The sequence below is a fragment of the Myotis nattereri genome, assembly GCF_964212035.1.
Source record: "Myotis nattereri genome assembly, chromosome: 18".
Taxonomy (NCBI): Eukaryota; Metazoa; Chordata; class Mammalia; order Chiroptera; family Vespertilionidae; genus Myotis; species Myotis nattereri.
The window spans coordinates 29,692,413-29,764,501 of NC_138093.1; the positions used below are offsets into that span (position 1 = coordinate 29,692,413).

Here is a 72,089-nt window from a genome sequence, read left to right on the forward strand (position 1 = left end):
GGTCCCTTACTTCTTGTGCTATAGACCCCTTTGGAAGGAAGCCTGTGGACACATTTTCAGCAACATGTTTCTAAAGGCATAAAATTAAGTTTATAAGATGACAAAAGAAACCAGCTTCATTAAAATACAGCTACCAACCTATTTTTTAAAATATATTTTTACTGATTTCAGAGAGGAAGGGAGAAGGGGAGATAGAAATATCAGTGATGAGAATCACTGATCAACTGCCTCCTGCACACCCCCTACTGGGGATCAAGCCCACAACCCCAGCATGTACCCCGACAGGGAATTGAACCCTGACCTCCAGGTCGACACTCAGCCACTGAGCCACACCAACCGGGCTAGGGACCTATTTTTTTTTTTAAAAAAAAACAATTTGAGATACAGTAATATATGTCCTTCCCCCTCCAACCATATGTAAAATAATAAAATCTAGTGGCAGGTCTACTCTAACAAATACCATGATTTCACAGCAGTGATGAGCTGACGTGATATGTCAAGAGAGACGGCACTGCAGTGTTGTTTACACCTGTGGTCTCTGCTGGGGATGCAGGCACAGCAGTGATGCTACTGCTGAGGTCTGCGGACACGCTCATAACTGGCGGAAATGCTACACTCCAGTTCCAGGTAGTGGAAGCAAAGACGGTTTTCCCCATTGTGAGTTCATTAACCGCTGAATTATCCCTGTGGGCCCCAGGACACTACACTGAGGGACAGTCACAGGCCTTGTTGGTTTAGTTAGCACTTACACGGACATTACTACCCTTATCACCTCATCTTACAGACCGGGAAACTGAGGCACGGAGCAACGAAGGTGATTTGGACGCAGGCAGCAGATGGCAGGGAGGGAAGGCTGTGGGCGTAACTTTTTCTTAAACAAGGATTCAATCAATGTTCCTGCATCAGAGGCAGATTGTCGGTGTTGTTGACTGAATGGGAAGCAGGCATTCCTCCCGGGAAGGTTCCGGAGCCACCACGGTGCATGCTACCAGGGCCAGGGGGAGCAGGAGTGAGGGGCCTTGAAGCGAACACTGGGGAGTTTGGCTCTGTCACGGGGTTAATCCAGAACAAGGGGGGCGGGTAGAATCCCATTTGTGCAGAGCACTCAGCAAAAACCACCCCTGCTCTTCTGACGAACCTCTGGGTGTCTTTTTTTTTTTTTTCTTTTTCTTTTTTTAATGTCCTTGACTGGAATCGAAACTGGGACCCTTGAGTCCACAGGCTGATGCTCTATCCACTGAGCCAAACCGGCTAGGGCTCTTTTTTTAAAAGAATATATATATATTTTATTGATTTTTTACAGAGAGGAAGGGGAAGGGATAGAGAGTTAGAAACATCAATGAGAGAGAAACATCGATCAGCTGCCTCCTGCAAACCTCCTACTGGGAATGTGCCCGCAACCAAGGTACATGCCCTTGACCGGAATCGAACCTGGGACCTTTCAGTCCACAGGCTGATGCTCTATCCACTGAGCCAAACCGGTTAGGGCACCTCTGGGTGTCTTTATCAGACCACACCTGCCATCGCTTTCTTCCCTAGACACTCAGTCACAGCTCAAACTCACACGGGGTCTCAGCTGTGGGTCAGGTTTTGGGGAGACCCTGGGATAAACCTGTGGCTGTCTGGCCGGCCCGCTTCTCTTGGCTGCTCTCCCTCCCTCCACCGGCCTCCCTCCTTTGCCCTTAAGAACTTAATCAGACCTGCCAAAGAGCCTCCAGGGAGAACAGCTGGCACCAGAGACAGAAATAGCCGGGCAGAACCCCTGTCTCTGTCCAAGCCTCCAGCTCCAGCCGGGGTTGGAGGCAGAGAGCATGGGGGTTGGGGAAGGAGAAAATTCAGAACACGCCCCTGTCCCCCTGAGACCCCACCACCTGGGCCAGAGAAGCTAAGCGCTCACCGAGCCCAGGACTCGTGTGGGGTCACCCCACCCAGTCCCTGCCGTCTGATGATGTGGGTTGACCCTGGGAGGAGGGCCCCTCCCCGGCCTACACTCTGGCTTTCTTCTGGCCCAGCCACACCTGAGGAGAGGAGTCTGGGAGATTAAGGAGAAGTGTCCATCCTGGGGTCACTTCCCCTCTAGATCAGGCCTTAGGTACTGAGATCGAAATCCCTTCCCAGACAGTCACCTGCCCACCTCCTGAGCCTGAGCAGGTGTCCTCCCCGGGCCCAGTCCCAGCGGGTGGTTGGCATCACCAGTGTGGAGCAGCCTGAGGGGATCAAAGGGGCAGCTGTTGGTAGGGTCGTGGGTAAGGTTTGGACGTGAAGGCTGGGGTGTCTCATGCATGTTTGCAAGGCTCCTCAGGGTGTGAGAAGGGGAGGGGGGCAGGCTGAGGGCCGGGGGCTGGCTCAGCCCACACTGCCACGTGCCAGCGAAGAACTCGAAGGAGGCCAAACACCCCCAGTTCAAGCCTGACCCTCCAAGGTGCTATAAAGGTATATCGACAAGAAGAAAGAAGTACTTATTTCATAAGTGTCTAGGCCAGCGGTTCTCAACCTGTGGGTCGCGACCCCTTTGGCGGTCGCACAACCCTTTCACAGGGGTCGCCTAAGACCATCCTGCATAGCAGATATTTACATTACGATTCATAACAGTAGCAACATTACAGTGATGAAGTAGCCACGAAAATAATTTTATGGTTGGGTCACAACATGAGGAACTGTATTTAAAGGGCCAGGAGGTTGAGAACCGCTGGTCTAGGCAGAGGGAGGGACACCGATGAAGGCAGGGAGCTGTGGAATGGCCCAGCACAGTCCCTGGTCCCTGCGGGTACTGTTGACCCATGCGTACTTGGGGGGCTGAATGAACCCTGGAAATGACACCTTTTGGTGCTAGGCATCAACCTGACCCAAGTACTGTATATATTTATTTGGCATTGAAATACTCATCATTTTTTATTTTAATTTTTAAGAAATCTTTATTGTTGAAAGTATTACATAGGTCTTCCTTTTCCCCCCATTAACCTCTTCCAGCCCACTCTCTCACTCCCCCTCCCCTCACCGCCAGGCCCTCACCACCCCACGGCCTGTGTCCACAGGTGATGCATACATGCATACGAGTTCATTGGTTGACCTCTTCCCACCCGCCCTCCCCTGCCTTCCCTCTGAGGTTCAGCAGCCTGTTCCTCCTTCCATACTCTGGCTGACCCATGTACTTTAAAACACAGGCACTCCAGGAAGGGTAGTATGTCATACAGGGCCTCCCTCTGCCTGAAGCGATCGAATCCCCTGGCCTTCGGCAGAGGCCCCTGGTGCTCAGGACGGCCCACGGCCCACCCCATCGCCCCTTCCCCATGCTCCTGCCCAGTCTCGGTATTCTGAGCACACGGCGTGGCTAAGGACTGAGCAGAGGAGGCCCGACCTGCCTGGACCCCAAGAGGAGGGTCTGCCGGTCGGTCTTTCCCTCCCGCCTCCCAGGAGGACTCCGGGTGGAATCGAGGCCCCCTCGGGTGACAGGCTCAGGCTGCGTGGAGGGGAACGGTTTTCAGATTTCCTAATTTTGATGATTGCTAAGGGAACTGGCTATTGAAATCTCCACGGGTAAGGAGACAATTTGATTTGTGCCACTCCAGAAGGCGACTTCTTCCTCATAATCATGTTCCCACGTGTGCCTGATTCTCCAGCATGAACAACTCATGTCTGTGGGCTGAGCATTGTGGGTGCAGAGAGGTGGGAGGGCTGCCTAACGCCTGCATGTCCCCAGGAGGTGGCACAGGCCTCACGGCCAAGCTGTGGAGACTGAGCTCACGGAATCTCTTTACTCCGCACCAGGGGGGTCTGGGCAGGAAGAGGACAAATGGTTCAGAGAAAGTGGAGCCCCCTGGAGGGGAAAAGGCACAGAAAGGGGAGCTGGGGCACCTCGGAGATCCACTCAGATTTTAGTCCAGGAGTGGCACTTACCTTCAGTGCTGTCAGGCACAAACCCTGACAGGCAGCAGGGCATGCCTGAAAGGGCAGCTCATCCACCCATTCACCCATTCATTCATTCACCCATTCATTCATTCACCTAGTCCAGTGGTCAGCAAACTGCGGCTCGGCAAACCATGGCTCACAAGCCACATGCGGCTCTTTGGCCCCTTGAGTGTGGCTCTTCCACAAAATACCTACTTCTGTGCATGGGCCACGAAGTTTCAATCGCACTGTACGTGTGTGTCCGCACGTGGTACTTTGTGGAAGAGCCACACTGAAGGGACCAAAGAGCCACATGTGGCTCACGAGCCACGGTTTGCCGATCACGGACCTAGTCAGTCCGTCAGTCAGTCACCAAACCCATATTCCCAGAGCAGGACTGTGGGAATATGCTGATGGGTTAGGGTTCTGCCTTCACACCTGATGCTCCTCGCAGACCAGGTTGGGGCCCTCCACCTGGGAACCTTCTCCCTCAGTCCATGTGTCTGAAGCCGCACTCACCCTTCACCCCTCTCATCCACAAAGCCTTCTGTGGTCCCTTTCATCATCTGGAGTCACTCCTTCCCTCCCCCGGCCGTGCCCACTCTGTGCTTCACCAGCCATGTCGACTTCTTCCCACTGATGTGATGGTTCTTACTCATCACACCCTGCGTCCCTGGAGAGCAGGGCCCCTGACAGGCTTTCCCACTTGTGGTCCTGCACAGATGTGCACACGGTGCTGGATTAGTGCTCCCAAATGAATGAATGAATGAAGGAATGAGGGGTAAATGAATAAATGAATGGAAGGTAAGTTGTGTCTTTTGCAGGATGATGTCAAGCCCATACTATTCTAAGTGTCCTTCCGCCACAGGCTGGGACGTTTAGAAACTTACGGTATTTTCCTGTTGGGTTGACATAGTATGTAAGCAGCTGTATTGTGTGTGTGAATTTTTGCCCTTCAGTCATAGGGATAAGATTGTGCTCACCATCCACAGTAGGTTTCCTTCTTTGTTTGGCGTCCGCAGGGATTCAGGAGGCAGTCTCTCTGGGCTCAATCATCTGGATGTTTTAGGGATTACTATAATCATGGATGTATCTCACTTTTATGGGGTGCTTAGAACATGCCACGTTTATTCACAATCGGAGCTCACAACAGCCCCAGCTTGTCTTACAGAATTAGAAATGATTGCTCAGAGGGGTTAAGCGACTTACTCGAGGCCACCCAGCTGTGAGGACGGAGCAGATCTTCTTACTGGGATCCCAGCTCTCCTCCCTCCTCCTTGCTCTTCCCACCCTAACCGGCAGAGGGGCCCAAGGAAGACACAGGCACTCTGCCCTGTCTCAGCAGGGCCAGGGGGCCATGTCCCTCATCCCGTGGCTCCGGTGGAACGAGGCCCTGCCCCGGCTGTCGTCCCGGAGCCCGGCTGAGATGGTGCTGGAGACACTCATGATGGAGCTGGCGGGGCAGATGCGCGAGGCCGAGAGGCAGCAGCGGGAGCGCAGCAGTGCGGGCAGGAAGATCTGCACCGGAGTGGACTACAGCTGGCTGGCCAGCCCGCCCCGGGCCACCTACGACCTCAGCCCTGGTGAGCGGCTGCAGCTAGAGGATGTCTGCGCCAAGATCCCCCCGTCCTGCTGTGGGCCCGCCATCCTCAGGTAACCCTGGCCCTGGCACGGGGCCCAGCTGTTGGGCTGCAGGCTCCAGGGAGGGTGGCTGCAGTGGCAGGGCCTGGGGTTACCAGGACTGGGGCCTGGGGGCCTGGATGACCCATCGTCTGTTAGAAGGAGCAAGGCAGGAGGAGGAATCTGGAAGAGGCCCTGGAACATCAGGCCGTGCTAGGGGCTCAGAGGGAGGCAGGGTGGCTCCTGGGTCCAGGCTCATGGGTCCAGGCTTTGATAGGAGAGAACCCCAGGCCTTTAACTTTCTGATCTCCCTGTCCTGGTGGTCATTATTCTGGATTTTAACAAGCTGGGTCCTTCTCCATTAGTTCATATTCCACTCTACCTTCTTACAGAGGTTTTCCCAAATAACAGTTATCCTATTTCAAACTAGCGTGCCTAAGGGGTGTGTGTGTGTGTGTGTGTGTGTGTGTGTGTGTGTGTATAAGGGGTTGCAGAGCCCTAGGGCACGGAACATTAAGAGCTTGGGTACAACAATATTCCTGAATATAAGTGTAACCTTAACAAAACCATGACCTACATAGTCCAGCATCAGATGGATTCCTGTTGAAGTCAAAGAAGCATTAGTCCCATTTCAAAAGTAACTCGGTTTCTTTATCTGCATTTCTCAAATACTAGTAAAGAGATACAGATCCACATAAAACATCTTAAAATCCCCCCCTTAGATCCCCAGAATCTCCTCTCACCCATCTTTTTTTTTTATATATTATTTTTCTTATTGGTTTCAGAGAGGAAGGGAAAGGGAGAGAGAGAAACATCAATGATGAGAGAGAATCATTGATCGGCTGCCTCCTGCACGCTCCACACTGGGATCGAGCCTGCAACCTGGGCATGTGCCCTGACTGGGAATCGAACCATGACCTCCTGGTTCATAGGTCAACGCTCAACCACTGAGCCGCACTGGCCGGGCTTCTCTCACCCATCTTTAACGAGTGTATCTATTGTACATCCTTTTCCCTGAAATGCCCCTTAAAAACTCTTCTCCAGTTCTGTCTACACGCCCTCTGGATTTTGTTGTCTTTGTAACTCCCTCCCACTTCTTCCTCCAGGCTGAGAACCTTAACCTCTCCACTTTTCTGTACCATGGGGGCCCCCTCCCCCAAATGTATCTATTTCCAGGAGCACCCTGGGGACAGGGGTAGGGGTCAGTCTTGGGGGGCTGGTGCTGATGAGGGAATCTAACCTGGCAAAGCACACCTCATACATGACGGGAGCCTGGGGGCATACCTATGGTGATGGTCCTGTCACATTGGCTGCCTCCCGTCCCTGCTGAGAGCTTGGAGCAGTCCTGACTCATACGGTGGAAGAACCCATGTAGTAAACGACGTGTAACTACCATTCGTTCTTGAGACCCAGCAGAGACCCTTTAGGCAGAGGAACCAGCAGGAGCCAGAGAACCCGGGGCTGGGGGCACCTGTGAGACTCCCGGCTGGAGCACAGACGAGGACAGAGTGGGGGACCTGGTGTGCATGAGCAAACAGCCATGGGAGCGGCGGGAGGAAAACCTCAGGGCAGTGGCCGAACCGGACACACACTTCAGAGAGACCGCTCTGGCCAGTGGGCGGAGAGTGGAGAATGGAGGGAGGGGTGAGCCGGAAGCCTCATGTCCTGGGAGGTGAAAGCAGTGGGCTCCCCGCACCACACCGACGCGGATCACCGGGGCCAGTGCCAGGGTTTTCCATGTTAGCTCATTACACCCCAAAAAGGTGGCTGTGACCCCACTTTACAGACGCGGAAGCTGAGGCTCATGGAGGCCACAAGTGGCAGAGCTGGGATTCGAACTAGGGATGGGCTGGGGCAACAAGGAGGTGGGGGACTTGGGACTTGACCTTGGGGTGCACACGGAAGCCCCTGAGGCCAGGTGCCACCACCAGGTGACCGCCCCTCCCTGCAGGTTCCGGCAGCTGCTGGCGGAGCAGGAGCCCGAGGTGCAGGAGGTGTCTCGGCTCTTTCTCTCGGTGCTGCGGGAGGTGCTGGAGAGGACGAAGCAGGAGGAGGAGGCCCGCAGGCTGACCCAGCAGTGGAGCCTGCGGCCCCGCGGCCTGGCGCTGGCCACCTTCAAGACCCGCGCGCGCATCGCTCCCTTCGCCAGCGACATCCCCACCATCTCGGAGGACGTGGAGCGCGATGCACGGCCCCCGCCCCGGACCTGGAGCATGCCCGAGTTCAGGGCGCCCCAGGAGGACTGACCCCCTGCTCCTGCCCAGGGGCAAAGCTACCTGTGGGAGGGTGTGAAAGGCCTGTGACCATCCCAGGTCCTGGAACCTCCTGCCACGCGGCCACGGGCGGCCCCATCCCAAGGCACCCCTGTGAGATGGAGCAAGCCCCTTGCCTACCCAGCCCGCCCAGGGTCAGGGCTTGGAGCTGCTGCTCGGCCCCCTCGGTCCCCTGGGTCTCGGCAGACAGACCAGGGCCCCACCTTCTGCTTCTCTCCGGAAAAGGAAGAATTGTCCTGACTTTTTGCCAACACCTGAGTCCTCACCCCAACTCCAGGGTTGTCCCTTCACCCCATCTCCCTGGGTAACGACGCAGGGCCTGTTGGGTGGTGTCCATTCCCTGCTGGTGACTGGCGGGTCCGCCACTGCAGGTGGGTCCCAGCCTCGTGGGCGAGCAGAGCGGGAAGCGGCCACAGAGGTCACCGGGTCCACTCTCCTGACTTCTGAGTGAGGACACCGGGGCTCAGAGAAGGCCACGCCTCTTCCACCTTAAACGGATCCCTGCGGGTGGTGAGGTTGTCCCTATACACAGTCTCTGTCCCTGAGTCCTTGAGTCCTGGGCTATGATGGGACAGGCCCGAGGACTATGTCTGCACCTGCCTGTGGTCTGGCTTCTGTCTTACCTTGGCCTTGGCCTGGGGGGCTAAGCTGCTCTCCAAGAAAAGAGCTGGGGCAGAGGTGGGCTGCCGTCACCCCACCCCAGGGTGTCATCTCCTGGGAGGTGGCCAGTCCCCAGCAGCTCCTCCTAGAGCAGTGGTTCTCAGCCTTCCTAATGCCGCGACCCTTTAATACAGTGCCTCATGTTGTGGTGACCCCCAACCATAAAATTATTTTCGTTGCTACTTCATCACTGTAGTTTTGCTACTGTTATGAATCGTAATGTAAATATCTGATATGCAGGATGTATTTCCATTGTTATAAACTGAACATAATTAAAGCATAGTGATTAATCACAAAAACAATAGAGAGTCCGGGTCTCTGACACCAGGGCCCCTTCTGAGTCTGGCCACGCCTGCCCTTCGGCCTCCCCCAGAGCCCACACCCCTCAGTGACCTCGAGGCACCTGAAATGCTGCAGGAGAGCCTCTCTACGGGTCAGAGCTTGATGATGGGCATGTGGAGTCTCCAGTGCGGGGATCACCCATAGTGAGTCCCCACACACTCTGGGCTGTGTGTGTGTGTGTGTGTGTGTGTGCAGGAACCAATCTCTCTCTCTCTCTCTCTCTCTCTCTCTCTCTCTCTCTCTCTCTCTCTCTCCCTCCCTCCCAGTCCCTTCCACTCTTACTAAAAATGAATGGAAAAATATCCTCTGGTGAGGATTAACAACAACAAAAATAAATAAATGAAAGATTTCTTAAAAAAAAGAGAGAGAGAAAATGTAAGTGAATCTTTTCTTTTGCTGCAAAAAAGCTTTATTGTTCCATTTGGTCCAATGCCAGGGAGAGGGCTTCAGGGCAGTTAAAGGAATGGCTGGGGTTTTGGGGAGAGGCTCAGGCACCAGGGGAGGCAGAGGGGCCCCCCAAAGACCTTGGGGCTCCACAGGCTCCTAGTGGTGCTGGAGGCTGAGCCTTTCCTAGAGCCACTCGCCCGCCCGGCCTGGGGCCGCAGCCTGCAGAGGGAGCCAGGTGTGGCCCATCTTCCTGATGAGCTTCCCCTCCTCACCCGGAAGTGGCTCTGCAGGAATCAGAGCTGAGTGTCTGCAGGGGCAGAACCAGGGCCTGCAGGTCCACCAGGGCCTGGTCAGGTTCCTCCCCAAGGCCCGGGCGGCCTCCCTGGCGCCCCAAGCTCTGCCCACTCATCTGGGGAGGCCTCAGCACGTCCTGGGGGAGAGTGCGGCCACCGCACTGGGTTTGCAACTTTACCAGACAGCTCAGTGCCCTCGAGCTTCTCCGCCATCTCGCCCAGAGAGAGGTAGGTGTGGGCGGCCACAGTGGCAGGGGGTAGGGGGGCCAGGCGGTGGACGGCAGCCTCCACCTGGGTGGAAAAATTCTGATGAATTTGGGAGCTCGTGGTTGTTTGGCATAAGGGGTTAAGGTAGAAAAAACCCGGTGTGTTGGCTGGTCCCAGGGGTGGTGCTGGAGGTGGTGACTGGATGAGACGCTGGGGGGTGGCCAGAGGCTGGGAGAAGGGGCGTCCCTGGGGCTGTTCCATCCAAACACTGTTGAAGCAAGAGGCAGCTCCGGACCACCAAGGGCCCTATGCAGGTGAATCTCAATGTAAATAAAATGCCAGGGGAAGATAAGTCAGCAGGGAAAAATCCACATATTCCCTCACAAAGCTCAGTGGAAAAAAACTTATTTTCACTCAAATCTGGTCAGAGAATCATAGGATGGTGAAAAACCTCTCACCCAACACTGTCAAGATGGAGTTGATTTTCTCGTTCACATACTTGGTAAAAGTTAAGAATGACTTCAATGAAAATATACATCTTAAACGTCTTAGCTATTTTAAGACAAACTATGGCTCATTTAACTGCCCAATTTTTAATGTAGGTCCCAGCTGTGTTCACTTTTGTGTGTGTGAGAACACGTGTGGGTTGTCTGATGGGAGTGCTACACGTAAGTTGCATTGGGTTGTGTGTCTTTAATTATAACAGTAAGAACTGGCCCAAACAAGCTTTGGAAAAAACAGAAGAGAACCGTGGTAAGCAGGTAACTCAGTTGGTAGGGGCAGAAGTTGTGGAAGAGAATTAGAAGAGGATCTACCAGCCTGGACCTTTCTGGGTGCCCTGGATGTGGGCCAGCAGGAGGAAATGGAGTGACAGGGCCCACCGGTGCGGGTCCAGAGGAGGCCAGTTAAGAGAATGTCTAATGTTTCCTCCTTCCTCCCACTCCCTCCACATGGGCCTATTCTCCCCAAAAGAAAGGGAGACCCGAAGCTCTCAGTGTTGTGTTGCTTTTTAAGTTGAGGTGACTGACCATCCATGAATCCTTCCCCGTCCACCTCAGTAAAACAGACGGAACCCACCAGCCTCAGGCTGTCCTGCTGCAGCGAATCTCAATCGGGAATCAAATCTGTGAGATTCAGGTTGTTAAAGGGAGTGATGATGTCCGCCTCAACTTCTAGTTTAAAAACTCTGAAACATATAAAAGAACAAAACAGATGGAGAGGCTCCTAGTGAGTGTGTGATGGCAGCTGTGGGCTGTTAAAGGGGTTGGGATCGGGGATGCTCAGACTTCCAGGACTATCTGTTTGCATGCAACTCCCCACCACTGGCCACTAGAGGGAGCCAGTGGGGCTGGGCCACTCAGCGGTTACATTTTATTTCACTTTGGGTTTTTGTTGTGAACATTTCAAACAGCAAAATAGAGGGAAAGTGTAAGGAGCGCTCATATTCCCATCACTAGGGTTTAATAGTTATTAACATTTTACCATATTTGCTTTCTTTTTTGTGAAGTATGTTCAAATAAATCCCAGACAGCATGACACTGCACCCCTGAATCCTTTAGTATGCACCACAAAGGAATAAGGAAATTTACCTGTCACTACAATATCATTACTCCCAACAAAATTAACAGTGATTTCTTAAATATCATCTAATTCCCAGTCCATATTCAAACTTCTCTATTCCCAACAAATGATTTTCAATTTGTTGTTTTTTGTGTGTGTGTTTTTTTGTTTGTTTGTTTTTGCACGTTTAGCATATTTTGTGCCATTGTAGCTCAGAATGAATAGCCGTACCATGAAGTAATTGTAATCGTTCTTTGCATTGGAGATTATTAGTGGCTTTTAAGATTTTTATCTTAATTTTATTTTATTTTTAATTTATTGCTTAAAGTATTACAAAGGGTATTACATATGTGTCCATTTTATCCCCCCACCCTAGACAGTCCCCTAGCCTCCCCTATCCCCCAATGTCTTATGTCCACTGGTTATGCTTATATGCATGCATACAAGTCCTTTATGCAATTTGTTTTTTAATGCTCACCCAAGGATATGCCCACTGACGAGAGAGAGAGAGAGAGAGAGAGAGAGAGAGAGAGAGAGAGAGAGAGAGAGAGAGAGAGAGAGATACCCCCAGGTATGTGCCCTGACCAGGAATTGAACCCCCAACCTTTTGGTGTACAGGACGACGCTCCAACCAATTGAGCCACCCAGCCAGGGCTGCAGTTTATTTCTTTGAATAAGAATCTAATCAATCCACACATTGACAAAGTTGTGATCTGTTTTACTTTTGATCATACTGTGTTAATTTAATTCCACAATGAAGTGTTGTTTAAACTTAGAGTGCTTATGAAACATTAGTATTAATATGCAGGAAGTTGCCCTAACTGGTTTGGCTCAGCAGATAGAGCGTCGGCCTGCGGACTGAAGTTCGATTCCGGCCCAGGTTCGATTCTGATCAAGGGCATGTACCTTGGTTGGGGGCATATCCCCAGTAGGGAGTGTGCAGGAGGCAGCTGATCGATGTTTCTAACTCACTATCCCTCTCCCTTCCTCTCTGTGAAAAATCAATAAAATATATTAAAAAATATTTTTAAAAAATATGCAGGAGTTAATGGCTTCCTCTGTAAATTATTCAGATCCTTGTTGTGTTCATTTGATTAAAATTCTTTCAACAGCAACCAAGATTCTTTTTTGTTGTTGTTGTTAATCCTCATCTGAGGATATTTTTTTCCTATTGATTTTTAGAGAGAGTGGAAGAGGGGGAGACAGAAAGAGAGAAACATCCATGTGAGAGAGAGAGAGAGAGACATCGATTGGTTGCACATGCCCGGACCAGAGCCGGGGATTGAGCCTGTAACCGAGGTACATCCCCTTGACTGGAATCGAACTAGGAACCCTTCAGTCCATGGGCCAACGCTCTATCCATTGCGCCAAACCAGCTAGGTCTGCAACCAAGATTCTTTAATACCTTGAAGTAATGTTAAAAATTGATAGTGACAATACATCTAATTTGACTTCTCATTTGATTAAAATACCCTCCACCTCCATGTGTTTTATTTTCTCAAACATGCTTGCAAATAGCCAGTTAAAGCCTTCTCTTTTCCTGCCATTTAGAAACAAAACACTAAAATTTATATTAAAAAAACTTGGGGCAAATCTCAAGAATTCTAAGAGTGGCTAATGAAAAACGTGTATGTATATTTTTTTTATGCTATCATTCAACACGTAGTGACATGTCAGTCTGTGATAATATATTCACATGGCTTTCCAACAAAACATGTTATGTTATTTCAAATTTTATTCATCAGCAAATCATTTTTACAGTTATTTTAAATTAATTTAACACCTTGCATCATTTGTTAAGTGGGGAAATTGGGAGTTGTTTCTTTTTTGTGAATATTACTACATATTGTATTGATACAAGCAGTTAGGCAGACATGAGCAGAGCAAGGATGATGGACCAGGTACAGAAAGCCAGCAAACCCCAGGTGCCTAATAATGGACAATCACTTGTAGGGAGGGACCTCTGCCCCAGGGTGACTTTTCCTCCCCAAGCAGATGGCTGGGCATGAGGTTTGGACCCCTGACTTTTCCTCCCTGGATATAATAGCGAGGCCGCAGTTGCATTTCAGCTCCAGGCCCAGTTAAGGAGCAAAACCAGCCACGGCTGAGGTCAGGATCAGCTGCATTGAATAATGACCCCCTGCCCTGGTGCCGGCCATTCAGTGGAGACCACAACCCTAAAAGGGCACACCTGGAAAACTGCTGAATATTCTATTAAGATCTTTCCCTGGGAGCTCCCCTAAAATCTCCACCCTTAAACCCTGAGGATGGAGGGCCCAACGCACTCTCCCTCCAGGGAGCACGCCCACCTTTCCTTTCCCACTCCCCCTTCCCCTCCCCTCCTTTAGCTTCCTCCCTCCCAAGCTCCTAGGGCCCTTCCTTTGCCTCTATAACTTGTTTCCTCAGCCCATTTCTTCTAGGAATTACTACTTCTACCTCTGTAAGTTACCAAGTAAATGTGCTCTTACAGTTTGGGTCTTGCTCTGAATTCTTTCCTAGCCAGAACCTGAGGCTGCTGAACCCAGGTCCGGTCTGACCCCCCCTAACCCTTCCCACAGCCTACAGCAGTATTAAGCTAGCACACTATATTGAGTAGGGGGCTCGCCTAAAAGTAAAATCATTGACTACAGATCATAACTTTATCATAGTCAAGGGGAAAATAATTTTTTCAAGTTCCTCAACATGCCCAAGAGTTTTATATTGCTGAGAAGGGCATTCACAAGCCAAGAGAGACCACAGCATTTTCCAGCACATGGGAGTGCACTGCATTCCCAAAGCCTGTGGTCAAACCTGGTGGTTCTCCAGCCCAGTCTCCCCTCCCGGCTAGGACTTGGTGCCGGTACAATTCCGTTCCAGGAACAAGCTGTTCCTCCCACTAGGAGCTGAGTCCTGAGGTGAATAGCTTAGCAGCGGTTCTCAACCTGTGGGTCGCGACCCCTTTGGCGGTCCAACGACCCTTTCACAGGGGTCGCCTAAGACCATCCTGCATATCAGACATTTACATTATGATTCATAACAGTAGCAACATTACAGTTATGAAGTAGCAACGGAAATAATTTTTTATGGTTGGGTCACAACATGAGAAACTGCTTTTAAAACAGGGGTCCTCAAACGGCCCGCGGGCCACATGCAAATACAAACATTGTATTTGTTCCCATTTTGTTTTTTTACTTCAAAATAAGATATGTGCAGTGTGCATAGGAATTTGTTCATAGTTTTTTTTCAAACTATAGTCCGACCCTCCAACGGTCTGAGGGACAGTGAACTGGCCCCGTTTAAAAAGTTTGAGGACCCCTGATTTAAAGGGCCAGAAGGTTGAGAACCACTGGCTTAGAGAGACCCTTGGGGCTGTGGGTCTCTCTGCTCGGCTCTCATTAAGTGTCCAGGCCCCAGAACACAGGGCAGAGGAGATACTGTTGGGGTTAGTTAGCCTCTCCTTAGTAGAAAAGAAATTGAGCCACCAGGCCAGTGATAGCGAACCTTTTGAGCTCGGCGTGTCATTATTTTGAAAAACCCTAACTTAACTCTGGTCCCGTGTCACATATAGAAATTTTTTGATATTTGCAACCATAGTATAACAAAGATTTATATTTTTGATATTTATTTTATATATTTAAATGCCATTTAACAAAGAAAAATCAACCAAAAAATGAGTTCGTGTGTCACCTCTGACACGCGTGTCATAGGTTTGCCATCACTGCACTAGACAAAGAAACTGCTCCAAAATGCAAAAGGGATGGGAGAAATACAACTTTTACCCAAAGAAGCCTGCCCATCAGGATATGGACAGAAATGGCTTTGTCATCGAGAAAATTCCTCTAATTTTCACTACAGATGCAAGAAAAAAAAAAAAAAAGTCTGATCCCTTTCTGTCTGTGGCAGACAAGATGGGATGGGACAACACAGGAAAAGAAAAAAAATTCCTTTATTAATATTTGACTGGTCCTTTGCAGTTTACAAAGTGCTTTCACCTGCAATGATCTCACCTGCTCTTGACCATGAGGTGAGATGCATTGTTTTGCCTCAGGTTACGAGCAAGTGGCCAGGCTGAACTTGAAAGCTAGGGTTCTTCCCACCAGCTGCACTGCTTCTTAGTGCCAGATCTTTTTCTGCTCTCAGAATGGCCCCCCAAATCCTCATCACAGTGATGTAAATGTGCGTGGTTTTCTGTTCACTCCGTCCCCACTCCCAGCCATTCCGCTGTCTCCAATAGTTTGTGAAATCCTTAAGTGCAGGAACCAAGTCTTTGATCTCTGGGTCTCCACCTTCTGGGCACACAGTAGGTACTTTACAAATGTACCATCAGATGGATGCATATGGACACCAACTTGCAACTTACACAGGTCAGGGACAGAGTGAAGCTATGAGTGAACACAGGGGCATGTATGTGTCGATCTGTATCATACATTACATTCTAAGTTCTGTGAGGCCAGGGCTTGGTTTCAGTTGGTATTCCCCAAGAGATGCCTGACACATAGTAAGTGATCAGTACACTTCTTAGGAATTCATGCTTTCATTCATTCATTCATCAAATATTTACTGAGTGCCTCTGTGTGTAGTCACCATAAAGGGGATGGGCAGGGGTATGGTTATCTCTAAGTGTTTCAGACAGAGAACACAAAGCTGAGCTTTCAGCTCTTCTCTGAATCACTCTGGAAGGCTTCCTGGAGGAGGCAGGCTTTCCCAAGAGTGTTAGGGACAGAAATAGAATATTGGAGATTAGCTATTAGTTGTAAGAAATATTAATCATGCTCTGTTAACAGTGATTGTTTTGTTCTGATGAAAGAAAGCACATTCTAACCTGGCTGGGAGTTGTAAGCATCCCCCGCCCCCCCGCCCTTCATCCCCTCCCACACACCACCATCACCACCTGGAAGTCAACCTTGTACCTGGGAGTCAACTTTGGAATATGGTCTGTTCTCATCTGAGAACTGCCTATTATCATGGAAAGATGAACCACCTTGTTGTCCAAATGGAGTCCCAGAGGGGTATCCAGCCCAAACTGCATGTAATCTATAACCATTATACCCATTTTTATACCTTTTGCCTACTTCCCCATGCAATCTTTGTCCTACTCAATATAAGCAACTGGCTTATGGGGGGCTGGAGAGCAGATTTTTATGGATGACCTGCTGCTCTCCCATCCTGTCGGCATTATTGGAATAAACACTTATATATGATTCAACCCTCTCTGCTTAATTGGCTCAAGTAGTGACAGGCAGCCGGGACCCATTGATTGTAGTTTCAGAATGTGTGAAAGGCTACTTCAGGCTTGGCCCATAAAAGCTTCTCAAAGCAATGTAATTTAGCTTCTCCCTTGTACATGGAGCAGGGCTAGGCTTCTGTTTTTGTTTTTAGAGAGAGTAGAAGGGAGGGAAAGAGAAACATCAATGTGAGAGACACACATTGATTGGTAACTCAGGCACGTGCCCTTGACAGGGAATTGAATCCAAGACCCTTCTGTGTGCTGGCAGATGTTTAACCACTGGCCAGGGCAAACTAGGTTTTATGGGACTTAAAGCATAGGCAATTTGGACAGCCCACTAAGAAAAAGAATACAAGATTAGGTACTACATATGTGAATATTTATTTAGAATAACAAATCACAAATTACAAATTTTATAGCTTGACAATTAGCATCAATATTTCAAAATTCAGAAAAACAACATTCTAGTTTTATTAACTGACATATCTCTATATTGCTTTTTTTTATTTGGGGGGAGGGAAGTGTAAATGTCTTTGTAATGATTTTGTATCTTTTTTTATACATAGAGAACTGAAAGATAATTCAGCTTTTCCTCTTTCACGGTTGATCAAAATTATTTTTAAATGAAAGGATGCAAAATAAATATGTCCTCATCTACAGGTACATGAGCTGTAGCACGGCTGTAAGTCTGTGCCCTACATAAAGCAGAATTCAGATTAATTCTATTCTGGTTGATTCCCATAAACAAACAAGCACGGTGCCTTTGCGACTCTATAGGCTCCATGATCAAGTGTATCAAGTTGTGGACAGAATCTTTATTTTGATAGATATTGGTGAAAACTAATCATCTGCTAACCGTTTCACATATCTAATTATTGGATGTTTTTCATAATCTACTCTCTGGCTCTATATTGCAGGAAGACCTCCAGCCCTGCACCTGGTGCAACAAACACGCAAGACCATGTAAGCACAGTGCTAAGGACCCTCGGACCCTCGCTGGCCTTGGCAGGGCCCTGACGCTTATGCTTCATCAGCTTCCTGGGACCTCAGCCTCTGCTGATGAGGAAATGGAGAAAAAAGTTCGGGAGGGACAAATCAGCATGGGGGCTTGGCCGCCTGCAAACCAATCCAGGCCCCTCGCCCACACTGCCAGGTCCCCAGCAGGGACCCCCACCCCAATGGGGGCATGGATGGCCTGCAAAGGGCCCTCAGCCCCTCGCCCAGGCCAGCCCGGCCCCCAGCGGAGACCCCCACCCCATGGGGATGTGGATGGCCTGCAAAGGGCTATCAGCCCCTTGCCCAGGCTGACCCGGCCCCCAGGGGAGACCCCAACCCCATGGGGACGTGGATGGCCTGCAAACAGCCCTCAGCCCCTTGCCCAGGCTGGCCACACCCCTCATGGGGACCCTCACCCCAATGGGGGCATGGCCAGCCTGCAAATGGCCATCAGCCCCTTGCCCAGGCTGGCCCTGCCCCCAGCAGAGACACCGCCCCGACACTCTGATGGGGATGTGGCTGGCCTGCAAACTGCCCCAGCCCCTTGTCCAGGCCAGGCCATCCCCCAGTGGGGACCCCCCACACCCTGCTGGGGTGTGGCCAGCCTCCAAACCACCCCAGGCCCCTTGCCCAGGCCAGCCCCACCCCTCAAGGGGACCCCCACCCTGATCCAGGACCCCCTTCAGGCTCTCAAGTGTTGGATGTGGGCCTTGGCAAGTAAAATGTGACTTCCCAACTCTTTATTGCCTGGTCACACTGTTCTCCGGAGTCTAGACGTGGTGTTAAAGACATCCATGCCCCAGCTCTTCAGTGTTTCTGTGGTTTCACAATGCTGGGCTCTGCATCCTCATTTGGCCACCTTAAATCAAAAGGCTGAGTTTTGGAAATCAAAAGTTTAGCCTGGTTTCAGACCCTCTGCAGACAAAAATTAAAACTGATTAGTATAAATTCATGACATGCTATATTATGTATACTTACACTTTTCTTGATACTTAGTGTAGAAAACAAACTTTGGATAACATGTTAAGATGAGAGTACATTAAACCTTGAAAATTAAGTTAAATTAACACTGGAGCTTTACTTCAAACTCAATATACTAGTATAGTCATTAAAATTTAATACTATTAATTATCAAGGTTTATCATCAGATTAAATGTTTTATATACAGTGGCTTTCTCTCAGCAGCTCCCTTTTCTGTGGCCTAAAAAAAAGGGAGAAAAATAAAGTACACCTATGAAAATCTAAATTTCAAATGGTAAGTTTAGTTGCCTTGTGGAGGAAAAACCCACAAATAAGGATTTGGAAAGAATGAACAGAAATGAATGGCAATGGAAACAACAGTAAATTTCTTGTATTTGCAAATCTTGGATATTTATTTTGAATGTTAGAATGTTCAGCCACTTCCAACCTCAAATTATTTCAAGTCAATCAAGTACTTAATATCCGTATTGCATCAATTTTGAGAGAAGTGAAGCTTATTAGTGAGTTTCTAATTCCATACAATAAAATCCAATGCCAACTACCAGGTGAAATTCTGAAGTGTCTACCTAATAAAACTTATGCATCCTTCAATGTTCAAGTCAAATACTATGCTCTCCCTTGGGGAGGCGTGCATGATCTGCTCATCTGAAACAGATTAATCATTGCTCTGGACATCCATACAATTCGTATGGGCAGTATTTCTTTTCTAAAAGAAGTCTCTGCCTTTTTAAAGCCCATAAAAATGTGGACAAATACAAAAAGAAGGATAATCACAAATACAGATATAAAATATTCAAGTTTAGATATCATGTTTAGCAACTTAAATAATTTCTAAGCACCTGATGATTTAGAAGAACAGACTGTACCCTAAACTATTCCAACACAAGACAGAAGACAAGATGAAAATCAACTTTGATATTTTGATATTTAAGAATCACTGGATATATTTCTTTTTAACAGATTCTTTTTCTAAGGACTTGCAATTCTGTATTTTAATTATACTAAAGTACTCTAACAAGCTTTATAAAATATGCTAATATGTACTTTTTAAAATAAAATTTGAAAGTAGACAACTTACTGTATGTCATCTCTCCCAGGGCACAGAGATTACAATAATCCAACTGGCAATTTTTGATGTTTTGAAGCATGTGGGTCTGCTCTACTAATCTGGATCGAGATATTTAAGAGATGACAAAAATCTAAATTTTGAAGTATATTTACATTGTGTGTAACTGACAAAATTATTTTTTTCTTTAACATATTGGACACTGTAACTGCTGTGGTCTTGACAAACCAGTAAAAATGTAAACCCAAACTAAAAGTATCATAAAATAAACTCCTTAAACAGAAAGTTCATGAGACCTTGTAACGGTGACACCATCTGGTTGTTTCCTTCTTTTTTCCTTCTCTTTCTTTTTCTTGATGTTTCATCTTTTGTCCTAGAAAACAAAACAAAACAAAAATAAATGACTTTATTAATGATTGCTTCAATAAAATAGAGATACAAGAACTTTTCTTTCTTTTCTTTCATGTTTTTATTGATTTCAGAGAGGAATGGAGAGGGAGCGAGAGATAGAAACATCAATGATGAGAATCACTGATCGGCTGCCTCTTGCACACCCCCTACTAGGAATTGAGCCTGCAACCCAGGCATGTGCCTTTGACCAGAATCGAACCTGGGACCCTTCAGTCTGCAAGCTGACGCACCATCCACTGAGCCAAACTGACTAGGGCATAGACTTTATATAACTTTCTTTTTCTTTTTCTTTTTTTAATATTTTATTGATTTTTTACAGAGAGGAAGGGAGAGAGATAGAGAGCCAGAAACATCGATGAGAGAGAAACATCGATCAGCTGCCTCCTGCACATCCCCCACTGGGGATGTGCCCGCAACCCAGGTACATGCCCTTGACCGGAATCGAACCTGGGACCTTTCTGTCCACAGGCCGACGCTCTATCCACTGAGCCAAACCGGTTTTGGCAACTTTATTTTTCAGTAGTGATTATATCCACATGGTTTGAAATTTGAAAGATAAAAAATTCTCTTTTCACTCTGGCCATCCAGCTACCTAATTCTTCCCAAAGTCTACAACAAATATTACAGATTTCTTGCATATCTTTCAAAATTATTTGTATGCATTTGGAGAGTTTATTGTCCCAGAACCATCTGTTGGGAGGACTCTCATTTCTCCACTGAATTACCTTGGCACTTTTGTCAACTGACCATAAATTTAAGGGTTTATTCTTGAACTCATGTCTGTGTGCCCTTTCCTCTTCTTGTAACAATGCCAGTCATGGAATTTGGAACACTCCAGTTCCCCTTTCCAGCATGATCTTATGTTAACTAATTACATCTGCAAAGACTCTATTTCCAAATAAGGTCACATTCTGAGGTTCAGGGTGAACATGAATTTGGGATACCATTCAACTCACAACAGCATGAATACATTTATACTTGTTATATCTTTCTGATATGTTGACCCTTTTATCATAATTTCCTCTGTCTCTAGTAATATTTTTCAAATTCTAATTTTCCTATTTTATTAATTTCATAAAATCAATTAAAAGGCAATCTATATACTTCCATATTCTGGGAGAGAATATTATACGTAATATCAGACTTACCTATTCCCTGAAAAATCTTAAAAGAACTAAGTTTCCACTGCCTATCAATTTATTTTCAGGTAAAATTTGCAATGTTTTCCATAAAGAGTAGTCTATGTTTTAAAAAAAATCTTTTTGAGTCAATTTCAGCAATTTAGAGCCTATACTACTATAATGTACTGTTTCTCAACAGGTGTTCTTTGTGGATTCTGGAGAAATCAATTCTTTATTGTTCACAACCATTACTCACACAATAGGACATTTAATATTCTGGGGCCCTATCCACTAATTCTTCCCAATCTTTTTTTAGAAAAAGTATATATTTGTATTGATTTCAGAGAAGAAGGGAGAGGGAGAGAAATGGAAACATCAATGATGAGAGACAGCCGCCTACTGGCCATCTCCTGCATGTCCCCACTAGGAATGGAACTTCAACCTCCTGGTTCACAGGTCGATGCTCCACCAGGGAGCCAGGCCAGCCTTTATGAAAACCTGATTCGTAGCCTTCTCTGCAACGTCATAGTAGTTAAGGTGAACTATAGGGAAGAGAGGGCATGTGCTCAGCATCCCAGGGGCTCTGGGTGGTCCCACGGAGCCCGACACCAGCCGGGGTTGGGGCCCTCCTGTCTGTTCTGGATGCTGTGCTCCAGAACCTCTACGACTTTGGAGGACAGAAGATGAAGCAGAACAGAAAAGGATCAGAAAGAAAAGGGAAAACACGGAGAGAGATGTGGGGACTTCAGTGGTGTTGGGGACAGAACCCGCTCCCCCAGCAGGTTCTCTTGTAAGAGGTCAGAGAAAGAGGCTCCGAGCTTCGGAGCTCAGAGAAGAGCTGCAATGTGCCCTGTGAACCCCCTTGGGGCCCCTGCAGGCCCCGGCCCCTCCTGCTGCAGCAGTTCCCTCTCCTCTGTACTCGAGGTTATGCTGGGTGTGCAGCCTCCCAAAAGGAGTTATTGAATTACAAGGTTTTGCAGGAGCAGATCAAGGAAAAAAAGGCAGCAAAGGAAGAAGAAAGAATGGCCCAGGACACAGATTTTTCAAGAAAAAGAAGAGGAAAAGGCAGAAAGGAAATCCAAAAAGAAGAGATCAGCTCCCAGTATTCTGTCAAGTGGACGGATTGGACAGGTTGGAAAATTCAAAAAGGGCCACTGATTCTGAACCCAGTTGATACTGAGAAAATAAATTCTTTCCGAGTGGCTAAGTGAAGTACTATACGAACTGAAGAGAGGAACGGGAAAGGGCCACTGTACTAAAACTGGACCTGTGCAAGACTTCCAGGCCATTATTTATTTCGGATTTCTTGGGCTGCGTTTTTAGGGAAAAAACCAAATAGAAACAATAAAGCTTCTGGTTGCTGGAAAAAAAAAAAAGTAAACTACAGAGCCAGATTTCTTGGGTGTGAATACAGGCTCTGAGATACTGAAAAACAGACAGACAGACAGACAAAAACCTAGTACAATTACTTGACTCCTCTGTATCTGTTTCCTTATCTGTAAAATCAGAATAGTAATGGGACTTATTTAATTACTGTGATGATTAGATTACCTGATACGTGTAAAGTTCTTAGAACAGCTCTGATACATAGTAAATATTGACAAATATTAGCAAATATTATTCCCTAAATTTGTCATTTCAATAATTTTTCTAACACATGATAATAGTTTTGAAATACTAACTTTTGTCTCTCCTATTAATTCATTTTTTCCTTATTCCTTCCCCCATACTCCTTTTAAATAGCTAGGCAGCTGTGAGTTCATTGCTTTAGGAAGAAATAAACCAGGGTAGAAAACAAAAAAACAAACAAAAAAAGGAACTCTTCCTGAATTTGATTTTCAAAAATGTAAGCCACTAGGGGACTAGAGAAGCTTCTACATGGAGATAACATGTTAGGAAGAAACACAACGGAAAAGAACAGGAATGAGTCTCACCTCCCCACAACCTGACCGCAAGTTGCAATGAAAATAGAAATTTCTCCAGAGTAAGGGGAAGAAGATATCGTGGGAAAGTGATAAGAGTACAGACCAGCCGTAGGCAAACTACGGCCTGCGGGCAGGATCCGGCCCGTTTGAAATGAATAAAACTAAAAAAAAAAAAAAAGACCGTACCCTTTTATGTAATGATGTTTACTTTGAATTTATATTAGTTCACACAAACACTCCATCCATGCTTTTGTTCCGGCCCTCCGGTCCAGTTTAAGAACCCATTGTGGCCCTCGAGTCAAAGAGTTTGCCCACCCCTGGTACAGACATTGATAGATTCTAAAAAGAAGGGCCCTGTATCCTGATTCATGGAGCACCAGGGAAGCAGTAAAATTCCACAGAAATCTAAGGTGGGGGGAAGGAGGCTGTATTCTGAGGCGTGGATAGTAACAATGACTGGGAGAGGAGGTTATGCTGACCAGGCTTTAAATAGCCTTGCATTTAGTACCCCTGCATGGCAGTGAGGAAGCAGAATTATGCCCATGTCCTTACATGTGACATGGAAGTAACAGAGAGAACCACTATACCTGAAGGGACAGGCAGACAGGAATGAAGACATGTCAGTGCCAGACAGAATGACAGACATCTCAGAATATGCCCGTATGAACAGGTAACACTGAGAACTAGGTGAGTATCTTCTCCCCATCCATGCCTTGGAAACATAAAGACCACCCACCTCCTCACTCTTCTACCACTTCACTTCATCCCTGAAATTGAACTCAAAGTTGGGAAATAAGTCTTTATCTGTCTGTGTAGTTTTCTGAGTATTTTTTTTAAAAGAAAAAGGGCAGTATTGGGTTAGCTCCATGTTAACTACCAAGTTAAACACGTCCTCCCTTATATCTTATTAGAATTCCATGTAGAGCCCCCATGGTGTGGCTCAGTGGTTGGGTGCTGACCTATGAACCAGGAAGTCATGGTTCGATTCCCAGTCAGGGCATATGCCCAAGTTGCGGGCTCAATCCCCAGTGTGGGGTATGCAGGAGGCAACCAATCAATTCTCTCTCATCATTGATGTTTCTCTCTCTCTCCCCCCTGAAATCAATAAAAATATATTTTAAAAAATTTCCCTGGAGATTTTGTTTTCTTTAATTAATAAGGTACAAAATCCTATAACCAATTTTATATTAAATTATTCACAGTTACCTACCTTTCTTTCTTTTCTCCTTTTATTCCTTTTCTGTCCTCTCTTTCTCTTAACTTTTCTGTTGGTACAATCTAAAAGAATTAGATTTTAAAAGAATTAGAAATGGTCTAGTTTAAATAGGCAAGCAAGAACATCTCTAGGGAAAAGAAATAAACTCCATGATTAAAAGGATGGGAAATCTTTTTGTTATGGAGACATTACATTAACTTCCTTTCAACAATAAAAAAACCAATGTTAGAACTAGAAACTCTAAGGGAAAAAAAAACTATACAAGAAAGTCAGTTCAAATATGAAGAAATACTAACACATGGCATGGTTTTAAGCAAGTGATGGACTATCAATGCACTTGATATCACGACTAGAAACATTCTCCTGTGAGAGTCCCAGTAACCAGGATATTGGGTCCATGAAAGGGAATGTAACCCTAGCACACGACTTGACACTGCAATAGCAATATTTATAGAGCGATAATAATTTAAATGCTGATTATTGGTTTTGAACCTTTACAGTGAGTTTACAAACAAAAAAATGAATGAGTTACTTTTGGTTGTAGATCAGACTATAAATATTAACTACTGAAAACAAAAATATATATACAATAGGAAGAAAAGATGGAGTAAAGAAAGGGTGGGGTGCCTATATAAAAGAGAGTAAAATAATTGACTAAAGTTGATGGAACAATAAGTAGAATTACAAGTATAATATTGATGCCAAATTAACTAATGGAAAAACTATAATACTACTAACAAACACTGACAGGAAAGAATAGGTAAGACAAAGGAGTAATTTAATGTGAACTAATCAATGGATAATGCCTACAGTTGAATGTGGAGAACATCTGCTATAATTTGACTGCCTGGTACCTGATTCTCCTTTCTATGTTTGGTGAAGGTTCTTCTGTATGCCTCCCACCATCAGTGCTGAAAATACTAGCTTTTCCAGTTTCCTATGCAGCTGGGACATGGACATGTGATCAAGCTGTCAATCACTGCCTAGTGATGGCGAACCTATGACACGCGTGTCAGAGGTGACACGTGAACTCATTTCTTTGGTTGACTTTTCTTTGTTAAATGACATTTAAATATCCTATCTAATAAAAGAGAAACATGGTAATTGGCATATGACCACTACCCTTCCCATTGGCTAATCAGGGCAATATGCAAATTAACTGCCAGCCAAGATGGCGGCCGGCAGCCAGGCAGCTTGAAACTAACATGAGGCTTGCTTGCTTCAGTGACAGAGGACTCCAACATTCCCCGCCTGCCGCTGCAGGCCTCTGAGCTGCAAGCAACTATGTAACAAACATAGAAGCTAAACAAAACCCCAGAAACCTGCCGGGCTTCAGCCACCAGGATCGCAACATTGTAAGCAAAGGCCAGAAACCTACTTTCAGCAGCGGAGGCCTAAGAGCTGGAGCCAAGCCTCAAAGCTAAAGCTGGCCCAGAATAAAAAAAAGAAAAAAGAAAAAAAGGAGCGGTTGGGAGCTTCAGTCACCCCCAGTCTGAAAACAGCCCTCAGCTCCTCACCCAGACTGGCCAGGCACCCCAGTGAGGACCTCCACCCTGAAGGGTGTGTGACCAGCTGCAAACAGCCATCATCCCCTCACCCAGGCTGGCCAGGCACCCCAGTGGGGACCCCCACCCTGAAGGATGTGTGACCAGCTGCAAACAGCCATCATCCCCTCACCCACGCTGGCCAGGCACCCCAGTGGGGACCCCCACCCTGATCCAGGACACCCTTCAGGGCAAACCAGCTGGCACCCACCCATGCACCAGGCCTCTACCCTATATAGTAAAAGGGATCCAGCACCGGGATCAGTGGAGCCGCGAGGCCTCCCCAGCACCAGGATCAACGTGACAGGGGGCAGTGCCCAAACCCCCTGATCGCCCTGCGGCTCTGTGTGTGACAGGGTGCGGCGCCCCAACCCCCGCCCCCCCATGGGCCCTACTCTGTGTGACGGAGTAGAGCCATAACCTCCCCATCAGCCCTGCCCTGAGTGTGAGTGGCGGCACCCCAACCCCGATTGGCCCTGCTCTGTGGGTGATAGAGGGCGGCGCCCCAACCCCCTGATGGGCCCTGCTCTGTGTGTGACAGGGGGCTGCGCCCCAACCCCGATTGGCCCTGCTCTGTGCGTGACAGGGTACAGAGCCCATAACCCCCCTGGTGGGCCCTGCTCTGTGAGTGACAGGGGGAAATGCCCCAACCCCCTGATTGGCCCTGCTCTGTGCATGACAGGGGGTGGCGCCACAACCTCCCCATCGACCCTGCCTTGAGTGTGACAGGGGATGGTGCCCCAACCCCCCAATCGGCCCTACCCTGTGCATGACTGAGGGTAGAATCACAACCTCCTGATCGCCCTGCTCTGTGTATGACGGGGCAGAGCCCCAACTCCCCAATCGGCCCTGCTCTGAGCCCGACCAGGGGCTGCACCCAGGGATTGGGCCTGCCCTCTGCCACCCAGGAGCAGGCCTAAGCCAGCAGGTCGTTATCTCCCGAGGGGTCCCAGACTGCGAGAGGGCACAGGCCGGGTTGAGGGACCCCCCTTGCCACCGAGTGCACAAATTTTTGTGCACCGGGCCTCTAGTATAAAATAAGTATCAAAAATATAAATCTTTGTTTTACTATGGTTGCAAATAACAAAAAATTTCTATATGTGACATGGCACCAGAGTTAAATTAGGGTTTTTCAAAATGCTGACATGCTGAGCTCAAAAGGTTCACCATCACTGGCCTAGGAGTTGGTGACACAAGAGCAAAGATACTGAAGGATCCACTTTGTGGTGATGGCAGAAATACCCAGTGTCTCGTGGCTGCAGCGGCAGTGATGGCATTTGGTGACCATGGCAATGCAGGCTGAGGGATCCAGGTATAGGAATGGCAGTGGTCGCAGTGGGCCCTTAGCAGACTTTGCCTGTGGTTTTAGCTGCAAAGTTTCACTTTGTTCCTATATATATTCAGAGATTAATTCTCTAGCTTCTTGGCAATTCTGTGGGTTACTCAATATCCTTTCATGCCTTCCCCATTTAAACCAGCCAGAGTTGTTTCCTTTACTTACAACCAATAACTCATATTAGCCCATGATAAATCAAGAAATAGAAGTGAAAGCATGTTACTTGAGAAAGAATCAGAAATCAAATGTCAACAGTGGTTATTTAGCATATGCAATTCCTTTAGCTTATAATCAACCTTCCTGAATTCTACTCCCCCAGCTTTTGTCTGGAAAATGCCTCCTCCTCCTCCAATTCTCAATTTAGATAAAATTTCCTCTTAAAGCCTTTCCTTGACTCCTTCACTCATGTGTGCCAAGTCACAGCTCTCATCTATATTGTAATGGACTATCTTTATCGCCCAATAAAATAACAGTTCCTTGGCTGATGGGATCATGGCATGTTTACCATTATGACTGGAGCACAGTGCATATTCTCAATAAACATTTGTTGAATAAACAGAAGTTATAATGGATTCTAATAATTTTTCTCTAAATAATTTAACTTATAAACAAAAATCCCTAACAGGGTGATAAACATACCGTTAGTACTTGAATCTGTCTCGCTCTCAGAAGACGAAGAAGAAGAGGGAAATACACCGTCATCTGAAGAGAAAGATGTTGATCTACGTTGGGGTTGGTGGTGTTTCTGGCTTTGCTCTTTTGTCCCCGTTTGTTTGTGTTTGCCTTAGATTGATATCAAATATGACACAATTATCCTCTCAAATATTAGCAACAAATGAAAGAGAAACAAATAAGATACTTTATAGAGCGTATGTGAAATTACTGAAAAGGTCTTACAGTGAGAAAAGCTCCCACCTTCATTTCTGCTGGCCCTGGCATCTTCAGGACTTGTGCGTAGTAACTTCTTATTCATGTCTACAAAACCTGCCTGCCATGGCTGTAAAACCAAAATATTGACAAGTCATTAGAGAATTTAAAAGCAAAATAATGGTTTTTGGAACAAAGGAAATAGAAACCACATTTTAATTATGAATGGAAAATAGGTCAGGTTTAGTTATTCAGAAAATAGTTCTATATTTCTATTAAATGATAACCATGTTTACCAGGGGTCCTCAAACTTTTTAAACAGGGGGCCAGTTCACTGTCCCTCAGACCGTTGGAGGGCCGACTATAGTTAAAAAACACACAACTATGAACAAATTCCTATGCACACTGCACATATCTGATTTTGAAGTAAAAAAACAAAATGGGAACAAATACAATATTTGTATTTGCATGTGGCCCGCAGGCCATAGTTTGAGGACCCCTGATGTATACCCTTAATTTGAGTATCTGTCATCAAAACAAAAGTCAAGTATGTATTTCCATAACCTTGGCAAGCATCTCATACAGATTTGATCAAAATAAGAACCCTGTTTTAGTTGAATTTTGCTTTATAACCTACAACAAGAATTTAGTATTGATGTGGTGATACATTGGATTACATTATGTCAAACTGGTTTTCTTCACTGATGAAGGGAAACACCAACTGTTATAGACTGAACTGTGTCCCTGCCAAAGTCATTTACTATTGAAGCTCTAACCCCAATATGACCGAATTTAGAGAGTCTTTAGGAGGTAAAGTTAAGTAAGATCGTAACGGTGCACCCTTCATCTGATAGGACTAATGGCCTTCTAAGAGGAAAGAGATACACACCCCACACACATACACACACAGGAGCAACACCAGTAGAAAAGGCATGTGAGGATGCACCAAGAAGGAGGCTGTCTGCAAGCCAGAAAGAGTTCTCACCAGAAACCACACTCTGCTAGAACTTGATCTTGGACTTTCCAGCCTTCAGAACTGTGAGAAAATAAACTGTTGTTTAAAAGCCACGCAGTCTGTGGAACTGTAGCACCGCGGCAGCGCGAGCAGACTAATGGACCAATGAAGGACGGCTGCGACTGTGGCTGCCCTTCAGAACTCGAGGTTCTCCCTGGTACCTGCAGCCCATCGTTCCTATCTCCTTGGGCTTCATGTTTCCCTCCCAACCTTAGAGACAGGCCATCTTCAGGATGAATCTTTTGATTGCTCCTCTCTATCACTATCCCATTGGTTCCTAAACTTTAATACACACAGAGAGACAAAGAAGCTTTAAAAAGGCAATTCCTGCGCTCCACACCCAGAGATCTTCACTAGAAGATCTGGAGGGAGACCTCTAGCAATTCAAGAAGCCGTGGCACTTTGAGAAACAGTGCTCTTAGAAATCTCATCTAGTCACACAATTTCAATGAATATATTACTCCTCCTGCCCTTTTATTTGTCCATCCCTTTAATCCTTCATCTCTAATAAACATTTTCTTTGGAACATCTATTTCACTCTGCACTTTAAAGTAAAACTAAGCTCTTTGGAGACTTAGCCATTTCTGTAAGTAAAACCATTTTTCTCCTAATACACACATTCATACACCTAATTTATTTACTAAGCCCCAATCCAGTACTAGAAATATAGTGGTGAACAAAACAGACAAGATTTCTACATTCAAAGAGATTATATTCTAGTTTCAGGAGAAGAAACCAAATAATTTCTAAGGATAATTGTTATGAAGAAAATAAGCAGGTGCTATAATTGAAGTGCCCTGCTGGATAGGAATGTCTGCTTCTAAATAGGTGACACTTGACCTGACATTTGAAAGATGAGAATCATCCAGTCATGTGAAAGAAAAAACTTGTAGGAAAAAACTTTTGATGAGATAAAAAATAAGTTCAAAGGCCTTGAGGTAGAACAAGTTTAGCATTTTTTTGATATTCAGAAAGATGGTAAATCTCAAGCATAGTAGTCAAAGGGGAATGGTATGAACTGAGCTAAGAGGTAGACATGGACCAGGCAATGTAAAAGTATAAAACCAACTTTATGTTAAGGAGTTGGAATTTCATCCTAAATACTAGAGGCCCGGTGCACGAAATTCATGCGGGAGGGGGGGTGTTCCTCAGCCTGGCCTGCACCCTCTCGCAATCTGGGACTGCTGGCTCCTAACCACTCACCTGCCTGCCTACCTGATCACCCCTAACCACTCGCCTGCCTGCCTGCCCCAATCACCCCTAACCACCTCTGCCTTGGCCCCCGCACCCAGGCCCGGGCCCCAGGCTTCCCTCCTCTGGCCGGCTGCAGGCAACCGGAACCCGGGCTTCCCTCCCTCTTGCAGGCCACAGGCACCCAGAACCCCGGGCGACACCACCTGGGCCCCAGCTTTGTCAGGAAGGACATCCGGGATGACGTCTGGAAGACAACCAGTCTATGTGGTCTAATTAGCATATTACCCTTTTATTAGTATAGATAGTGGGAAGTGACTGGAGGCTTTTAAGCAGGGGAGTGTCAAGATCTGATTTATAACAAAGCACAGTCATATGATTAAAAACACAAATCAAATTTTAAAAATCACCACCAAAACTGATGTCAAGGAGCTTATTCCCCATGTTTAAGTTTTATAGTTTCAGGTCTTATATTCAAGCTTGTAATCCATTTTGAGTTGACTTTTGTGTGTAGTGTAAGACGTGGTCCAGTTTTCCCATTACCATTTATTGAAGTACTTCTTTCCCCACTCTGATTTTTGGTACCCTTGTCAAGGATGAGTTGACTATATATGTATGAGTTTATTTCTGGGCACTCTATTGTTTTATTGGCCTATGTGTATTTTTTTTAATGTCTGGAACAATTTTTGGTTATCACAACTTGGAATTTTGTCACAATTTAGTTGCTACTTGGGATCTAGTAGTTAGAGGCAAGGGATATAGCTAAATATCCTACAATGCACAGGAAAGTTCTTCACAACTAAAATAATCCAACCCCAATGACAAGGGACAAAATTGAGAAAGTCTATTCTAGCCCAATCCACCAAAATCTCTTACTTAAAGTACTGTAACAGCCAATAACTGGGTTTCCTGATTTTACTTTTATACAATCTCTCCCCCACAAAGCACAGCTATATGATCTTGAGGGAAGGCGAGGGGGGTTGTGGTGGTTTGTGGAAGAGATTAACCAAAGAACTTACATGCATATATGCATAACTCATGGACACAGACAATAGTGTGGTGAAGGCCTGGGTGGGGGGCAGGTACGGGATGGAGGGGATTGATGAGGGGGGAAACAAAGGGGGACATCTATAATACTTTCAGCAATAAAGATAAATTAAATAAAAAATAACAATTTTAATTGAATTATAATTGACATACAATATTGTATCAGGAGTAGGGGACATTCACCCTTTCACCATTAAGCATGATGTTAGCTCTAGGTTTTGTAGATTCCTTTTATCAGAGTCCCTGCTATTCCTAGTTTGTTATTTATTCATGTTTGTTTCTGGAACACTGATATGAACACAGGCACTTATTTTATGTAACTTACTGGTAAGTACACATTCTATTTGTTTGCTCTTTATAAATAGAGACAATTTTTAAGATAGAAAGCACAGTACAGAGCCCTAACTGGTTTGGCTCAGTGGATAGAGTATTGGCCTGCAGACTGAAGGGTCCTGGGTTTGATTCCAGCCAAGGGCACATGCCTGGGTTGCAGGCTCCATCCCTAGTAGGGGGCATGCTGGAGGCAGCCAATCCATGATTCTCTCTCATCCTTGATGTTTCTATCTCTTTCTCCCTCTCCCTTCCCCTCTGAAATCAAAATATATATACACATATACACACACACACACACACACAGAAGTAGTGAATGCCATCTCCTGGTAAGACTATCAAGACCATATCAAATGCTACTGCCACCTCTCCTCACTCTTCACCATCTCTCTACCATTTCAGCAATGTAGCCTCTTTGATGGAGATGGGAGCAGGGGTGCTGAGTTGCAGGTGCAAACAGTCTTATTTGGGAAGCCCAGGCCAGGCAAAGCTCAGCTGGCCAGGAGCTCCAGCTACTGAGTCCTCTTATGAAGCAAGTCACACTGCTAGTTCTCTGGATTACAGACAGTGATCATTTCTATAGCTGTTAAAGAGCCAAGGACTTCTAGATGAATTAGACTCTGTTTGGGGCTCCAAATATGATTTTCCTCATCTTGGTCGAGTTTTTTTCTTTTTTAAAGAACACAGTTGAATCTGTTGGGTTCATGGTGCTGAGTTTTTAAAATCATCAATGTTGAATTTTGCCAAGTGCTTTTTTTTTGCATCTATTGATAGGAATATGTAGTTTTTCTTATGTAGTCTGTTAATATAGTAAGATATACTAATGTATTTTCAAATGTTGAACCAGCCATGAATTCCTGGGATAAATGATAGTGACAAAGTGTTTTTCTTTTACATATTGCTGGATTCAATTTGCTATTTTTTTTAGGATTTTTTGCATCTTTGTTTATGAGGAACACTGATTTGGTTTTCAGGTTTTTTTAAAATCTGGTTTTGGTATCAGGAAACATTGGGTTAATAAAATGAGTTGGGAAGTTTTCCTTCCTCTTCTATTCTCTGAATAGCTTGTGTAGAATGACTATTACTTTGTCCTTAAACGTTTGGTAAAATTCACCAGTGAAACTACATGGCACTGAAGCGTTTTCCTTTTCGGTATAGAACTGTTCAGCTTATCCCTTTCTTCTTGGGTGAACTGTGGTAGTTCTGATGGTGATCCATTTCATCTGAGATAAGTATAGAGTTGTTTGTAGAATTCCCTTATTGTGTTTTTTAATGTCTATCATGATCAGTAAAGACAGCTCTTAGAGCAGTGGTTCTCAACCTTCCTAATGCCGCGACCCTTTAATACAGTTCCTCCTGTTGTGGTGACCCCCAACCATAAAATTATTTTCATTGCTACTTCATAACTGTAATTTTGCTACTGTTATGAATTGTAATGTAAATGTCTGATATGCAGGATGTATTTTCATTGTTACAAATTGAACATAATCACAAAAACAATATGTAATTATGGATGTGTTTTCCGATGGTCTGAGGCGACCCCTGTGAAAGGGTCGTTCGACTCCCAAAGAGGTCGCGACCCACAGGTTGAGAACCGCTGTCTTAGCGCATGTATGTTATAGAAATGACCTAGTACAATGAAACACGAGACCAAGCAGAGAAAGGACATAACTGCAGCAGGACTGGCCTCAAGCCTTGTTATCACTGACTTTCAACTCCATGTTCAGTCAGATACCAAGCCTTTTGACTTGTCCTTGAAAATTCCTCTTGAGCCCAATACTGCTTGGCATAGCTCCTTAAGACCCCTAATCTATCTACCTAAAATATTCCACCTGTCGCCTAATGAGTCTCACTGCCTTTCTCCGCATCCTTCACATTGCCGCCAGACTTATCTTCTTAAACTTCCAATGCTTCCGCACTGCCTACAACAGCGGCTCTCAACCTGTGGGTCGAATGACCCTTTCACAAGGGTCGCCTATAGACCATCGGAAAACACATATATCATTACATATTGTTTTTGTGATTCATCACTATGCTTTAATTATGTTCAATTTGTAACAATGAAGTTGGGGGTCACCACAACATGAGGAATTGTATTAAAGGGTCGTGGCATTAGGAAGGTTGAGAACCACTGATCTACAAGCTAAAGACCCTTCACATCTGGCTTAGTCTTGCCTTTTGAACTGCAGCTCATTTTATGTCTCTAAATCAGGTGTTCTTAACATGTAGGCTTCAGAGGGGAGGGCTGCAATTATCTTGTCTTATACAAACTGCTGAAATGTTTGCCGAGAACACTGATAACAATGACATTCAGGGGAAGGAGGCTGATTAACGAGGACTGGGTTAGAAGTACAAAACGAAGCATCAAGTACATTTTGAGGATGTGAAATATTACTAAACTCGGAGCTTAGACACCTGGTAAAAAACGGAGCACTCAAGGGCCAGTGTGGAGAGCTCTGAGAAAGTTTGTAGACAACGGCCACATTTTCAGAGACAGGAACATTCTAGACAGCATTCAGGAAAAATTCCTCACCAGAAACAACTAAAGGGGAGCTGCCCAGGTGTATGGGACAGAGAAAGAGGTAAGGGCACCAGCTCTGGGGTAAGCTACACAGGAGATTCAAATTTCAACTCCATCACACCCAGCTGTTACTGCAAGCAAAGTATGTACACTCTCTGTGCCTCGGTCTTCTCATTGCTATCTACCGAAGGCAGTGGTTGTCAACCATGGCTGCACATTAGAATCACCTGGGAATCCTTTTAAAATCCTGATTTCTGGGCCTCGTCCTCCGGAAATTCTGTTTCTTTGTTATGGGGTGGGGCCACAACATGAGTGACAAAGAAACAGAATTTCTAGAGGATGAGGCCCAGAAATCAGGATTTTAAAAAGATTCCCAGGTGACTCTAATGTGCAGCCAAGGTTGACAACCACTGACCTAAGGAATGGTGTGATGATTAAATACGTGCAAAACGCTTAGGTCAGTGTCCTATTGTCAAGGGATTCTTTCTTGAATTGTTTCTTTTATTTAGTAGGAGGAGAGATTAGGAAAGGACCCTGCACCGAGATGGGTGGTCCTTGGGAGAGATTTTCACGAAAAGAGGAAAGATTCAGAAGCCGCCACAAGAGCAGATTCCCAAAGGGAGTTGGAGGAAAGAACATTTCCGGGGGGTTGGGGGGGGGGGGGTGTCTGCGGGCCCTCAAAACAGGAGGAAGAGCAAGCCCTGAGAACAGGGTCAGACCAAGGTCACACCCTGCGGCCTTCGGCAGGGCCTCCAATAACGTGGTGCTGCTCAACCTGGTTTGGGTGATGAGATGCCCTCGGAATGTTGCTTGTTTAGATCAGCCTACGATAAATGACTCTCCTGACACTAGAAACTATCCACGATACTGAGGCTTTACCGTAGATATGCGAAGCCAGTGACTATGCGTGATAAACGCTTACCAGAAAGGGCTCATCTCCCGGGGGGGGGGGGGGGGGGGGGGGGGGGAGGGGACCCTGAGCGCTGGGCACGGCCTGATTTGGGGAGGAGAGGCCCACAGTCCTGGATGTGACCGAGAGGCCGGCTGGGGTGGGAGTTGGGGGAAAGGTAGAAAGAAAAAGCCCGCGCGGCCTCTGTCTAGCCAGAGCTCAGACACTTACTGTAAACTGCAGGGAAACGACCTTCCTGGGCCGGCTCCAGCCCGGCCCGAGGGTGCTGAAGAACCAGGGCAGCGAGCACCCGCCGCCTCTGCGGAGCCCGACGCCGGACCACGAGGTAATGAGCCCGGTGGGCGGGGCGGGGCCATTGCGCATGTGCACACGTCAGCGGGCCGGAAATGCCCCTCCCACGACACAGATAGGGGCGGGGCCCACGTGGCTCTTCCTGCACGGGGCACAGGGCTTACCGTCAGGCCTGTGGGCACGGGCTTGGCTTAATGTCTGGGGTTTGACTCGTCGCAGAGCGTTTCCGTGTACTTCGCCCAGAACCTCAGATCGTGGGGCCAAATTTTATGAGTGTCAACAAATGGCAGCATTTTCCCGGAATTTGTGATTTTATTTCAGGTTCTGTTACAGATTGTGGCCACGTGGCATAATTTTCCGGGATTTGTTTTTTGATAAATTTGCCCAGATTTGATACCAGTACAGTATTGAGGCCGTCTGGTAATGTGGTTATTGCTCCATGAATTGGAGTCTTCCCTTGTTTATTCACGTGAAGTCTTCCAGTTTTCTTGCTGTTCTGCACTTTTCCTTTAGGTTTTTACCTACCAGCTTTTGTTGCTGTTTTAGTTTACTCTTTGTAATAAACCTGAGGATAATTTGTTTTTTTGGTATGTTGATCTGTCTGGTCATTCGGCTGAACCAATTCTTTTGGATTTTATAGGCAAGAATTCATCTGTCTGTAAATACCAATTTTGGCTTTCCTCCTAAATTCAGTACCACTGTATAGTGGCCTCGGGTAGTTCTTTCCAGAAGTTATTTGGATTGCATATTACATGTTGTTCATGTTTTTTGAAGGTTTCTGGTAGATAACCTTTTTTAAAAAGTAGGCAGTAGGGGTAAGTAGTTAGGAATAATTTTAAAAAGTTATCTGGGGGTCATATTGGCAGAACTGGGTGGGTGACTGGATGGAGACAGTGAGGGAGGAATCTAGAACAGTGTCCAAACTTCTCATTTGGATGGTGATGTCGTTATCTGGGGTAGAATACACAGAGGATTCAGGTTGGCGGTGGTGGAGAGTGGGAAGATTTCCAGCTCAGTTTTAGTAAAGCTGACTTGAAAGTCCCTGTAGGACTTCTAAGTTTAGATGATGAGTGCGTACTTGGATATAGGAGTCTGCAGCTTAAGCAAAGGCCAGGGTCAGAGATACAGACAGAGGAGGGAGCAGCATGGGGTGGATAATGATTCAAGAGTCAGCTGTGGGTGCACAGGGAACATTACTGTTCTCAGGGTGGCATTCGGTCCTGCGGACATTCCTCTCCCATCTCCCTCGTACTTCCCTTACCTCTGACCACGCCTTCTCCAACCATTTTCTAAAAGAAAAAAGGTAGTCGGCACCGGCAGTGTCCATGGATTGTCTGAGGGGCCACACAAAGGGCTGGTATCTCCTGTTTACTTGCATCCAAGGCTGGCCCTATGAGTTGGACTTGGCTGTGACTATTTCTTCTTTCTCTGAACACAGGATATTTGGAAATCAGGGTTTTGACCCCCGATCTGTTAATATGCATTAGTATGACCCCACTTCCACACCCTACTTCAATCCTGCAAATATATTTCTCAAGGTTAATGCCCCTTTTATGCCTAGTGTATTGTTGTTTCTTCACCAGGAACTGATATAAAATAAAAATGTAAATAAAATTGGAATCTTACTGACATAGATTAAAATGATTTCATATTGTAAAAGAGGAAAAAATATTTTACATGGATCTGCCTCTTTAAAACAAAAATTATAACTCTTATTTTGTAGGGAAGGAGGGCTTTTTACTCTAGAACACCTCATTTTGTGATCACTGTTTCAATGATGAAGGGATTACGAATTGGTAAGCAAACCATGCCATCACTTATACTTTTTATGTGGAGAAGTTGGATAAAGCACAAGACTAGTATTTTAATAAATTCACTTAAAAATGTTTTTCACATCATCTACTTAAAACTCGTTACAACAATATGATCTCCCCCTCCCCAGGAATACGGGGTGATCTTGAACTTGATTAGAGACACTGAAAACAAACACGGAGAACCAGCTGGGTGGTCTAGAGGACGGCTTCCCGAGTTTGTCTGATCTGACATGTTGACCATCGACTGTACCAGGGTTTACCAGCAGGTACAGTGTAGTTCTTGAGAGTGTTTCTATTGTGAACTTATTTCTTTGAATTTAACCCTTTGAGATGATTTCTGCACTTTAGTTTTTTAGCATCTTGAAAATTTCACAGAAGAGATTAAGGAAGTTTCAGTTATTCCAGAAGCCACGGGTATAAATCATACCTCTTCTTCAGGTTAACTGTTCAGTTGTAAGGTGCATGGTCATCGCCTGAGTGAGCTGTGCTGAGTGTCCCTCAGCCGGTGGCACTTGTCCTTGCAGGATCAAGGGAGCCAGGCCACATGGGGGGGGGGGGGCGCAGTTGCATGAGAATGAATTAGGGCTCAGGCAAACTGGGTATTTTTTGTTAACCTCAGGTCTATCAAGAGTCAGTAGGACTCAATCTTGACTTGAATATACACCTTCAGACCCATACAGAAAAATGGTAAGAACATAATCACTTCTGTTCTTCACAGAATACTTAGGATTGCAACAAGAACAGTCACAAGTTTATATAAATACCCATTTTCATACCAATCTATGAAATAAAAATTTTCTCAAGAAGAATGGGAGAACTGTGTTTAGCAATCAGTTTTGGATGGGAGTGTTCTGACACCATGGGAAATTGTAATGATGTCTTCCCTAGGTTTTAAATTCCTCATTCATTTATGACATTTTCTCCATCATATACTAAATTCTGCCCATCCTCACATTAATTTACTGTTATTACCCAAATACTTTTAAGTTATTTGTATACATATACATACACATATATACATTAAGTTGAACCTTATTAAACTCTTAATATTTGTTTTTGATCTATAAAAAGTTTTCCATATGGTTGACCCTAACAAAATCTGGACTTTAGTTGGATGTTTATACCTCCTTTTTTTATATGCTATGTGGTACTTCCTTCTTTATTTCAGCAGGGAGAATGAAGATGCCTACTCTTGTCACCACTTATGCAGCCTTCAAAAATTGTGTCTGCTGACTACTGGTGACCTTTATGAAAATATTTAGAGGTGTAGTAATTCAGGATCTGACCCAAAAACGTCTGTTCCAACTGGACATACTGTCTTGTAATTACACCATCCATCTACTGATCTGGAACAATCCACCTTAGAAGACGGCTTTTGTAGGCATATGGTCAAGTCTAGAACCAGCAGACCAAATACCAAGCATTTTCAACTGGGAATTCTACACCTGTGTCCTCATTGACATTTAACATAGAGTGCCTACTCTCGGACCCCATGCTAAGCACCAGCAAAAAAGAGATGTCCCAGACCTTGCTTTCAATAAACTTTCAAGAGACAGAAAAATATAAATAAGAGGATATCCTAAGTACTTTAACTTTCAAACTGGGAAAGAGTTAAATGTAAAAAGAAGACAGCACTTAGAAAGTTTTAAACTGACTTCAAACACTAAGGGCAAAGGCCAAATACAAATGTGGACTGAGTTGAAATTCAGTCACCGCGCTAACCAAAGGTTTCCTCCACGGTCCTGGACCCAAGACGTCCTCGTATCCCCCCAGAAACAGTGCCTAGAGCTCCTCCAGGTCAGTTAAATCCACTGCCACTTTCAAGAAGATGGTGTCATCTTTAATGTAAGTGTTCTTGGCATTCTCCAAAGTGGAGTGAGCCACAAAGCGCGGACAGCCGGAGGCAATGTTCATCTCCCCGTCGGGGCGTTTAAAGCTGCTGCTATTGGGGTCAGCCTTGAAGGTCTCCATAATGTGGTTCTTTTTGCCACTCTGGTCCAAAAGCATCAGGGTGACCCTCTGCCGGAACGGCCACTGCAACAGTGAGTCAAACTCCCCTCGCATCACCACAAAGTACAGCGACAGGTGCGTCCCCTTCCCGGACCCGTCCCCGTTCAGGTAGGCTCTGGCGCAGAGGCGGTAGCCACACCGGCTGGTGTAGAAGGGCTGGCTGAAGATGGACACCGTGTGCCCGTCCAGCGCCTCCCTCTTCTTCATCGCATAGTCGGTCACCTTCCAGATGAGCTTTCCATTGTAGCAGGCGCCTTCCAGCAGTTTGAATCGCTCTTCATTTTTATTCAGCTGTGCTTTATGAATATTAATGTGGGCGTCGTGTTTGTTCGTCTCCCCTTCCAGAACAACTGCAAACAAACAAACAAACAAACAGATGCTGTAAGGCCTGAGTTGTTTTTAGAATTTGCCCAAAGTGGAATTTTGCTATCTGAAAAGAACCGGTAAAATCCTGACATCCTAAAGATAAAGTGAATTCGATGTCCGCCAATGGACCATTTATATTACTAATAGCAACTCTGTGAATCTCACGTCTTGGCAAGAGTGGCGCCAAGCAAACTTGCATGTGTCCTCTTGACCTGAAACTCACCCACATGTAGAGAAGACACTCAACATTCCACTAACGTGTGCGAGCCTGTGAGCCCCCCCGTTTTCAAACCGGGATGCTTTTAAACAACCAAACCCTCTTATGTTTCTCTGCACATCCCTGCCTCGAGCAAGTCTGTCGGCACGGCACCAATTTTTCAGCAGCATTTGCTCACTTCCCATCTCTGTGTCACATTTTGGGGATTCTGGCAATATATCCAATTTTTTCATTACATTTGTGATGGTGATCTGTGATCAGTGATCTTTGATGTTACTAGGGTAAGAGCCTTCACCCAGCAAAACGATGACGACGCACTGAAGCCTCAGGTGACAGCATTGCTTGGTGATAAAGTATTATTTAATTAAGGCAGGTACATTAGTTTTTTTTCAGACAACTCTATTGCACACTTCATAGACTACGTATAGTGTGAATGTAACTTTTATATGTACTGGGAAACCGAAACACCTGTGGCTCACTGCACTGCGATACCTGCTTTATTGCGGTGGTCTGGAATCAAACCCGCAGGATCTCCAAGGTATGCTTCCACTTAAACAGTTTTCCGACCACGTTTTTCTTAGCTTTCTCCTTATTTCCCACTCTGAATTAAAAGCCACCATTCCCTTGTTCCTGGCATTTCCTGGCCCTTTTCTACCCTTTGCCTCTTCCGGCCCCCATTATGGCTCTTCATGATTTTTGCCTGAGTAGCCAGAATATCATGCTGTTGTGTTTCGCAAATACCAGATTCAACCAGTTTCTCCTGGACAGCTGTGACTCCATTTGGCCAGGTGTTTGCTTGTTTCATGAACACATGCAGACAAGAGTCATCAAAAGGGAAGCATAAAATATTAGACATACCTAATCTTTGATCATTGCTTTCTAGCAGGGTTATTTTCTCTTTCACTGTATCAATCGCTTCTACCAAAGGCCTCAGATCGAATTTATTTTGTTGCTGGTTTGCCATCTGTAATAATTGACGCACTTGAGCTTCTAGCCAAGCTGACTTGTCAATGTGACTGGCAAGAACCTTTCAGTACAAAATGGACATTAATATCTTAGTCAATTAATATCTTAGTAATTCATCAAGATGCAATTTTCAATTCAAACATTTCGCATTTAATTAATCAATTAATGAAATGAAAACTACATAGTCCAGAACAGAAAATTCAATGAGGATGCAGAGAGATTAACCACCTATATCTTCCTTGTCCTCGTCCTTCCCTTCCTCCTCCCCTCCCCCTCCCCCTCCCCCTCCTCCTCCCCCTCTCTATCCCAGCTCCTGTTCCAAATCTTTAAATTTCTCACCTGATTTTTACTCCTCTCCCAATTTCTCTCCACTTAGTTATCTAACCTCTCTTTAGATCTCTGGTCTCATGCTCTCTCTCCTCTTACGTATCACTGCCTTCTTAGAAGCTACCCTCCGGATTCACTTCTGTTCTGCGAGAAGGCAGAGAAGGAGCTGGAAGTCAGCCACCTGTTCTGGCCTGAGCACTACAGGTGTACACAAGAGCCCTGAGATGAGGCCCGGCCTTCTGATTGCTCTCTTTAAACGGAAGAGGTTAAATACAACTAAAACAATAGTTCCCTCCCCAATGCTTGAATTCTGACTTCTCACTGTGTTAGAAAAAGAATTTAAATGGTAACATATAATGCATTTCCTTTTCTCTACACACACATACACACACACACACAGTGTGCTGACAAAGTATGCAAACTATATGGCCTGCATCTTCTTGGACCCAAATTTCAAGCATATGTGCCCATGTGCCCATACCACATGTCTTTTTCACTATAAATGTTATTATTTTATAATCACAATAAAGACATTATTCATTAGGAATTTGTTTATGGTTATTTCACATTCATGATTTACAAATAATTTTGCTATATCTGAGTGGTATTTAAAGCATTTTCTTCCCAAGAGAATTAATAGTTTCACTTTGTTGACTATAAAAAGCAGAACTATAGATGTTCTCAATGAACCAAGTGACTAATATTGGCCCAACATGAATTAAAACCCTAAATGCCATAAATGACATAAAAGAATTAATGTTAAATTTACTGATGTTGCTAAATGTACTGGGGTTCTGTAAAAGATCTTTATTCTTACAAAATACATACTAAAGTATGAAGGGGTAAAATGCCCCAATATATGCAGCTTATTCTCAACTGGTTCGAGAAGAACAAAGGGAGAGGCCTGACTGGCGTTCACAGTGGTTAGAGCACCGGCCTGTAGATCAAAGGGTCGAAGGTTCGACTTTTGGTCAAGGGCACATACCTGGGTTGCAGGTTTGATCTCTGGCCCCAGTCAGGGCGTTTGCCGGAGGCAACCAATCGATGTGTCTCCCTCACATCAAAGTTTCTCTCTCTCTCTTTCTTTCCCCCCTCCCTCCCTCTCTTCCACTCTCTCTAAAAATCAATGGGAAAAATATCCTTGGGTGAGGATTAACAACAACAAAACTAATAAGAGGAACCCTAACTGCCAATTAATTGAAGTCTAAATCTTGGCTATGAGTAGCAAGGTTGTTTCTCACCTGGATGTTTGAGAGGAAGTTTCCATTTTTGCCAAACAGCTGTGTGAACTGCTTGAACTCCTTTTCGAATTTCTTTACAGTTTCTGCTAGCTGCTGGATTTTGCTTTCTTTCCGTTCTAGGCTTTTATATAAGTCAGAAATCTAGTAACAGGAATGTGAATGCGGTCATTTAAATGCAGGCATACATATTAAAATAAATATACTTCTAGGAAAATATTTCAGGTAAGAAAGTGTTTTGAGGAAAACTATATATATGTGTGTGTATGTATATATTTCTAGGAAAATATTTACAGATAGATTCCTATATAATTCTAGGAAAATACTTGCAGGTGCTTTGAAAAATACCTGATCCACAGATGTCTCATCAGCTTTTCCTATGCCTAACCCGCTATGATGGTTCATCTAATGATAGTGACATCATGTGGCTGAATTTACTGAACTGGTTCTCTTCATTCACTCATTTACAGATGACAAAACAGAGGAACAGAGAGTTTAAGTAACCCGCCCAGCACAGAGCTAGCCAGTGGTAGGCAAAATGCACTACTCTCTCAGAATTCAGAATCTATTTGAAAGAAATAACCAAAAATCTAAGAGTGACCTAGACAACTCTTCTTTCACCCTCATATCCACTCATTCAGCAATACTTGCCAACTTAAATTCCTAACACACAACAAAACCAACAAAATATCCATTTCTCATTTCATCTCATCTTGTTTCAGCCTTCATAACTTCCCACAGGACTGTTAAAATGGCGGCCTAATTGGTCCTACACTCTCCCTCACACATGTGCCAAAAGGGTGTCTATGGGAGCCGGGACTGGCATGGATCCCATGGCCACTGTAACCCCAGCAATGGGCCTGGCATCAGTAGGTGCCTGATAACTATTTGTTGAATGAGTGAGTGAATGCTTCTTGTCTTTAATCTTTTTCTCCGATGCATATTCCATATGGTGTCCACAATACTATGAAGAGACAGATCTGGTCTGGTCACCCCCACTTACCTATCTCTAGTGGCCTTTACAGGCCACCCAGGGCCCTGCAGTCTTCCCTGGCTGCCTTTTCAGCCTCATGCCCATTCACATTTCACATGCGCCCTGACCAGTGAGACCACACAACTTCTATTTCCCATCAAGCCTTGGTCTCTCAGACACTTCCTCCTCCATCTAGAAAGTACTGCTTTCTCCACCTCCACTTAAGAGCATATCCTCTCAGAACTACATTTCCTTACTAGGACCACCTACCAGGCCACCTCACAAGTTCCATGACACCCTGACCATAATCTAGTGTATAACTTACCTTCATTACTCTTACTGCTTTTTGTTGTTATTGCTGTTGTTATTTAGTGTTTTTTTTTCTTCATTAAATTGTTGGTGCTACATCTTATTTCTTTATCCCCAAAGACTTACAAAGTGCCTGGCACACAGAAGGCATTATGAATGAATGCACAAATAGCTTGCAACAACCATCTGATCTCTGACCCAGAATCTACTAAGATCCCAAGAGCTGACTTCCACCTATGCACCAGACTTATCTCCCTGAACAAGAGCAAACTCGGGAGTCTCCCCACCCTCACATCTAACCTGCTCCTGACCTCTACCATGTTCCTTGCCTTCTAAGCTTGCAGCACCGCAATCCAATCTCTGAATGTTTCCCAATACCTTCTTTCCATCCCCACTGACACAGCCTGGATCAATCCTTCCCCATCACCTCACCTCTTCCAGCATCTTGTCTCCACCTAACATTGAAATGCTGTGCCAAGAGCTTAAATACATTACCTCTTAACCCTCACCACAACCCCATTTTACAAATTAGGAAACTGGGGAAGAGAGAGGTTAGGTAGCATCCTCAAACTCATGGGACTACCGGGGAACCAGTCCTGGAACCCACATTCTGACCCAGCGCTCTCGCTCATCAATTTCTGGCTCTACTGCGACACTGTCTAGTTTATTGCAACCCCTTTTGCCTGGTCCCGCTGCCATTCTCTTCTCTTCTCTCCCTCTATCCATCCTCCATGCGACTGCCAGCTGTCTTACTTTTAAAACCAAACAAACAGTTAGCTGGCCAAGTATTTTTCCAATGTAAAAGCCTCCATTAGTTCCCTATTACTGACAAACATAGTTCACATTTTTGGCCCTCAGATCCTTTCTAGTATTAGGCAGAATATTAATGAGTGAAAAAATAACTGAATGCATCATGTTCAAACATGTCTTGGCTCACGTGGAAGGCCACTGCAATCTGGATCCAACAGACCCCACTTCCGGCCATTCCCTGTCTCTCACTCGGCTATCTTTCCACCCCAAAAGCACATTTCCTTGAACCATCAGCCTCTCTCATGCCTCCCCGTGTTGGCACAGTCTTTCCCCTGCTGGGATGTCCTCTTTCCACAACATTTTAACCGACAGACCTTCTCTTCCTTCAAGATGTAACTCGGATGTCCTTTCCCAACTCCCCTGGAGTATACTGAGGCAGCCTCTGAACCCAGACACAGGGTACCCCCCCAGCATGTCCTGTGAGGCTCGGCAACTTGCCTGTCTACATTTCTGTGAGTTCTTCCTCAACTCAGTGTCCCTAGCAGCTAACACTGTATCTGACTTGTGGGAGGTGTTTGTTACATGCATGGATGGATGCATGAGGCAATGATACAGAAAGAGCTTGGGAAGGCTACTAGGCAGCATGGTTTCTACCAAAGTTACAGTTTGATCGGTCTAATTTTCTCTGGGATCTGACCCTAGAACTCACACACCTACTTTAATCTGAACTCAGACATCATAAAATAATCGATAAGAGGAAATCCAGCTCCTTGTCTGCAACAGATGGTGTTCTTCCCTATGTGAGCTTGAAAAGTCTGATCCGCTGAGATGTGCTAATAAGACAGTTAACTCTTACAATAATTACTCAACAAAATCATCATCTGCACACATACTTTCACTTGATAATCACAACTCAGTGAACTAAATATGGACGTGGGCATTTATCAGGTTGCAAAGCTTCTCAAAGGCAGGAGTTAGGACTTACTACAAAATACATAAACCCATAGTGCATAGAAGAGATTGTCAACTGCTATTTCACGGTAATACAGGCTTCATTTAAAACATCAGACACCTCCTAGGCACCTCCTAGGTGCCAGGTATCATTAACTAAAAGGTGTGTCGAGAGGCTGCAGACAGGACTATGGGACATGAGTTTGAGATCGAATCCTGACACAAGTTACAAACACATCAAACTTTGAGTTACTTCCTCTGTTGAATGAGGATCTCAAAGGCATCTTCCACTTCTCATGTTCTACAATCCTATGACTCTGTCTGGCCACTTCAGAGAAAAAGACCTACCTCCGGTCGACTTACACTGAAACAGAATATAAGAACACCAAGAATTGCAAATCCCAGCAATTCTGCTGCCCGCCTTTCATATTTGAACCCTTGAATATTCATTTACCTGTTCTTCTAATCGGAAGTTCTTTTCTAAAATGAGAAGCATGTGGTCCCGTAAGGCCGAGTGCTCATGCTGCTTCAGGTTCGACGGTTTACCCTTCAACATGAAGAGAAAAATAAGGCAGGTTGTGGAAAGTGTCCCCAGACGAGGAGGGTGGTGGGATACTCTGCTAAAACAGAACTTCAAAAACGTTGCTTACTTGTCTCAAGGTGGGTTGCGGGGGAAATGGCCCTCCAGTCCCCTTTCCAGGGTTAAGAGTCTACAGTACCCATGAGACCATTTTAAACTTACAGGGGCAGAGAATCAGGCCGCTATCAAAACTCTCAATGCTGATTTCCTTCCTTGCCCTGAGAATAAAGGGTTGGGCAAAGTAGGTTTACAGTTGTGAGTATGCGAAACACAGAGTTTATGCTTGTATTATGTAAGATAAAGTTTTAGCCATCACGATTGCTAAAGGCTTCCTATTTATTGTATATCTGCAGGAGTATTAATGGGAGCTGAGGCTGGGAGTTTCCAGCCTTAGGGGCATAATTTCTCATGTTAATTTTATTTTGAGATTTGTAGAGTCTGAACAAAATTTCTAGGGATATTGTGTAGGGGGTTGGAGTTTATGTGCTGCTTGTGGGTGAGCTCCAAGGGGATGTCACTTTCCGAGTCATCTCAAACTCTCTTATCTGTTTCATTTCTCTCCCAGCTGCCTAATACAGCCATGAGGACTGAGAGTGCTAGGCAACCAACCTTTATGTGCACATCCCCACATGAGTCAATTATTAACTTTTGTTCTTAATCCTCACCCAAGGACATTTTCTCATTGATTTTTAGAGAGGGTGGAAGGGAGAGGAAGAGACACACAGAGAGAAACATCAATGGGAGAGACACCAATTGGTTGCCTCCTGCACGTCCCTGATTAGGGCTGGGATCAAGCCTGCAACTGAAGTACGTGCCCTTGACTGGAATCGAGCTTGGGGACCCTTCAGTCCCCAGGCTGACACTCTATCCACTGAGTCAAGCTGGCTAGGGCAGGAGTCAGTTATTTAATTACAGTTGAATTGGACTTCCCTACGGGGGTCCTGTACATTGTGAGGGATACCTCTGATACCTCTACAGAGATTCTTAGTTGCCTAAGAATACCCAAGATTAGAGCTGGAGGAGGATGTGCCCCTTATCTTTAGAGCCAAATAAGTTTAGGTTTTCATTTACCCATCAAAGGTTTTGTTCAGACCTTCAGAAAGCAATTCCAATTGAAAAACCAGCCACCCGCCCCACCCCCCCACCCCCCCCATCATTCTACCGACCCTTTTCTTTAGCCTAAGTTCTCTCAACCCTTAACCTTTAGCTTCACCTTGAGGATTTCACAAAACAGCTCAAAGAAAGTCAGCCTCTAGCCTTAAAACAGGGAAGTCTGGATTTCCAAAGAAAACTCACTCAAGTCCACCATTGCAAAGCGAGGAGCCCGTGGGGCACAGCGGGCCCCTGTTTGTACCTAGTACAGTCCAGGTCTGCAAGGTGGCCCTGGATGGGATCCTCTGGAATCCCACTGCACTACACCATAATAAGACAATCCGTGTATTGGTAAGGGGATCTGAGTTACGGCACCATCATGTTGGTGGTGAAAATGGCACCAGAATGTTACCAATGATGGGATCTTGGTTCAGCAACATCAGTCCTTGAATTCTGGCCAAGGAAGAATTCAGAGCCAAGACTCAAACTATAAGGAAGAATTTATTTAGAAAGCCACAGAGGTAGAAGAAATGGGCTCAGGAAACAAGAGACAGAGACAAAAGAAGGGCCCTTTGAGCTTAGGAGAAAGAGAGAGGTCAGGAAAATGTACTTGGGGGAAAGGAGGTGGGGAAGGCGTAAGTGTGTTCCACAGAGAGAGCTGCTATTCTTATATTCCTATTTATTAATTATTGTATTCTTTGCCATACGAACAACTGTAACCTTACTTTTGCCCCACCCTCCATATGACTGTGGGCTAAGTGTAATTATTATCATCTTTCAACTCTTCCTACAGAAAACCTATCTTCTAGCTGAACTAGCTCCCAACCAGTTCTAAGCTAGGTTAGTTCTCCCTCCTGCTAAGCACATTTCCATTCTTCTATCACCATCCTGCTATCACAGGCTGAAGGTATGCAACCTAATTCTAATTCCAGCCCAAGCAAATTTATTGCCCTCACAATCATTGCAAAGTGCCTATATTACCAATAAAAGCAAATCTTAGGGATTCTGGGTGATCCATGAATTCGAAGCAAACATTTGTCATCGATTTCCCTTCTGTTTAGGGTTGGCCCCTTGGCCGGAGAATAAATCCCTTCCCCAGCTTTGGTACTGATGTAAATTCTAGAAAGAACACAATTGGAAGTTTGGGCCTAACTATAAAGACGATTTCTTTCAGAGCTGGAAAGGTAAAGGTAAACCCTACCCCTTATAGCAAAGACAAATATATATATATACACATACACACACACACACACACACACACATACACACACACACATATATATATATACAAAAATATATAAATATATACTTACATATACAGTATATATGTAAGTATATATTATATATATTTAAGTATATATTACATATCTCCTGTTGGTTCTATGTCTCTGGAGAACCATGACAAATACAATTCCCAGACTTAAAGTTCTCATAAGTGAATGTCCTTTTGCATCCCGGACGGAATCGAAGAGTACAAGGAACTCACCCAATGAATTACACAGCAGAATGTAGAGGCAGAAACAGAAAGGCGCTCCATACCTTTACAGGACAGCCATAGTGCTTGAAAGGACAGTCTTGTTCCGCTTCAGGACACACAGCCAGGTGCTTATCCACCTACGAAAGGGACAGCCTCACGCTACAGAAATTCATCGGCCATTCTCCACTGTCTGGTGTAACTGCAGCAAGCAGGGAGCCAAGGGAGGCTTGGGAAGAAGGGCGGGGACAGGAGCAGGAAAAGGCGGTGCTAAGGCTTGGTGGAGGGAGCGCTATGGTGAAAACGGAGAATTCTCGGGAAATGGGAGGGGAAGACAGAGACATGGTTATCATGGGTGTCCTTTAAGCCTGGGGCCTTCGCGTAGGCGATTTTGTCAGACCCACCCCATCACGACCGCTAAAACTTTATCTTACATGAAATCTACTGAGAGAGTGATTTACAGTTACCTCGTTTCTGGGAATCATCTGCACACACTTGTTGGGACAAGGTACTGGGTACTCAGGACACACGTTTTCTTCATGATTCTGAAACAGAAAAAGTGTGATGAGACAAAGCCACCTTCGCTTTCACGGGTTCCCTTGTATGCCCTCAGAGTGTTTATACACATGTCTCTTTGGGAATCTATGTATGTGGCTCACCGTCAGGAAGGTATGGCCCACTTCCAGAAAGGATTGCATATAGACGGCCGCTTTCTTGGTATAAGGCAGCGGTTCTCAACCTGTGGGTCGCGACCCCTTTGGCAGTCGAACGACCCTTTCACAGGGGTCGCCTAAGACCATCCTGCATATCAGATATTTACATGACGATTCATCACAGTAGCAACATTACAGTTATGAAGTAGCAATGAAAATAATTTTATGGTTGGGTCACAACATCAGGAACTGTATTTAAAGGACCAGAAGGTTGCGAACCACTGGTATAAAGGAATTCAGTTCCATTAAATTTCCCAGTTATTCCGAAAGAAAGTCGGAGGGCACAGGACTCCAGAGGGCAGGCTGTGGGAGTCATCAGTGTGGCTCCTCTGGCACAGGTGAAAGGTACCCATGCTCTTGTTTTATGCCCACAGCCAACCTCCCCGGTCAGACCACAGCATCCTGAGGACAGACAGTACTGCCACCTCCCTGTGACCCATCTCTAGCGTCCCTCCTTGCACACTCATCCTCAGCAGGTGTTCAAACAATATTTTTGCCCATGATAAACGAGTACAGTCCTACCACCAAGAGGGCTTTTGTTTCTTACACAACTTCTCTCACATGAAGTTATTCTTTAGACCTAGTATTTCTGTACAAAAATAAATCCAGAGAGGTGGGCTTCTGGTAGCCCCTCTGATTCCCTGTGATCACTCCAGCAGAATTTAGCCCCCTAAAGGTGAGAAATTTGTTTTTATTTTTTTACCTGTAGATTGATGACTACCACCTCCTTTTTGCAATAGAGGCATTTTTCCTCTCGAAATTGGCAGTCTGCGCTCAAGTGCTCTTCCAGATCTTTCCGAAGGACTGGCTGCCGACAGCTCTCATTGGCACACTGCACAGCTTGAAATAAGCACTGTTGGAGGTGGTCCTGCGACAAACACATAACAGGGCGGTGGGAAGGGAGGCGCTGAAAGGCCTAGAGGGAGCGCTAGGGGGCGCTGGGGGGAAGGACAGCCGTGCCTGCGGGCTCCGAGTGCTGAACAGAGGGCTGCTTGGACCCAGGCTCTGAAAGCCAGCCTTGCGAGGTGGGAATTAGGAGGAGGGGCGAAGGTGGGGGAAGAAGGAGTAATAACGAGTTTTGGTTTAGATTACCTAGGAACGTGCTCATATTCTCAGGTTAGTTATTGAATATTTCCTTAAGGCTTGCCAATGAATGGACCAGACCTCAAGAATAGTTTTTATTTCTTTTGTGCACTCTTTATCCCCACCCCTAGCACCAGGCACTAATTTGCAGATGGTAAAAGCCAGGACAGAGCGGGGAAAGGGGAAGAAAAGAAGGGATTAAAGGAAGAAAAGGGAGGGAGAGGACATATAGGATCCGCAGGCCGCTGAGGAGCTGGGAATGGCCAGTCTTCCAAGGTCGGGAGATGTTTTCAACTGGAATATAGGAGACTAATGACATTAACAGTGTTCATTCCAGTTGTCTGCACATCAGAGATTTATGAAAACAGGCATATTTCAATAGGACCTTTGAATGACTGTAAGTTACTGTGATTCTGACAAGTTATCAAAATCCTAATAAGGTTGTCTGCCTGAAAAATCCTTTAAAACAAGGTCCGAAAGCTATGGGCCTGGGGCCAACCTGGCCTGCCACTTGTGTTTGTAAATAAAGTTTTATTGGAGAATAGCCACATGCCTATCTATTTGTTCTCAGATGATCTATCCTCTAAAATGGGAGAGTTGAGCAGCTGCGACAGAGCCTGCAAAGCCTGAAATATTTACTGTCTGGCTCTCAGCAGAAACAGTGTGCTGACTCCTTCTCTGAAGGAAAAAAGAGCAAAGAGTTTATCGATGGGAGATCAATCAATACACCTCTTTTCCTCTGACTTTGCTGGTAAGAAACAAATGGTGATGGCAACTGAAATCCGCATCTTGTCCAAAATTCATGGACGTTACCCTCAACGCATCAAAACAGTCAGCATTCTTCAAGACTCCGCTCTCTGTGAGCTCCCCCACCCTGTCACACAAGGTGGGGAGAACAGTGAATGAGGGGAAATACGAAAGAAAGAGGTGGAAAGAAACCAGCTGCTGTTCTCTAGAAGCTGATGATGTGGTCGCTAAAGCTGATCCCTGGTCCATTTGAGCCCTGTTTCCCTTTCAGGCTTAGCGACAACCCAAAGTTGGAAAGTGGCCCCGCTTGGGGACCTGACTATCTGACTATCGGAACCAGTGGCCAGGGGCTGTCATGGGGAAAACACAACCAAGTTCCGTGAGCCTCCAAAGAACTCCCTGGGCTAACAAGGAAATCATTTGCACATTTATCAGCTCAGTGCCTGCGGGGTCTGGAGGACTGACGGAGAAAAAAATCACCTGAAACATATTCCAAAATGTGTGGGCGGGAGTGGAAACTCTCAGCAGCCTCCGAGCATTCCCTGGAAGCTTGGGATGCCTGAGCCTTATTCATTTGTCGTGTGATCAGACCTGATAGGGGCCTGCCATGGCTGAGCCACATTCCCAGCCTGCATTTCACAAGCTTCCCGCTGGATGGAAGAGCCGGTAGCAGTTTCATTCCATACGAAGCTCACGCCCCTTCGTCTCCCCTAGACCTTTTGTTTGCATCTCCTAACAATGCTTCACCTTTAAACTCCATCCTATCTCTGTTCTGATCTGTTTTCTGCCTTAGATCATAAATTCTAAGAGGCCAGGGCCCACAGCTGCTGGGAAGCAATCACTCTGGCATCTGCAAATGCCTCCGGGCACTCATACCCTGGCTCCCACCCTAGGGACCCCAAATCCTTCACAGTTCCCCCCAAAGGACATGTCCTTGCTTAAGCGTTCCTTTTGCCCAGCATATCTCACATCTTCACTTTTGGATCAATGCCCCTAACCCACAATGTAAGACCTAGTTCAGGTAGCACGTCCTCCATGCCTTCCAGGTAGAACAAACCTCTTCACTCACATCTTAGCCCTTTGCATGCTGTGGGGCAGAATTTCTAGGTAGGAATTCTCTGAGGGCAGCCCAATGACCACCCCACCCCCATGCTTAGCCCAGTAACTATCACCAAAATAAGGTGTTCAACGCACGTCACTGGAAATTGGCGAAGGCAAATGTTGTTCGTAATACCAACCTGGTATCGTCCCAGAATAATCTTGGCATTACACCCAGGAGCATTTTTGCAATATACATATAAATTGAGGACTTCCCTTTTGCAGCAATTGTCTTTAAACACCTAAAAGATAAACATGATAGGTCTCACACCAAAGCTTTAGAGCAGCAAGAATTATTATTAACCTGGTCTTCAGGTTCATCTCAGAAGGCGGGTGGAAACTTCCAGACAGTGGTTGGAATGGAAATAGCAGATTCAGCATCATAAAAGGAAAAGCTGTTTCAGATATGTACGTCTGACAGGCCGCAAACATGCAAGGCAGGTAGGCAATCAATGTCCAGCGCAGTAGGCTGCAGCTGGGAGAAGCTCAAGGTGCATTTGACCCCACATGCTCGAAGGTCAGGAGGTGGGGCTGTGGCTAAGGGTGATGCTTTCAGCTTCCTGCCCAGCAGATGGGTTTGTATTAGTCATCAAGTAGCGTCACTGAAGCTGTGCTGCCTTGCTATTTCAGCACAAACCAGGGGTTGGCAAACTTTCTCCATAAAGGGTGAGAGTAAATATTTTCAGCTCGGCGGACCACACTGCAATGGTCTCTGTTGCAACTATTCAACTTCACCATATACAATACTTAAATAAAGGGGCATCAGCTGTGTTCTAATAAAACATTATTTATGAACACTGAAATATAATTTTCACATGATGCATAACATTATTCTTTTTTTAAAAAAATATTTTTATTGATTTCAGTGAGGGAGAGAGAGATAGAAACATCAATGATGAGAGAGAATCACTGGGGATACAGCCCGCAACTCAGGCATGTGCCCTTGACTGGAATTGAACCTGGGGCCATTCAGTCCACAGGCCAATGCTCTATCCGCTGAGCAAAACCGGCTAGGACCGTAACATTATTCTTACTTTTATTAAAAAATTTTATTTTGAAATAGTTTAAGACTCACAAGAAGTTGCAAAAATAGTAGAGTTCCTGCCCTAAGCAGTTTGGCTTAGTGGATAGAGCGCTGGCCTGCAGACCGAAGGGTCCCAGGTTCAATTCCGTTCAAGGGCATGTATCTTGGTTGCGGGCACATCCCCAGTAGGAGGTGTGCAGGAGGCAGCTGATTGATGTTTCTCTCCCATCGATGTTTCTAACTCTCTATCCCTCTCCCTTCCTCTCTATAAAAAATCAATAAAAATATATTTTTAAGAAAACTACAGAGTTCCTAGTGCACTTCTGATTTTTTCCAATGATTTAAAAATATAAAAACTGTTATTAGCTCACAGGCCATACAAAAACAAGTGGCTGGATTTGTCCCAACAAATCCCAAGCTGCCATATGCCACCCCCTGGCCCAGTGTTGAGGCAGGCACAAGTACAGCACTGCCCTATGCTTGGCCTTTCAGAAGGCATTTTAAGAGCATAGAGAAGGAGCGTGTATCAGACAGGTGTTCAGGTCGGGGAGAAAACTGCCCAGATGGTGTGGTTCAATGGTTGAGCGTTAACCCATGAACAAAGAGGTCACCAGTTCAATTCCAGTCAGGGCACATGCTCAGGTTGTGGGCTTGATCCCCAGTAGGAAGTGTGTTTCTCTCTCATTGATGTTTCTATCTCTCTCACTTCCTCTCTCTCTAAAATCAATAAAAACAAATTTTAAAAAAATAAAGGAAGGAAACTGAGCATGGTCATGGGAACACGCAACCAAACAAACAAAATATAAAGAAGGCTTCGTCCAAATGAAAAACTTGTGCTTCAAAGGACGCCATCAAGAAAGTGAAAAGATGACCCACAAAATGGGAGAAAAATATTTGCAAATGATATATCTGATCAGAGACTTGTATCCAGAACATATGAAGAACTCTTAGAACTCAACAATAAAAGGCAAATAACCCACTGAGAAAATGAGCAAGGGGATTGAATGGGCATTTTCACAAAAGACATATACAGATGGCCAACCATAGGAAAACATGTTCAACATCATTAACCATTAGAGAAATGCAAATCAAAACCACAAGATATATCTTCACACCCACAAGGAAGGCCATAATAAAGAAGTCGGACAATAACAAATCCTGGCAAGGACCAGGAGAAATTAGAACTCTCAGACATTGCTGGCAGGAATGCGAAATGGTGCAGCTGTTTTGGAAAACACCTAGTCTGGCAGGTCCTCAGAGTGTTAGACATAGTTACCATCTGACCCAGTAATTCCACCCCTCGGTATATACCCAAGAAACATGGACACGTTAAAAGAAGATTTTAAGACATGTGAATTCTAGCTGGATAAGGCTGTTGTTAGACATAATAACCAAAGGAAGTATTCGAGATTAACCAGATGAGATAGTGGATTCCAGGAAACAGGATGTTTCATTTCTCCAAGTGACTCCAGAGAGCTGGAGCCGGGATAGGAAGGGGGAAGGAAGAAGCAGGAGAAGAAATGTGGGGAGTCAATAAAGACCCAAACAAGCCTCTCAGACAGCGTCAGAAGTGGGGGTCCAACCTGAGTCCTCAGCAGAGGAATATGGACCCCAGGGAAAACCCCCTTCCGCTCTCCTGCTCCAACCTCGATGCCCAACCAGGACACTGGCTTCTCTATCAACTAGAGACTTGCTAACCCAAAGCAGTGGCTTTCTTACCTCATGAGATTTAATGACCTCCTTATCCACAGGGCAGAGTGGCACTGCATCTAATTCCCTGGAGAGAAAAATAAAAATAGAGCCAGAATTAAGAGTTGACCTTGACAGCTCTTCAGCACTCCGGCCATGCTCGGCCCCCTGACGTTCCCCGGAGCAGCCCAGGCCCTGTCTTTACTCATGCTATCCCCTCTCCCAGAAGGCCCCCAGCGCCCCAATTCCAGCACCTCTTCAGCCTGAAAATAAACTCCCCTGCATTCCCAGGACGCAAATCAAATAGTGAGTCCCCCCGACAGAGTTGAATGCCCTCTCCAGTCCTTTGCTTATCACACTGTACCACTGCCTGCCTGTCTGCTTCACTGGACTGGAATGTTCTAGAAGGCAGAGACCGGGTCCTGTTCCACACTGGACCTCAGCTCTCCAACTCTGGACACTGGAGCTTAATTTAGCAAGGTGCCTGGAACACACGGGCACTGAATGAACGAGCCCATGAATGAATGGGCGTGTGCTGTAATAACCCCCTTTCTCAGCTGGGCAGGATACAACCTCCTTCCTGCCCCTCGATAAGCCCTAAACGCCCGCGTTTCTGTCTCTCCTGGTCTGCTCCCTCAACAGGGCATGAGCCAGGCTTTACAGCCACCCAGGAGCGAACAGCCCCCATGCCTGAGAGATTCTGCGACGTCACCGCTGCCTTAGGCAAGGAAGGGCAGGGCGTCTGCAGGCCCTGGGGGAAACACAGATGGGCTTCTAGGTTTGTCCTCACATGCAAAGCAGGCGTGGTCTGGATTTTAACCAAAGGTGAGAATCAGTCAGTGAGTGGCAAAACATGAAGACGGCTCCTCAGGGTCTCACAGGAGGGGCCTAGGAGAGCCCCTCCTCCCATGGATGGTTCTGTGGCCAACCACGGCCATCCCAGAACCACCATCACAGCTGCGAGGCCACACTTGACATTCAGAGCCCACTCACCTCAGGGCTAGGATGCAGTGCTGGCAGAAACGGTGCCCACATCCCGTCTGGTGGGGGTTGTGAAGCACCGAGTGACAGGAGGCACATTTGTATCGCTCTTCTAATTGCTCCACAAACCGGTACTCAGTGTGGGGCTCGAAGTCCAAGGACACGGAGTTGCCGGAATTCTGGCGGAGGAAACCACAGGGGACGCCTCCTTGCTCCTCGGGATAAGCCATCCTGGGGGGTCAGGGGGACAGAAGGAAAACTGAGTGTGCACATCCCCAAACACCTCCAGCACCGGGAGTTCTACTCACTGAGCCTCGCCCACATGGTCACTCTGCTAGGACCTCGTGGCCACAGTGACAACCTCCTGCCACTGGAGGGCGCCTGCAGAGGGCGAGCAGGTGGGAGCCTGGACCAGGTGTCCTCCGGCAAGATTCTAGGAGATGCAGCCCTTCGCCCATCCGCCTTTTTACAGGAACGCTACTTTATTCTGTCAGTTTGGCCACATGCTTGCACACAATCTAGCCACATTCTAAGCCAACTCCTGTTATGAATTCTCTCCCATTCGGTTGAGAGAATTGAAACAAAGGTTTTGTTGATTTTTTTTTTTTTCAGAATCAAGAACCACACACACCAACACATTGCTTGCAGTATACAGTTAAGTCCTCACATAACATCATCGAACGCTTCTCGGAACTGCCGCAAAACAACGGATCACAAAACCAATTTTACCATAAAGCAACTGATATAAACAAGAGTTAAGTTCTTACAGCATCTCATCAACACTATAACAAAATGATGCTGGTATTCGAGGACCTGCTATATTATAAGTAGATAAAGCACCACCACCAACCCACATCATTTCTCACCTGAACTGAACAAGAACCCATTAACTGCTTTCCCCGCCAATCCCATACAAAAGCCAGGGTGATAGTTTCAAAATGCAAGTGTGATTGCCGGTTATCTCCCCTCCTCGTTCAGTGGGTTTCAGGGGAAAAACCTTAATGCTGAGCAGTCTACAAGAGTGCATCCTCCCCACCCACCAGCATCCTGGACTTCTGCCTCCCTGCTTTCTGCATTCTAGCCACGGGTGTTCTTTTAGTTCTTCTATTACATCATGCTGTCTCTTGCCACAGGGCCTTTGCACAAGCTAGTGCCTCTGTCTAGAGTACTTTCCACATTTCTTTCTAGTCCCCTTCACTTAGTTAATTCACGTTCATGCTTCAAACTTCATTTCAAGCTTCATATTCTCAAGTAAGCTTGCTCTTCTCTCCCTGGCCTAACAGCAAGAGGCCACTCACCAGTCTGGAGAACATGCATGGCCCCCAAGGAGTGGCTAGGGGCTAGGGTGGGTGGGTGATGTCGCTGTATAATTCCTCTGAAAATTTTTTAACATGAGTGCATTACCTATTCAAAAATAAACGAACATATAAAAATAAAAACTAAACATCCACTGTTATATCCGTCATAAAACCAGGTTTCTTTCCTTCATAGCAAGACATGATTTGAAATTTGACACGTGTGTGTGTGCACGTGTGTGAGTGTTTGATTTGTATCTGTGTTCCTCAATGGCACACGGATGGCATCTGACCTTGTTCATTGTTGCATCTCCAGCTCTTAGCACTGAGCCAGGCTTGGAGAACAACAGAGCTATTTTTTTTTGAATTGATGTTATTTAATTGATGTTATTTTGAACACCCTCAACAGAGCTGCTGTTGTGACTGACGACCTCTAACATAGTGGTTCTTCACCCTTTTTTGAGAAAGAACTTCCCCTTGCCTTTGAACATTCGATAAAAACTCTAGGCCTTCTCCCTGTACCATAGCACACACGCCTGATGTCTGGACCTTTAGGGGCCCTCTGAACCCACCAGTGTCCCCCAGGAATGCTGTTCCTTCGGGCACGGTGTCAGGAGCAGGGCCTGAAGACGTGTCTGGCAAATGGCTAATGAATGGGAAGCCATCTGGGTTGGCCCCCGGGGGCGATGTACTTGCACAGGCTGGGGTACAGGAAGGCTTGGCCACGGCCTCGCTTCCTTTGGCTTGCTCTTGGGATTCCTCATGATGCTCTTGCAGCTGATGAGGTCAACTGGGTCAGGGAGCAGCTGTGTGGCCTGATCTGAAGGCGGCCCCATTCAACCCTCAGCTCTGCTCAGGCCAGCTGCCGGCCTCTCTCACTGCCGGAGGGGTCTGCGTCTGGGGTGTGGCCCAGGGGCAGGGAGCAGAGGAAGCAACTGGCCTCTTCCAGCAAACAACACTTTCTCTCCGGAGGAGTCCAACAGGTCTGGGGATATACTTGTTTTTGTTCTGGGGTTTGAGACTAAAGCCCCTCCTTTTCTCCTCTGCATGTGTTTCCTGCAGAATGTAGAGGGTGGTAGGTGATCAGTACAAGAGGGGACTGTTCCCCTTTTTAACATGGTTTATTCTTGAGATTTAACATGTTAGTTATGAAGACCAGCAGGCAGGCACAGCCCTGGAGTTACCTGCGCCACCCTAACAACCAAGACCCGCCTTCCTCTCAGAGAAGTGCAAGACCAGTTCCAAACGGCCCCTCTGCCCTGTGTCCTCTAGTCCGAGGGAGGTGGACAATCCACGCCCTATACCTCTCTCTCTCTCTCTCTCTCTCTCTCTCTCTCTCTCTCTCTCTCTCAGTCTCTCCTGAGACCAGGTGCACGTCTGTGTCACATGGCCTCTAAATTTGGACTCAGAGATGCACCCTAAAGCATCAGGGTGTTTGGCTCCCAGAACAAGGCAGTTGGATGTACAAAGCTCAGTTCAGGTTCCCCTCCGCTACACTCTATCCCAGCCGTGGGCAAACTACGGCCCGCGGGACGGATCCGGCCCGTTTGAAATGAATAAAACTAAAAAAAAAAAAAAGACCGTACCCTTTTATGTAATGATGTTTACTTTGAATTTATATTAGTTCACACAAACACTCCATCCATGCTTTTGTTCTGGCCCTCCAGTCCAGTTTAAGAACCCATTGTAGCCCTCGAGTCAAAAAGTTTGCCCACCCCTGATCTAGACTATTTTTGCACGCATCTGTGTGTCTGTCCATCTTTCTCTACACCAGCAATTCTCAAACATTTCTCTTAGGACCCCCCCTTTAGACTCTTAATAATGAAGGAGCCAAAGACCCAGAAAAACCAGCTCAATAATAAAGAAGTAGAACAAAACTGGAGGATTGACACTACCTTAACTCAAGACTTTCTATAAAGCTACAATAATCAAGACAGTGTGTACTGGTAAAAGAACAGACAAGCAGGTCAATGGAGGAGAATAGAGAGCCCAGAAATAGACCCGTGTAAATATAGTCACCTGATGTCTGACAAAGGAGCAAAGGCAATACAATACACAATGACAGTCGTCACAAATGGCACTGGAACAGCTGTAAGTTCACAGAAAAATGAGTCTAGACACAGACATCACAGCATTCACAAAAATTCACTCAAATTGGATCGCAGACCTAAATGTAAAACGCAAAACTATTAAACGCCTAGAAAACAACACCGGAAAAAACTTGAGTTTGGCAATGACTTCTTAGATACAACACCGAAGGCACAATCTATTTAAGAATTAATTAGCTAGACTTCATTAACATTAAACATTTCTGCTCTGTGAAAGATACCATCAAGAAAATGAGAAGATATGCCAGAGATTGGGAGAAAATATTTACAAAAGATATGTAGGGTAAAGAAATGTTATCCAAAATATACCTTACCAAAGAAGATATACAGGTGGCAAATAAGTATATGAAAAGATGCTCCATATCATATGTCATCATGGAAATGCAAACTAAAACAACAATGAACACCAGTATTCGAATGGCCAAAATCCAGAACACTGGTGAGGACGGGTAGCAACAGGCACTCTTACACACAGCTGGTAGGGATGTAACACTTTAGAAGACAGTGCGGCAGTTTCTTACAAAACTAAACCTATTCTTACATCTGATCCAGCAATCATACTCCTTGGTATTTGCCCAAGAGGATTGGAAACTTACGTCCATCTAAAACCCGGCACACGAATGTTTATAGGAGCTGTATTTATAATTGCCAAAACTTAGAAGCAATCAAGATGTCCTTTAGCAGGTGAATGAATAAAGTGTGGTACATACATCCAGACAATGCAATATTACTCTGCACTAAAAAGAAATGGACTATCAAGCCATGAAAAAACATGGAGGAATCTTCCATGCATGTTACTAAGTGAAAGAAGCCAATCGAAAAGGCTATATGCATACTGTAGGACTCTCGCTATATGACATTCTGGAAAAGACAAAACTATGGAAGCAGTAAAAAGATCAATGGTTGCCAGGAGTGAGGATGGAGGGAGGGGGAGATCAAGAGGGAGATCGCTAAGGGCTTTTAGGGTCATGAAACTACTCTGTATGATACTACAATGGTGGACACATGTCACTATACAATTGTCCAATACCATAGAACAGCGATTTTCAAATTTTTTTTTATCTCACGGTACACATAAACTAATTACTAAAATTCTGCGGCACACCAAAAAATATATGTATTGTTGATCTGACCAAAAAATAGGTATAATTTTCATTTATTCACAGCAGATGGCTATTGTGTTGGCTTTGTCATTTTTTTATTTGACAAACTCTGTGAAAAGAGGTTAGTGCCCTGACTATATAGTCAGGTATTGCATGTTTTAAAAATTATTGTGGCACACCAGCATGCCTCTTGCCACACACCAGTTGAAAATTGGTGCCACATAATGGCAAGCGTGAACCCTAATGTAAACTATGGACTTTGAGTGATAATGATGAGCTGAATGAAGGGTAGTGGAATGTGCCACCCCAAAATAGATCTGTAGAAGTTCAGGACATGCCACCCCAAAATATGCTGCATGGGTATGTTGATTATTTTGAACTGTAGACACTTGAAAAATAATAGCAAATGCAGGAAGCAGCTTTCTGTGAATACCTTATCTGCCTAAAGACAGGTCCTCCAAGAATAAGAACTCAGTTATCACAAATCTCCTTTCTGAGAGTTTCATCAACCAGGGAAGATTGACTCATCACAGAAGAAGAAACTAGAAGTAGACACCCAGACAAACTTTGTTACACACTCTCTTCTCCCATGTGTTCTTTCAAGGGCCCATTCATCTTTCCTAAAAATCATTTGCTCTCCCCCAAAAGGTCTACACAGACATACCCTTTCCTTATTAAAATGGTGTTTAAGCCTGAGTTCTAAGCCACCTTGGAGAGTTCTTCTTCTTTCCCTAGGTATCTCCCATGCATAAGAGGTATATAAACTTCCATTTGGTTTTCTCTTGTTAATCTGTCTTTCATTACACAGGTCTCAGCTAAGAACTCAGAAGGGTAGAGGGAAAATTATTTTCCTCTCTTACACAATGTAGGTTCATAAACTGTAACAAAGGTACCACTCTGATAGGGATGTTGCCAATGGGGGAGGCTATGCATATGAGGGGACAGGTAGTGTATGGGAAATCTCTGTACTTTCCACTCAATTTTGCTGTGAACCTAAAACTGCTCTAAAAAAAATTTAAGAACACCAAAGAGTTTTTATGTGGGTTATATCTACCAATATACATATCAAATTTGAGATTAAAATTGAGATATTTTAAGGAATATGTTATTAATTCACTTTAGATAATAATGAGCCAGTTATCCTATATAACAAAAGCCTAATATGCAAATCAACTGAATGGCAGAATGACCTGCAGAACGACCAGTCACTATAATGTACACTGACCACCAGGGGGCAGACACTCAACATAGGAGCCAGGCTCACGGCTGGCGAGAACAGCAGTGGTGGTGGAAGCCTCTCCTGCCTCCATGGCAGCACTAAGGAGCAGCGAGCTGAGTGGTAAGGAACAGTCAGCAGGCAGGCGGTAATGAGCGAGGGGTCCTGGACTGTGAGAGGGCACAGGCCGGGCTGAGGAACAACACCCCCCTCCCCATGCACAAATTTCGTGCACTGGGCCTCTAGTATGTTAAATAAAATTTTACAGAAAAATGACCATTTTCCAAAACAACAAAAATTAGTGAGAAGAGTGTGGTGTTGTTTTAGATTTTTGCACATCTCTGGGCTGAATAGAAGGTAGCTGGATTTTCGTATCTACTCCAGCATTCAGTCTGTTGCAGTAGCACAGAAGCTTCTGGAAAACACCACTGCATGCTCATGAAAGGAGAGTAAAAATGGCAAACAGTAGCTTAGAATTATTATGAAGCTACTTTTACCCATGCAGATCCCCTGAAAGGGCCTCAGGGAGCCCCAGGTAGTGGTGGTACTAAACATTTAACAATCTGCTTTGTTGGGGAAAGCTCCAGTTTGCAAAATTTGTCAGTTTCCGCACCTGAACATACCTGACCTAAGTAAGAGCTCACTAACTAGCTGCCTTCCTGCTCAGAGCTGCTCCAGCACCCCCACAGCCCCTGACACACACTTTGGGAACCACTGCTCTCGGGCTGCCGGTGGGCCTGGGTCTTGTCAGTCTTTGTACTGTCAGGGCCCAGCACACGTGACCCTCACAGACAGACTCCTGCTCCTGGTAAAGGACCAGCTGAGGCCTAAGGACCAACACCACCCCGCTCCCCTCTGCCTTCCACTGTGGGCCTTGTCCTGCCCTGGTCAGCATGCCTAAGTCATCCACTGACCTTGTTCATCCTCCAATCTGTTGCCTTGTTCAGTTCAAACTATGAAACTGAGTTTTTATCTCATCAGACATTTTTTTTAAAGCACTTTTGTTCTGCTATACAATATGGGCTTCGGGAGTTTCAGGGTGGTGTTCTTTATATAAACCTCAGCCGGGCAGGGTCCGTCTCCTTCCTCTCAAGTTCTTCAGGTCCAGGACCCGGCTCCAAAAATGGAACCAATTCACCGTGCGCACTGACGTGAGACAGCCCCAATAATAGCCCTGCACAGGCTGACATTTCTCTGCCTAACAAATACATTTCTCTAATTAATTCAACATTGGAAGCTGGTACACTGTCACTCCCAGGCAGTTATTTAGTGGAAATGAGTAACAGTTCTATTTTATTAAAATAGTTCTCCTTTGGGGATAATAGCTTATGTAACAGGAACAGCAAGAGCTCAGGTTTTGCAAAAAAAAAAAAAAAAAAAGAAAGAAAACAAAGCCATCATAATTACTAATAGAGCTTGTTATCGCCTTACTGCCTATTCCTGCGGCTGACGGAACGTGCAATGTGGGCCGGCTGAGGACCACAAGAGAAAATCACATGTCATCTGTCAGAAACACCTTTAAGGGCTTCTGTGAGATGCGGGTGTGGGGAGAGAGGGAGGAGCACAGCGTGGGGAGTCCTGAATGTGTGCCACAGTCGGGAATTCCAAAGTTTCCCATGGCTTTGATCTCTTTAGGGATGATAAACAGAGAGGACCATGCAGGGAGTTTAGGGGAAGAGGCTGCCACATAGAACAGAGGAGAGCGGGGGCTTGACCTAAGGCAGCGGCCAGGAGAGGTCACGTCTGTGAGGCTCCGAGGTAACATGATGGATTTAGAAATGGCTTTGGTGGAAGGCTGAGGGAGGGGACGTGGAGGATGACCGCCAGGTTCCAGCCCACAGCCATGGCAGCATGGAGAGGATGAGGGAGAGATACAGAGGCAGGGAAGGATGCTGGTCGGAGACGTATCCAGGCGGGTGCCTTCGGGACAGTCCAGGGGCGTGGGGGTGAGTCAGAGCAGCTGACGTCTGATAGCACTCCCACAATTCCCAGGAATGGTCTCGTTTCCTTTGTGGTATCAATGACGACTTTAAAACCGCTCAGGGCATTACAATGTTTTCCACTTTACAAATCATCTGGTGCTGTTTTAAAGTGGCATTTGACATAATCAGTTTAGTTCTATATGTCAGGAAAGTAAGAAGAGATAAGGCATCCCAGAGAGAGAGCGATGGAAAATCTCGAAGGCAGGACTACAGCAGCCGCTGCAGCATGGCCCTGGCCCTGAGTGACTCCCTGCTTGGAAATTAACCCGCGGGGTGCTGCTTCCCCAAAGTAATCCCCATTCAGCCTGGTGTGACGCACCACCCCACAGGCCTGAGATCCCTACTGCCAACCACTGGATGAGACAAAAACTCTTAGGGTCCAGGGGCTGCAGGGAAATGAATGCAGCGCCTGGGAGGCGCTTGAGGACTGTGGCCTCTTTTCAGCTCTGCGCAGGCCTTGCCAGGAACATAAGAAGCCAACTCCCTGATGCTCACTTGGGATCACGGGGGCTGGGCACAAACCCATTATTCCCCAAAGCCACCCGAGACCCACTGAAGGAGCCTGGGCTTAAATGAAAGGAGGAGAGATGGTGGTTAGTGATGAGGAAGATGCAAGTCCCAAGATGCAGTGACCCAGGGAGACCCTGGCATCCACGCTCTGGGCAGCACCGGATAAGGGCACAGCCCTGCTCGGGTACCAGGCGCTCACCTGCTAGGAAGATGGGCAGTGCCCTCCCTGGGGGCTGCTTCTGGCCCTTGAATTCTCAGATCCTGCTCTTCCAGGGAGAACACTTACGACCAGGAAAGAAGGAGAAGAGGCACAGTAGGGGTGGCACAAGGGAGAACTGATGGGCTCGAAGTCCTTACAAAGCCTCTGTCTGCACGGCCCCTGAAAGATTCACCCACTGAAGAAGAAACCCCGCAGACAGCAGCTGGGACTCTGCTCCAACCCCTGCCCTTCTCCTCCTCTCCGCTAACCCCAGAGCTTAACACAACAACCCCGACACCACCACAGGGCGGCCTCCGGGAGAAACAGGTTCTCCTGCATGAACCTTTAACCATGCGGGTTGGACAAGGAGAAGGGGCCTTGGAGAAACACAGAGGGAACAAGCCCACTTCCCATCGGGGCTAACGTGACCAGGCGGCCACGCAGGGACTGGGGGACACCCCCACAGCCAGCCAACAAGTGACAGGAGCCCACCAACCCACGGTCCTGTCCACAGAGCAGCTGGCTTTGGCGTCTCCAGAGGCTGGCTGTGTTCTTTTCTTTTCCTTAGACCTTCGCAGAAGAGCGTTTCTTGGACACAGGACAGAGAATGGTGTGGCTCTGAGCTTAATTCCTTTGAAGAGAAGTGTGATTTCTCCCCAAGTTGTCAGGAAACCTCTGGTTCCTCTTTTAGCGAGAGTGCAGCAAAGCACAGCCGGTGAAGGGGCGGGGCTCAAGGGCTGCGGGGCTTCCCCAACTCCCTCCAGGGCGGGGGGGGGGGGGGGGGGGGGGCCTGCGCTGCGCCCTAACCCTAACTCCGGTCTCACTCCGAGGGAAGCCTTGAATGGACTCTCCCTCTTGCTCAGACCAGCCAGAGTCTGCCTGGCTCCCAGCAAGGCTGCAGGAGACCCTTCAGATTTGTCTTCAGAATTTAGACCAAGAGAATAAAATAAAATGCTGCTGATCTTCCCACACAAGGACGCCTTCTTCCAGGAAGCTTTGACTCCAGGACTCTCAGCCCCACCTTCAGCCCCAACTCTATCCCAGTCCCCACTGCCTTCCAGGGCCTGCTCCGTGGGCTCCTTGAGGGAGGGGCTGTCCTCATCCCCCCACCACCACCACCCCCCTACCCACCCCCGCCGGGTCCTCAGAGCCAGCCTCTGCCTGGTGCAGGACACCCAACCAGTATTTGGTAAATCAGAAGGGAATTCAGAATTAACGTGCGGCCTAGGCGGTAAAGGGCTGCTGGAAGCAGGGCCATGAAAACAACGCAGGACAAATCTGAATAAGGCAGACGGAGGGCAGGGGGGTGATACAAAAAGCTGTGGATGAAACCTAAGGGCTGGAACAGGACCCGGGCCGGGATTACAGTTACCGCGTCTGTGTCCAGGCTCGGCACCAGCTAATTCTCAGGCATTGGCTCATTTGCGTTCTGACAGCAACCATGTGAGGTTGGACAGGCCCTCCGGGCCGGGAAGCAGTGAAGGCCCTCAGGGGATAAGGAGGAACTGGGGATGCTCCCTGCCTCTCCACGGCCTGCCAAGAGCCGTGTGTATGGCAGTCACCCCCGTGACTCTGGAGTGGCCCTGGCTGGGCACCAATCCTGGACCTATTGCTGAATTAGCCATGTGACCTCAGGCAAGCTACTTACTCTCTATGCTTCTCAGTTTCTTCACCTGCAAATGGTGACAATGATATCCGTAGTTACCTTACAGAACTCTTGAAGATTAAACAAGTCAATACTATACACCAGGGGTCGGCTGGCCCACTATTTGCTTTTATAAATAAAGTTTTATCAGAATGCTGCCACGCTCATTTGTTTGTAAATGGTCTATGGCTGTTTTGGACTATCCTGGGGGAGATGGGCAGTTGCACCTACAGACCATATGGCCCGTAAAGCCTCAACTATTTATTATCTGGTTTTCTACAGAAAAAGACTGCTCACATCCCGCCGCCCCCCCCCCCCCCACACACACACACAGGTGCGTGCATGAAGAGCTTATGATGGTGGTAAATAATAAGTGCTATGGGGGCCATTATTATGAATAGCATTTGCCCCAGCGTTCATGGTTATATTGGACTACTTCCCACTAAACATTTATTCCTTCAGTTACTCACTAATTCCTTTGCTGAGAACCTACCACGTGCAGACACCGGTGGGGAAACAGAAACCCAGCACAGTGGGCTGGGTTCCTCACCATCCTTACCAGCAACATGCCCGCCGGCCACTCTCTCCCTCCCCTCCCTTCTCCCCGGCTCCAGAGCTGGGTCTGCTGACCTGTGCCCCTCATCAGATGCCACTGGCTCCTCCCGGCAGCCTTCTCTCCTCTCCCAAGTTCATCTGGACCCTGCCTTTGAACAGGCTGGGGTGCCCAAATCACCTGAGTGTTGGGGTTTGTGTGTGAGGCCCTATGTAGTTTGGAAAATCATATTCTATTAGTTTGGCAACCTTAACTGGAATCATATAATCAGGCTTGTCAACTAGTCTCCCCTCAATTGCTGCCCTCATGCCCTTTATATGGCATTTGGTACTTCCTTCTAGAAACTCCCTGATCCTTTGGCCCTGGGGACACTGCACTTTTTAGTTCTCCTCTCACCCCTGACTATACCCACAAGAGGCTCTCTGTGGGGCTCCTGAGGCTGGGTCAGCCCGCCATCCTTCATTCTTGCCAAGACGCCCACCTCTTCGCATGTGAAAGTCTCCCTCGCTCCCGCCCTATTTCTGAATGCAGTGTGTCCCCTTCCATCACCATCATCTCAGACTCATAGTTCCCTCCCCCTCCGTTCCTAACCACCCCCTGTTCTCACACAGACAGGTGGACATATTGGAAGGTGATGGAGATTCCAGTGGCCCCGCAAGCAGAGGGGGTTGAGAGCTCAGATATTCAGCCAACAGACCCCAGTTTGGGTTTAGTTTGGAATTCGGAAGCACTTATAAGGAGGACTAGGCAGGGCCTTTGCCTGGTCCCACTCTCCATGGTCTTAGGGTGTTCTGAGGAAAGGGGAGAGATCTGAGACCACCCACAGAACAGACGTGTCGCGGAGGACTCAGAAACCTTGGCTTGACCTTTCAGTGACTTTAGCTCCCAAAGGCCAGCATCATTCTAGCTGCGCTTCATCCTCCCTCAGATGCTCATGCTACCCTGCATTACAGTCATGTCTCCAAGCTGACCACAGACATGTGACATGCTGTCCCTGCCAGCTGCCCAGAGCTGGGAGAGTCCGAGGCTGGGGCATGAGTTGGTGTTTCCTGGGAGACCAACAGGGCAATCCCCTCCTCACCCAGGCCTGAGCAGAGAAGCTTCCAGAACTCTGCCACCTCAGGCACACTCCAAAATGCCCTTCCCACGCATGGGCAGCCTTCCTGGAGTCCCGTTGTAGGGCCTCCTGACAACGCCGGATGCTTGGGACTGGCAGGTTGGGTCAGGACAAAGGAAGAGAGAGAGCAGGAGAGGAGCCCAGACAGGGGACCCGAGAGAAGCAGAAACAGTGGGAAAGGGTTACATTCCCTCACACCCAAGACAGTCAACCGTGGGAAGACTGAAGGGATCAACTAGCCAAGAGTTTCAGTTTCTGGAGAAACCAAGATGGCAGCATAGGTAAACACCGGAAATTGCTGCCTCTCACTACCACTTCAAAAATACAACTAAAAGACAAAACAGACATCATCCAGAACCACAGGAAGGCTGGCTGAGTAGAAATTCTACAACTAGAAGGAAAGAGAAAAGCACACTGAGACTCAGAGGAGGTGTGGAAGTAAAGTGCAGAAGGTACGGAGGCGCACGTGGAAAGGGCTGGCAGCTGAGGACACGGTTGTTTTTTTTCAATTGAGAGGGAGTCTCAAGCTACCGACTGCTCTGAACTCATTCCGGGCGAGTCTCTGGGGACCCAGACTCATATGGGGAGAAACTGGACTGTTTGGCAGCGGGCGAACTTGAGGGTGGCTTTCTCTCAGAGGTGCTTGCGGCAATTACCGGGACACTGAGACGTGGGGCCTCTTAGGACAGGACTGAGGAGCAGCCATAGCTGCTTGCTCTGTCCTGTTGATCCCCTGAGACCCCACCCCACCCAAACTGTGCACAGAGGCTTTTGCATATAAAAGGCCTGGCCCTTTGCAATCTGAAAATTACCTAACAAACTGCAGCTGGGTCAGAGAGACCCAGAACTTCCAAAAGAAGGCCCAAGGCCCCACAGCAGCTTGCACTGCTTCACAGCTGGGCCTCATCTGGGCACCTCCAAACCCCAAACAAGGAAGAGGAATCTGCAGATCTCTCCATAGCTCCTGCTGGGTAGCCTCAGGCAGAGGCTAAATTAGCACCTCCTTAGAGATCCAAGAGCCAGTGTACCCAGGGGTCAGAGTGGGACCATCCAGATTACAACTCCTCAGATCCATAAGGGACACACTCAGGGGGCAGACTCAGTGAGCACCAAAGCCCCACTGAAGCAAGTCCTGCCCCAGAAGGGTGTCTCCAGCACAGAAGTTCTCCCACTGCAGACACAGCTAATTCTCACAGCCAATTGACCTGGAGGTCAATTCCTCCCAGTGATACCTACAACAATCAAGGCTTAACTACAACAAGACTGTGCACAAAGCCCACAAAGGGGTGCACCAAGAGTGTCCACCTCAGGTAATTGGGGAGGCTGAGCCACTGGGCCCTATAGGACACGTAGCACAGAAAGCAACTCTATCAACATAGGGAAGCATAAAAAATGCGGAGACAAAGAAACAGGTAACAAAGAAACAGGTCTATATCCAGGAGGAAAGCAAACTACTGGATATAGAGTTCAAAACCACACTTTTAAGGTTTTTCAAGAATTTTCTAGAAACCGCTGATAAATTTAGTGAGACCCTCAAGAAATCTAGTGAAACCCTCGAGGTTATGAAAAAGGGCCAACTAGAAATTAAGCATACACTGACTGAAATAAAGAATATTATACAGAGATCCAATAGCAGACTAGAGGATCACAAGAATCAAGTCAAAGATTTGAAATACGAAGAAGCAAAAAACACCTAACCGGAAAAACAAAAAGAAAAAAGAATCCAAAAATATGAAGATAGTGTAAGGAGCCTCTGGGACAACCTCAAGTGAACCAACATTCGAATTATGGGGGTGCCAGAAGAAGAGAGAGAGCAAGATATTGAAAACCTATTTGAAGAAATAATGACAGAAAAATTCCCCTACCTGGTGAAAGAAATAGACTTACAAGTCCAGGAAGCGCAGAGAACCCCAAACAAAAGGAATCCAAAGAGGACCACACCAAGACACATCATAATTAAAATGCCAAGATCAGGCAAACCGGTTTGGCTCAGTGGATAGAGCGTCAGCCTGCGGACTGAAAGGTCCCAGGTTAGATTCCGGTCAAGGGCATGTACCTTGGTTGCGGGCACATCCCCTGTAGGAGGTGTGCAGGAGGCAGCTGGTTGATGTTTCTAACTCTCTATCCCTCTCCCTTCCTCTCTGTAAAAAAATCAATAAAATATATTTTAAAAAAATAAATAAAATGTCAAGAGCAAAAGACAAAGAGAAAATCTTAAAAGCAGCAAGAGAAAAACAGTCAGTTACCTACAAGGGAGTACCCATATGACTGTCAGCTGATTTCTCAACAGAAACTATGCAGGCCAGAGGGAGTGGCAAGAAATATTCGAAGTGATGAATACCAAGAACCTACAACCAAGATTACTTTGGAGGAAATAGCTTTACCCAGCAAAGCTATCATTCAGAATTGAAGGTCAGATAAAGAGCTTCACAGATAAGAAAAAGCTAAAGGAGTTCATCACCACCAAACCAGTATTATAAGAAATGCTGAAAGGTATCCTTTAAGAAGAGGAAGAAGAAGAAAAAGGTAAAGATACAAATTATGAACAACAAATACACATCTATCAACAAGTGAATCTAAAAATCAAGTGAATAAATAATCTGATGAACAGAATAAACTGGTGAATATAATAGAATCAGGGGCATAGAAAGGGAGTGGACTATTCTGGGGGGGGGGGGTGGTGTGGGGGATGCGGGAAGAGACTGGACAAAAATCATACACCTATGGATGAGGACAGTGGGCGGGGGGGGGGGACTGGGTGGAGGGCAGCTATGGGGGGAAAAAAGAGGAACAACTGTAATAATCTGAACAATAAAGATTTAATTTAAAAAAAAATAACCACTGCTTTCGATCTTCAACTCCAAAAAAAAAAAAAAAAAAGAGTTTCAGTTTCTTACAAACAGTGAAACTCATCAAACCAAATCTCACACAGAAGCATCAGGGGAAAAAGAGGGTGTACAGAGGGACTGGCTGACGCAAGGCCTGTTGGGTTTCCTCAGCTCTGCCGCACCTCGGGGGGGCTCTCTGGGTCATCTCAGGGGTTCCACAGCCTGATCTTCCAAGATGCTGCTGATGCTGGGATGGTGATGATGAGAATGATAACAGTGATACCACCTTACACGTACTAGTTCTTTGCAGTTGGTGTTTTTCCATACAATATCATACCCAGTCCTCAAACTAAGCCTGTGGCGATATTTCCATCATCACATTTCCAATGAGGTAATGAGCCCACTTTCCATCAGGGCTAACATGGCCAGGTGACCATGCAGGGACTGGGAGACACCCCCACAGCCAGCCAACATGTGACAACAGCCCACCAGCCCACGGTCCTGTCCACAGAACAGCTGGCTTTGGTGTCTCCAGGGCAGAAGCTGGCTATGTTCTCTCTTCTTTTCCTTCGACTTTCGCAGAAGAGCGTTTTCTGAGTTGTTAAGCGGCTTGCCCCCTATCACACATGGCTAGCACATGGCAGGGCAGGAACTTGGATCTAGGCTTTCTGACTCCAAGTCCAGTGCTCTTTGGTCTGTGACATGGCTAGGGACAAATATACTACATCCCAACCAGCACCAAAGGCGGTCTTCATGAGAGGCAGCACAGCCTAGACACCAGTTCAGGAACCAGACCTCTGGGGGTCAGCCCCTTCTGCCATTTATTTACCTGGGTCATCTTCCCCTCATTAGAAAATGGGACAATACTAGGACCTGCCCCTAGGCTTAGAGTTAAGATTACATGTGCTAATCCACGCAAATGACTGGCACAGGGTGCCTGACATATAGCTAAGCATTGAATGTCCATGCATGTCTATCCTTCAGGACCAGCCAGCTTTTATTCAGTGACTGCTGCATGCAGAGGCCTGTGCTCATCCTATTGTGAGTGTGTGTGTGTGTGTGTGGCGGGGGGTTTGAAGTGGGACAGGACCCCAAATTCCCAGTCAGTTCCCAGTCCAGGGGGGATCATGCCTATGCCCAAAGGACAGCAACAGTTTCCAGAGTGGTTGGGTCCTAAGAGTGTGCCCTGGAGCATGATAAAAATATGGCTTAGGCCCCTTACCCCAGAAAAACATACCTGTTTTGGGAGCCCATTTGTTACAACAGCTTAGCCTGCCCTAGTCAATAGGTTTCAGAATGAGGTTCTCTCAGGAGCAGCTAGGAGGCTGCCTTCTAACATGCTCCTGGGCTAGGTTCTGTAGCCCACTGGCATGGGAAAGACACTGAGCTAGACCATCACGCAAGCCTCCAGGTCACCTTCTCCTCCCCACGGCCACTGCTTATTCCCATCTCTCTGAACACCCAGGCTGCTGCTGGGCCTCTTCGCTCTTCCACCTACACTCGTTCTCCCGGTGAGCTCATCTCAGCTCCTACCTTTAATGTCCCCGAAGGCTGACAATGTCCCAAGTTCTACCTGCAATCGGGACCTCTACCCTCAACGGAAGTCATTCCAACCACCTAGCCCATACTCCATGTTTGTTTACTAGGCATCTCAAGGTAACACATCCAGCCCCGCCCAACCAGCCCCTCCCACAGCCTTCCTCTCCCTCAGTGAAATGGACCCCAGCCTCTGGAGCCCTACTTGGCTTACCCTCCACCACACAGAAGCAAACCCTATGGGCTCTCTCCAAGCATATCTAAGCACTGCTCACCACCGCCAGCATGACCTCCCTGGTCCAAGCACCGTCATCTCCCCACTGGTTCCAGCATTAGTCTCCTGCCTCTGCCTCCGCCCCTTCTAGTCTATTCATAACCCAGCAGCCAGAGT

General features: G+C 46.3%; 2 protein-coding genes across 2 annotated transcripts; one reads left to right on the plus strand and one right to left on the minus strand.

The window, feature by feature from the left end:
* The first annotated feature begins 5,236 nt into the window (after window positions 1-5,236).
* Window positions 5,237-8,735, plus strand: RD3 (RD3 regulator of GUCY2D). Its single transcript, XM_081113343.1, has 2 exons — window positions 5,237-5,541; window positions 7,460-8,735. The coding sequence occupies exons 1-2, from the start codon at window positions 5,246-5,248 to the stop codon at window positions 7,752-7,754; spliced, it is 591 nt and encodes a 196-aa protein (XP_080969469.1). The 5' UTR covers window positions 5,237-5,245; the 3' UTR covers window positions 7,755-8,735.
* Window positions 8,736-38,153: 29,418 nt separating this feature from the next.
* Window positions 38,154-55,864, minus strand: TRAF5 (TNF receptor associated factor 5). Its single transcript, XM_081113102.1, has 10 exons — window positions 55,619-55,864; window positions 54,656-54,713; window positions 52,053-52,154; window positions 49,688-49,852; window positions 48,739-48,816; window positions 48,337-48,411; window positions 45,580-45,672; window positions 42,146-42,286; window positions 40,470-40,638; window positions 38,154-39,378 (listed from the first exon to the last, which is right to left on the minus strand). The coding sequence occupies exons 1-10, from the start codon at window positions 55,834-55,836 to the stop codon at window positions 38,801-38,803; spliced, it is 1,677 nt and encodes a 558-aa protein (XP_080969228.1). The 5' UTR covers window positions 55,837-55,864; the 3' UTR covers window positions 38,154-38,800.
* Window positions 55,865-72,089: the final 16,225 nt, after the last annotated feature.

Coding starts and splice junctions, on each gene's coding strand:
- RD3 (XM_081113343.1), top strand. CDS start 5,246: ATGTCCCTCATCCCGTGGCTCCGGTGGAACGAGGCCCTGCCCCGGCTG. Junction 5,542..7,459: donor TGTGGGCCCGCCATCCTCAG/GTAACCCTGGCC, acceptor CCCTCCCTGCAG/GTTCCGGCAGCTGCTGGCGG.
- TRAF5 (XM_081113102.1), bottom strand. CDS start 55,836: ATGGCTTATCCCGAGGAGCAAGGAGGCGTCCCCTGTGGTTTCCTCCGC. Junction 48,817..49,687: donor TGGTAGTCATCAATCTACAG/GTAAAAAAATAA, acceptor TTTCTGTTTCAG/AATCATGAAGAAAACGTGTG. Junction 45,673..48,336: donor ACTATGGCTGTCCTGTAAAG/GTATGGAGCGCC, acceptor TTCATGTTGAAG/GGTAAACCGTCGAACCTGAA.